Source organism: Anneissia japonica, unplaced genomic scaffold, assembly GCF_011630105.1.
Source record: "Anneissia japonica isolate Jap-2015-1 unplaced genomic scaffold, ASM1163010v1 scaffold288075_len254835_cov185, whole genome shotgun sequence".
In the NCBI taxonomy this organism is placed as follows: Eukaryota; Metazoa; Echinodermata; class Crinoidea; order Comatulida; family Comatulidae; genus Anneissia; species Anneissia japonica.
This window is the reverse complement of record NW_022711128.1, coordinates 64,073-132,555: the sequence shown is the minus strand read 5'-3', so window position 1 is coordinate 132,555 and position 68,483 is coordinate 64,073. Positions and strand designations below refer to the sequence as shown.

At 35.1% G+C, this 68,483-nt stretch overlaps 3 protein-coding genes across 4 annotated transcripts in view; 2 read left to right on the top strand and 1 right to left on the bottom strand.

The window, feature by feature from the left end:
- Positions 1-9,448: 9,448 nt before the first annotated feature.
- Positions 9,449-10,330, bottom strand: LOC117107323 (serine/threonine-protein kinase Nek6-like). The gene has a single exon (XM_033248967.1). It carries the CDS (start codon positions 10,328-10,330, stop codon positions 9,449-9,451), a length of 882 nt encoding a protein of 293 aa, XP_033104858.1.
- A 2,036-nt stretch (positions 10,331-12,366) lies between these two features.
- LOC117107333 (MAM and LDL-receptor class A domain-containing protein 2-like) lies at positions 12,367-47,039 on the top strand. Its single transcript, XM_033248982.1, has 54 exons — positions 12,367-12,485; positions 15,596-15,736; positions 16,303-16,559; positions 17,473-17,557; positions 17,842-17,970; positions 18,358-18,507; positions 19,129-19,232; positions 19,582-19,746; positions 20,326-20,416; positions 20,828-20,989; positions 21,302-21,430; positions 21,646-21,764; positions 21,891-22,040; positions 22,211-22,406; positions 22,757-22,906; positions 23,359-23,459; positions 23,979-24,143; positions 24,707-24,833; positions 25,387-25,503; positions 25,856-25,996; positions 26,362-26,624; positions 27,477-27,693; positions 28,147-28,293; positions 28,466-28,560; positions 29,786-29,953; positions 30,649-30,778; positions 31,306-31,434; positions 31,897-32,043; positions 32,359-32,624; positions 33,016-33,229; positions 33,321-33,476; positions 33,867-33,970; positions 34,614-34,784; positions 35,245-35,515; positions 36,122-36,283; positions 36,699-36,952; positions 37,420-37,504; positions 37,765-37,887; positions 38,332-38,481; positions 38,693-38,793; positions 38,931-39,104; positions 39,889-40,129; positions 40,665-40,805; positions 41,342-41,689; positions 42,046-42,168; positions 42,794-42,949; positions 43,135-43,277; positions 43,796-44,000; positions 44,324-44,479; positions 44,840-44,884; positions 45,196-45,292; positions 45,485-45,572; positions 46,189-46,266; positions 46,876-47,039. The coding sequence occupies exons 3-54, from the start codon at positions 16,416-16,418 to the stop codon at positions 46,951-46,953; spliced, it is 7,851 nt and encodes a 2,616-aa protein (XP_033104873.1). The 5' UTR covers positions 12,367-12,485; positions 15,596-15,736; positions 16,303-16,415; the 3' UTR covers positions 46,954-47,039.
- A 4,330-nt stretch (positions 47,040-51,369) lies between these two features.
- LOC117107327 (RUN domain-containing protein 1-like) overlaps positions 51,370-68,483 on the top strand; it is a 21,312-nt gene continuing 4,198 nt past the window's right edge. Inside the window, exons 1-11 of one of the 2 annotated variants that reach the window (XM_033248971.1) lie at positions 51,370-51,526; positions 58,186-58,330; positions 60,103-60,195; positions 60,373-60,480; positions 61,016-61,168; positions 61,467-61,625; positions 63,397-63,510; positions 63,927-64,063; positions 66,203-66,311; positions 66,525-66,740; positions 67,456-67,646. In XM_033248971.1, the coding sequence (XP_033104862.1) occupies positions 51,402-51,526; positions 58,186-58,330; positions 60,103-60,195; positions 60,373-60,480; positions 61,016-61,168; positions 61,467-61,625; positions 63,397-63,510; positions 63,927-64,063; positions 66,203-66,311; positions 66,525-66,740; positions 67,456-67,646 (1,550 nt within the window). In that variant the 5' untranslated portion in view covers positions 51,370-51,401. Of the gene's footprint in view, positions 51,527-54,441; positions 56,008-58,185; positions 58,331-60,102; positions 60,196-60,372; positions 60,481-61,015; positions 61,169-61,466; positions 61,626-63,396; positions 63,511-63,926; positions 64,064-66,202; positions 66,312-66,524; positions 66,741-67,455; positions 67,647-68,483 lie in introns of those variants that run through there. The other variant, XM_033248972.1, reaches the window with a different exon arrangement.

Below are 68,483 nucleotides of genomic sequence, written 5' to 3'. Positions count from 1 at the left end.
AATCTGCAAACAACGTTGTTTCGTACTTTAAGGACTCATCAGTGCAGCTCAGATAAGTTTGAGATTGAGCCTTAGCTATGAAACAAGCAAGCTTGTAACAAGGCAGTTTAAAAGCACTCGTATTTTTGACGATATATATATATATATATATATATATATATATCGTCAAAAATCCATGTGTGTTCTTGAAATTATATAAAAGGCGTTGAAACAAGGAATTGAAGCAACAAGTCACGTGGACTATAAAACACTGATTTATTTCAAAAGAAATTTTCGACCAGTCCTCTGAAGGCGTGGTATAAATCCCTATATTATTTATTATCATCATCATGAAACAGCTGGATCACCTGAATCTTAGTGCTCCATTAGGTAGACCTTTATCAGCTAGTAGGTCTGTCTATCGAGCTATACCTATGTAGTCTGTCTGCCATAAATAAACCAGAAATTGACTAAAATTGTAGTGTAAACGGAATAGACCTACCTGAAGCAAATACAGCACAATTTAAAAGCTTCTAACAATTTAGTGATAGTACACTTCGTCTATTTCGATACAAACAAATAATGTTGCTATGGAAATTGTGCAGTCATGTGCTAGGACAGTCAGATGGTTCTATTTTTTCATAAGGGTGTTCTTAAAAGAATAGTTGCAATTAGTCAGTTTATCCAGGTATCTCAATCACAGAATTACCACCATCATCACTACTGATTTCTGTAGTCTAAGCTGAATTTAGCAAGTAAGCGTAATGAAAATCATGCCAGCAATTTGTAAGTCGAAACTCTACAGGGTTCTACAGTATTGATTTATTTGTATACTAAGGTACTGTAGTACATTATATCCTGTGTATTCATAACAAATTGAATGTTGTTTTTCATGTTTTAGAATACCCTGCAACTCATGTAAATTCTATAGTCATTATTATTCATATCAGTGGTGGAGATTCCATATTTTTTGTAGGTGGGAAATAAATTTAAAAATTGACCCACAAAGACTGGGGGTGGCTGGGGCCCTCTGCTGAGGGCAAAACCCAGTTTATTAGATTTCTGAGGAAGACATCTGACAAAAATAATGCTGTAAAATTACGTTTCCAAAGGATTTCCAACTCAGGATAACTAAAATATAAATTGAAAAAAAATAAGACCAAACAATGTTTACTAATTATCTTTCTTTGAACAAATTCATTTAAAATGAAGATAAACTGTTAATGTTGTTAATATTGTTCAGTAACATTCTATATTAATATTTGGAATTTGAAAAAAATAAGTCAACATTAAAAGTTGTACAATAGTTATTTATGCCTAGATTGTTCATCTTTTTCATACAGGGGCGGATCTGGGTTCAATTTTGGGGGGAGGGGGGTTTCTCTGAATGTTTCCAAACCCACAAAATGAAAGGGGGTCCGGGAAAATTTTGATTCCTAGATGGCGGGAAATGAGTTTTCCTGACTTCTGCGGTGTCTTTCAATAACTTTTAAGTTCTTCAAAATTCAACGTTTTCCCCCTCTTGAAAACGGTCAGTAACATTTTCTCATTTTTATTACAGTAAATAGGCATAGAATGTCAAAAATTTCAAAACAAATCTGTATCTGGGCTATTGAAAACAATGCGACTGTTTGACTTTGCTGCACACACACTGTGCAGTATATCATCCTTGTGTCAGCTTCCTCATGATTGCAAAATAGATTTGGCACAGGCAGCAAGAGAAACATATACAGGTTTTACTGTCAGCTTTAATATTGCATTTTGTCTGAGACTTAGATTAGAAGTTACTATAGACTGGGTTCCAGTCCTTAAACTTTGTCTTAATCAGTGAAAATGTTTAAAAATAAATCGATTTTGGCACCAATGGCATTCCATATTGCTTATTTGCATGGTGTTTCATAGTATACTTTTTCTGGTATTCGCATCAAAAAGTTTCTCAACATAAATTGATCGCTGGTGGCATTCTCGGAAAAATTTGCTAATAATACAAAAAATCAATAAATTAGAGACTTGTGGCAAGTCTAAAGTTACTACTGAATGAATTATAGGAAAGTATTTTAAACACTGTAGGTACTATTTACATGACAATGACCAAATGCTGATCAAAGTTGGTCAACATTCCTCAGATATGGACATTAATTGTAGGTATCAGCAACATATGTCATATTGTGGTAAACAACACCATTGAAATACTGTATAAGCTTTAATGACAGATTTTGGTGCAATAATGGTAGTCATCTATAATCGTTGGATAACTGAACAATTTTAAGGCTACATTCACCCCTCTTTTGTCAGCCTTGACGTTCTGAGTAGATAACTAAAATATGGTTATTAAATAATATAATAATATAAAAGGGAAAAAAAGAATAATGAAAAAACAAAATAGAGTACATGCCTTAATCAAAGTATCAAAACAATAGTAAGAGAAATGAAACTAAACTAAAATTTCTAAAAGCAAATACTTATGTTAAAAGATAACTTATTAATTACAAGCTAAACTAACCACTTCTAAAACATGTGCTCAAACAAAACAATTGTGTTAATGCTCTATTACATTATACTCTGAGAGTGTCACATGGAACCAACTTTCAATTGGCCCAGAACCCAAGGGATTCAGTTATTTTTAAAAGGCTTTAAATCACAACTGTCAAAACTGACATTCACACTAAAAATGTTAAGGAATTTTGTAGTACTTAATGAGTGAGGAAATGTATGTTCAACAATATATAAGTTGAACAGTTTAAGAATTCAACAGGCATCATAGAGCAATGGTCAGGTTTTTTCACATGATACTGTACCTTGCTAATTAATGCCAAAATTAACCACTATTGTAACAAATCCTGAATCTCTATAATTATATATAATTATGTATAATTTGGTAATTTAAAAAAATATGAAGTTATGAATTATTAAATTTAAATGTTTCTAATTTTAATTATAAAATTAATTGTTACATTAGTAGTTAATTATTTAAATAATTGGTGATACTTCAACCACTAATGTAAAACTAAAACAAAATTCAACCATATTAACCACTAATGTAACAAAAATCAACCACTAATGTAATAAGGTGTTAAGTAGAATATTGTTATATCTTGTCAATTATTCTATTTTATATTTTTAATTATATTTTATAATTTTAAAACTAATTTCATATTAGTGGTGAATTATTTCTATAATGGATGATACTTCAACCATAAATGTAACAAAAAGCTACCACTAATGTAATAAGGTGTTAAGTAGAATATTTTTATATTTTATTAATTATCATATTTATAACTTTGATTAAAAAACTAATTTTTGCATTAATCAAAAACTACTGTAATAAGGTGTTAAGTAGAATATTGTTATATGTTATCAACTAATATATTTTATGTTTTTAATTGCAAAACTAATTATTATATTAGTGGTGAATTATTTCAATAATGGGTGATATAATTGTTCTTCAACCATTAATGTAATGATCAACCACTAATGTAATATTAAATGCTAATGTAACAACTTTCAACCACATTAACCACTAATGTAACAAAAATCAACCACTATGCAATTTCAATGTATTATTTCAATAATGGTGATATTTCAACCATTAATGTAATAATAAACTGCTAATGTAATATTTACCATTAATATAACTAATGATGTAATAAAGTTTTAAGTAAAATATTGTTATATTTTATCATTTAAAATGAATAATTTCATTCAAATTATATTTTAGAAGGAAAAGAAATAGCCAAAATTCTTAAATAACATGATCGGATGAAGGATAGAACTACATACATATTTTGTTTTGAGGCGATCAAGGCTTATTGATGATTTGGCCAGCCATCAGTTTTCCCTGGACTCTGTGCGTTAAACCAGATGAGCCCATACACTGTATGTGTCTTCTGTGCAAGATCCTATGGTTTAATTGTTGCAAACCCAAAGCCTCCCACATTGGGGAAGCAAACTCTTCCTGACATTGGAACATGCTACATTAACTTTTATTTAACTTTCGTTGCCGTTGGTCTTTTGTGGTAATCTTTCTCAAGCATTCTGGCGATAAGCTCTATTATGAACCTATCATAACCAATCGTTGACGGTAATTCAAACTTGTACTCTTTTTGTGTGTTCATCTTTTTTCCAATCATTTCTTTCTCGACCTGTCTTTTTAAGTTGTCATCTAAAATACTGCAAAATATCAGTCCCATACTGAAAATGTCTGCTTGGAAATTGTATTGGCCTTCAGACATGGGCTTAGCACCCTGAGTAAATAATATTATTACCTCTGGAGCCATGTAGGCAAATGTGCCAGCCAATGTACAATTTCAATGTACAATTTCTCCACAGTAGCCTTTTAATTAAAAACCTTAGCCAATCCAAAATCAGCAATCTTAGCAGCACATTGGCTGTCGATCAAAATGTTGGCTGGCATCAAATCTCGATGTATGATGTGAAGATCATGAAGATGTGCTACACCATTCGCTATGTCTTTGATGAATCCCATATGCTTATTTTTATCCGGGCAGTTTTTTTAAAAGAAATTGTCTATAGAGCCATATTCACAGTATTCCAAGACAATGTTATAAGCAATGTCATCATAGAAGTGACTGATGTACTTTACAACATTTCTATGCGCACTGATTGTGAGAGATTTGATTTCATTCAAAACAGAAGGAAGCCCTTGGGCTATTAGATAGGCCTGTCTTTATTACTGGTAGATTTGTCCATGGAGGTACATCTATACCTACATGTTCTGTCTGCCATTCTTAAGGCGAGACTTTTTTTATACCTTGTTTAGCGAACCCGCCGACTGCAAATATTGATAATTTCGAATAAAAATAAAATTTTATTTTTGGCCAATTAACACACCCGCTGCTACGTAAAAGTGGAAATTTCAGAAAAAAATTAAGGTTTTTCTTTATTTTTATTCCGCCATCCGCTGCCTTGAAATCGCCAAAGGTAAAATATGTATATTTCTTCCAAATTATATAAATTTGAAGCATTTAACCATCCTATTTTACATTTACCTATAAAATTTATTTTTATTTTGTCCTCCATCTGGATGATTTTAGCAAAACTATTTGATAAATAGAAAATAAAACTTTATTTTTATTTTTATTCCGCCCTCCTCCAATAATCTTTAAAAAAAATAAGTATGCAAAACAAGGAATAAAAAAGTGTCACCTAAACCAAAAATTGACTAAAATTGTAGTGTAATCGATATAAGACCTACCAGTTAAGCAAATACCGCACAAGTAAAAACCTTCTAATAATTCAAGTGATAGTACATCTGACCAAGGAATGAGTACATAGCTTGGGCATTGGCGCAGCCACTTGCTGGGACAATCCAACGATTCTATTTTTGACATAGGGGTGTTCTTAAAGTAACTTCTGATTTGTATGATCTAGAGCGGGATAAATGAATTAAGCTTCAGGCTAAATTAGCAAATATGTTTGCAGTATGTTAATCGAAACTCTGCAGTATTGAATTAATTGTATGCCAATTTCAAAAGATAATACATAGCACATTGTTTCCTGTGCCTTCATAGTAATGTTTGGTTGAATGGCATTTTTATGTTTCACAATTCATGTATATTTTATAGTCATTGTCATCTAGAAAATGAGCAAGTCTCAAATCATCCAACAGCAAAATAACCCCATTTATCCCTTACAATTTAGCATGTAAAATTCTAGAGTTACCACGACTGGAGGACAGGTTGCATTCAATTATGTTAATGATATTTCATTTCAGAAAAATATAAAAAACTTTACATAAACTCAATCATTTGCTCCCAAGAACTACAGCACATAATCACAACCTTAGTGTTAGGCGAGACTTTTTATACCTTGTTTAGCGAACCTGCTGCCCGCCAATAATGATGATTTCAAATAAAAATAAAATTTTATTTTTGGCCAATTAGCGCACATGCCACCACAAAACAATTGGAAATTTCTTAATTTTTGTTATGACTGTCACTGCCTTGAAATCTCCAAATATTCACATTTCATATTTTTGTGAGGGGGGAGGGGAGAAATATCTTGAATTGACCACTAAGGTGGGTGGAGGCTGTTTGCCCCCCCCCCACCCCCAGTGGGATCCAGTGGCAAAGCCCAATTTAATAGAATTCTAAGGAGGAAATCTGACAAACAAAATGCTGTAAAATTACATTTCAAGGATTTCCAACTCAGGATAACTATATAAATGGAAAAATAAGACCAACCAATTTGTACTATACCATTTGGAATGAAGATAAACTGTTAATGTTGTTAATTTTGCTTGTTGCTGAGTAATATTCTACTTTAATATTTGGAATTGGAAAAGATAATCAACATTTGCCTGAGTACGACAGGCGATCCATTATTTTCTTGAGGGCATGTTGCAGTTTCGCCCATCATACACAGCCTGCATACAGTGGCGTAACGCCTATGCGCTCTTGTGCCGTGATCTGCAGGACTTCCGAAAGCTAGGGGCCCCTACCGCGCACGCCCCTACCCATAGGGTCTCCGGTCGAGCACCCAGACCCAAAGAGCTTTACAGCATGTGTCTCTGAATTCAGCAGTAGAATATCATATTATATCCAGTGATGGAGGGGGAGGGGAATTAAACAAAAATTGGAGATAAAGAAGAAAATTATAAGCCTATGCAAATTTTTAATCTCTGTCATTTTCAGCCATCTAGAGGTGCCATAATCAAAAGGTTTCTGACCTTAGCCCACAACCATGGTGCTGCCGAGGCCAAGGTGGTATAGAGTAGACCCTGCATCTGTCCCTCACTGGGCACCCTCTCTTTTAAAGTCCGACACTGATGTCATATCATTTATTTCGTCGTTAAAAACATTTACAATACAATGACAAACTGACAAACTAGAAAATGAGCAAGTCTCAAATCCCACAAAGAAATTGGCAACCGGGAACCAAAAAGGGTCCCCAGTCTCAGAAAGGAACAGGGCCACCGGCCCCAGTGTTACGCCACTGCCTGCATATTGTTGGTACTGTCACAGGGTATGGTATTGAGGCCCAGGATGGAGGTCTGCACTCTATTATGGAGTGACTGCTCTAGTAATTATATGTACTGTATTCATGTTTGTTTCACTTTATTTATTCATGGAAGAATAGAGTACTACAGTGTTACGTCACAAGACCATGTGACACTACTCCATTGCTATCGGCGACACAAAATGTGTTCAACCGGACGCCATTTTCTCCACTGACAAACCATTCATCTCAATTTCTAACATAATTATTAAGATGTTGTATCTTAGTTTTCCTTAGTAAAATTTAATTGATGATTAAATGTGTGCTCAGTAACTAATATAATGCGAGCTTTTGTGTTTTTAGTACATTTTTATGGTAAATCATTAGGTTTTAAAATGCCTATTCCAGAAAGCCTATAAACCTTTAGATTATGAAGTCATTCATGCGTAATGAACGGTAACCAACGTCTGGTTGACAACAAATGGTGCTACCTGGTGTTGTGACGACATGACAGTTGTACTCTATAAGCAAGTCATTTACTTAGTTATGGCACTAGTAAGAAATTTGAATCTTAGTTTATGGTAACTTTTATTCACACTCGCAGATTCCTCTTGAACATTGATAGTTGTGAAGGCGATGACAATGATAAAATGTCAGGTTGACATATTTCTGGAACATAGTTTATTCACCTTGAGAAAGTCCTGAGGACAGGACGAAATATTTGTGCCAAATAAAATTATGTTCCTATAATATGTCAACTGTTTGTGACATTCACTTATATTTCGCTGGGAACATGCTGCTTACCATCTTATTGATTCACGTTGAGAAAATCCTGAGGACAGGACAAAATATTCTTGCCAAATAAAATTATGTTCCTATTGCACGTCAACTGTGTCAAAACTTGATTACTTCATATTATTTAATTCCACTACAACATTGTTTCGTATGGTTGGCAGGGCCAACCGCACTCTTCAGGCGGATGTGTACACAGTAAAATACAAGAGAAACAATACAGGTTTTACTATCAAGCTTTAATATTGCATGGTGTCTGTAACTAGATTATAAGTACTACTGAATGAATTATAGAAAAATTGTTTTAATAGGTACTATTTACACAACAATGAAATAATGGTGATCTAAGTACGTCAACATTCTTGAGACATGGACATTAATTGTAGGTATATCAGCGACAAATGTCATATTGTGTTAAACAACACCATAAGATAAGGTTTAATGACTGGGATTTTGGTGCAATAATGGTAGTTATCTGTGGGATTGAGTAATTATTGGATACTGTTTTAAGGCTACATTCAACCCTCTTTCGTCAACTAAAATATGATTAATTAATTAAACTAAAACGTATAATATAATAATAATATAAAAGCCAAAATAAGAGTGATGAAAAAACTAATAGAGTACATGCCTTAATCAAAAGTATCAAAACAATAGTAAGAGAAATGAAACTTATTAAAAATTCTTAAAAGCAAAATACTTATTATAAAAGATAACTTAATTTAAAAACAAGCTAAATTAACCACTTTTGAAACATGAGTTGAAACAAAAGTATTATTTTAATGCTCTATTACATTATAGTCTGAGAGTATCACACTGAACCAACTTTCAATTGACCCAGAACCCCAGGGATTCAATAAATTTAAAAGGCTTTAAATTACAACTTCAGCTGGCAACACTAATATTCACACTAACAATTTTAATTAATTTTGTAGTACTTTATAATAAGTGTATGTTCAACAAAATATAAATTTAACAGTTTAAGAATTCAATAGGCATCCTAGAGCAAAGGTCGGTTTTTTTTTAGATGGTACTGTACCTCGCTAATTAATGCCAAAATTAACCACTAATGTAACAAAACCTGAATCTGTATAATTATATTATAATTATATAATTTGTTAATTTAAAAAAATTATGAAGTTATGAATTATTAGATAAAAATTTATAATTTTAATTATAAAATTAATTGTTACATTTAGGTGGTTAATTATTTCAATAATGGGTGATACTTCAACCATTATGTATGTAATATTAACCACTAATGTAAGAACATTCAACCACTAATATAATAAGGTGTTAAGTAGAATATTGTTATATTTATCACTTATCATATTTAATAATTTTAATTTAAAAAGTAGTTGTTACATTAGTGGTTAATTATTTCAATAATGGGTGATACTTCAACCATTAATGTAATGTTTACCAATAATGTAACAAAGTTCAACCATATAAGCTAATGTAACAAAATTCAACCACTAATGTGACATAAACCAACCACTAATGTAATAAGGTTTTAAGAAGAATATTGTTAAATTTTATCATTAAAATTAATAATATTCAAATTACTAATAACCTGTCAGGATGAAGAATAGAACTACACACATAATTTTGCATTGAGGTAATACCTGGACTATACGGGTTAAACCAGATGAGCCCCATATGTGACTTTTGTGCAAAATCCTTGTCTCATTGTTATCGACTGCTGCAAAACCATAGCCTCTCACATTGGGGTAGCAAACTCTTCCTGATATTGGAACATGCTACTTAACTCTTCTTTGACCTCTCTTGCCGTTGGTCTTTTGTGGTAATCTTTCTCAAGCATTCTGTTGATAAGCTTTTTCATGGACTCTGGAATCTTGGATGGTAACTTGAACGTATACCCGTCTTCTGTGTTCGACTTTTCTCCAATCAAATTAGTCTCGATATGTATTTTTAAGTCGTCGTCTAAAATACTGCAAAATATCAGTCCTATACTGAAAATATCCGCTTGGAAATTGTAATGGTCTTTAGGCATAGGCTTAGCACCCTTACTAAATAATTTTAGTACCTCTGGAGCCATGTAGGCATACGTGCCAACCAGTGTATTCGTGTACAATTTCTCCACAGTAGCCTCTGAATTAAAAATCTTAGCCAATCCAAAATCAGCAATCTTAGCAACACATTGGCTGTTGATCAAAATGTTGGCTGGCTTCAGATCTCGATGCATGATCCCCAGATAATGAAGATGTGATATTCCATTCGCTTTGTCTTGAATGAATCCCATACGCTTCTCTTTACCCAGGCGCTTTTGTTTTTGTAAGTATTTGTCTAATGAACCATGGTCGCAGTATTCTAAGACAATGTAATAAGCAGAGCCATCAGCAAAGCTGTTGATGTACTCCACAACATTCGCATGTGCAGCATTTTGGAGAGAATGGATCTCATTCAAAACAGAAGGAAGTTCTTGGGCTCTCTTTTCAATTCTCTTTAAGGCAAATGTCTTTTCTTCTTTCACTACTTTATATACATTACCAAATGCACCTTCCCCCAGACTTGTTTGTATTTTGTAGCCATTCACAACCTCACCAGGTAGCTTGTTTTCAGTGTTTCCAAAAGCCTCCATATTTTATTGGGTATCTATTTCGGGAAGTAGAATATGAACAATGATCAGTAATAAATAAAAAGAACTACAATTGCAAAGAAATTAAACTCTGCTCACTTGTTTAGGCCTATAGCGCTGGAGGCCTACATAAGTATGCCCAAACCAAGTCTATCCCTTAGCTAGACAATTCAGTTGCATCCTGCAGGTTTGGATCCAATAAGGGGACACAGGGGCCATGATGTGCATCTCCCTGGTTTGCCATTACATGTTTTGAATTAAGAAAATAATATAATACAAATTCAAAATGTTTAAATATACTGTAGGGCCTCAGGCTCCAGTCCCTTTCTTATTACCACTGCTGCTATCCCTCCCCACATACCTATTCTGAAGTTGGTTCCCCCAGTTTGAAAATTCTGGATCTGCACCTGTCCTGCTCTAAAGACTTGCAACAAGACTCAACTTCGACAGGTTTTACAAAGCAGGTAGTAGCAGTCGATTGCAAATTAAATTTTTAAAAATAATTGGTCCGAGGTCACAAAAATGAGGATGGCGTTGACCACCTTACCTCACAATAACCTAATCCTATGAAATATAATTAAAAATACATTTAAAAAGTTTAAAATACATGTAGGCCTATCCATGTACGTTTTAATCACATTGTGCCAGATGTAGATTTTCATAGTTTTTTTACTTAAATAAAGTTTGCTGTGTAACACTGTATAGATCTGTCCATAGAGGTATACCTATGTGATCAGTCTGCCATAAATAAAGCAAAAATTGACTAAAATTGTAGTGTAAAAACTTATCAGAAGGAAACACTGCACAATTAAAAAGCTTCAGCAATTCAGAGTGTGAAAATAATGCTTCAGGATGAATTTATCAAGTAAGTGTAATGAAAATCGTGCCAGCAATATGTTAATCGATACTTTACAGTATTGATTAATTTGTATGCATTATTTCAAAAGATAATGCATTGCACATTGTATCATGTGCTATCATAACAATGTTTGGTTGAATGGCATTTTTATTTTTCACAACTCATGTAAATTTTACAGTCATTGTTATTAATATTATTTGTGGAGATTCCATTTTTTATTTTAGGGGGAAAATAACTTGAATTGACACACTAAAGCTAGGGTGAGGTGGAGATGGGGCAGGTTGGCTGGGTACCCTTGTAGGGTCAGGGGTCAAAGGCCAATTTAATACATTTCTGAGGAGGAAATCTAACAAATATAATGCTGTGAAATGAAATTACATTTTCAAGAGGATTGTAAACTCAGGATAACTAAAATATAATACATGAAATAAATAAGACCAACTAATTTGTACTATACCTTCCTTTGAACAAATTCATTTGGAATGAAGATAAACTGTTAATGTTGCTTATTGTTGAGTAACATTCTACTTTAATAGTCTATTTCGTGAATACTCAGATAAAGCAATAAATGCTGAAGTTTAATATCTAATATTTGGAATTCGAAAACAAGGGTCCACATTAACAGTTGTACTATACCTATTTATGCCTAAGTGTAGGTCTATCCATGTATGTTTTAACCGCATTGTGGCAGATTAAAATTATTATTTTTTTTGCTTAAATCAAATGAAGTGTGCTACAGTTTCAGTCAGCTGTATGAGAGAAAGTGCCTGGGGATTAGAACTCTGTGGTCTAATGGGTATGATACTCACCTTGACAGCGAGAGGTTGCAGGTTCGAATCCCGCCATCGACATTTTATTCATGCAATTGAAATAAAAGAACTTGTCATTGATGAGCTATGCTTGATATGATTTAAATACAGTGGCTTCGTGGTCAAGTGATTACTACCTTCGCCATGTACATGCAAAAGGTCCCAGGTTCAAGTCCCAGTGGATGATGTTGTCAGATTCCTCTTCTGTTACGTTTCAATTTATATTATTCATGGCATTATTCTTCAATGATTGTACACCGTTTTTTCATTGTTTTTTTTTTTTTTTTATATATGAGCTTCTTTTATTTGGAGCTAATTTTATTCTATGTTACCGGTAGTTGCATTAACGTTAGATGATACTTATTTTTTTCAGATCCGCCATCTGCTTGTGATTTTGTTTGCAATGATGGAACTGAGTTGTGTATCCCAAGCTACCAAGTGTGTGATTTTGTCAATGACTGCGGCAACAGTGCTGATGAAGTGGATTGTGGTAAGTTTAGGCAGACACATGATTGGTTAATTCAAATCGAAGATACTCACGTAAAGGTGGCCTGCAAGGCTGTCACTATATTAGATAATCAGTCTATGTGAAGCCCAGTAGGCTAAATTTGCAATGCCATTATAATATCATTATGTCTATTTCGTCAATACTTACCTGGATAAACCGACTAATTGCCATTGTTCCCAAATGGAACACCCCTTCGAAATAAATGGAACAGTCTGACCCAGGGCGCCATGTACGAACCGTCTCCCTAACAAACGTCCTCATTCCCTTTTTGACCTTCATTGGAAAGTGAACCTCCTTCAGAGTGCTCTATCATAGAGTTAGCGGTTCGTGTTCGCGATACTGCGATAAGAAGTTTTTCGATTCTGTGTTTTACTTTTCTGCCTTGGATTTTATTTTCAAGAAGTTGCTGGATTCTGGAATTTTATTTTTCTGCCTTGGATTTTGTTCAAGAAGTTGATTTATGACATATCCTTTTTTGTAGCTCTCGGTAGTCTCTTCCGCTATGTCTGCGCACAAGTCGTTGTGCTCGGCGTGTGAGGGCTCCAAACCGAGTGTCAAGCTCGATAGGCACTCAAGGTTTGCGCGCGCTGGCCCCCTACTAAGTTTGCGGCGGCTCTTGATTGGGCAGCTCAGGCTGCCCCTCATTCTCAGAGTTCGTTGCCAGCTGCATTGGGGGTTGTTGCAGCGTCGGACGCTTCTCCCACGCCGTTGGAGGGTCCGTCGGCCTCGTCAGATCCCTCGCCTTTTGCCCCACTGGACCCGACATTGGTTTCCTTGATTTCAGAGCAGGTGGGCCGTGTTGCTAGGGAGGTTTTTGCCGGGATGAAGGTCGTTTCGGCTTTGCCTGTCCTGTCCATTCCCCCAGTCTCCGACCCTCCTGTCCCTGGGGAAGGGGTCCGGGTGGGTGGCGAGTCGCCTATGGACGATTTGTCCGAGCCTGATTCAGAGGCTGAGGATGTTATTCTCGGCCCCGATCTTTCTCAGCTCGTGGCCCGGGCGATGCCACCCATTCTTGACCATTTAGGTGTCTGGTTTGAGACTCCTTACCGGGGTGGTTTGGGGGGCAGGCCTGTGGGGGCCGCCAGCTCCTGTGCGTCCCGCTCATCCTGTCCCGGTTGTGGGTCTCCACCCGGACCTTAATCTCCGCTTGAATTCGCAAGTGAAATCTAAGCCGGTTGCCGCGCAGCGGCGCCTTACAGCCGCTTTTCCGGTCCCCAAGGACCATTTTATGCTGTTCATTCAGGCACCACCCATTCTTCGCGCTGCCAAGGGCAGATTGCGAGAAGACCAGAAGCTCTCTTCAGCTTCTAAGACTTTGTTTTCGAACAAAGCACAGGGCACGGCCGAGGAGGCTTTGTCCTTTGTGGACCGCGCGGCACGGGAGGGCATTCGCGCCGTGAATGGGGCTGGCTTTGCTCTGTCCTTTTTGTCTGATGCCGACGCGAATCCAACTCTGGTCCCTGACGCCATTGCTCTCCTTCGGGAGGGTGTTGGCCTTATTTCTGACCAGTTCTGTGCCATTGCCCAGGCTGCCGGGGCCGCCTGGAGGGCTAATGTTCTCCGGGCTACCTCGGTCAGTCCCAGTCACTTTGACCGGTTTTTGAACTGCCCCTCTTTTGGGGCAGAGGACCCCTTCTTTGGCCAGTTTGCTGCCAAGGATGAGGCCTGGGCGAGAGAGTTAGAAGCGCGGCGTCAGACAAGGGCTAAGTTCCTGCGGCGTGATCGTCGGTCGGCTCGCTCCCAGTGCTAGGCGTACGCGAGACGCCAGCCTCAGCAGCAGCCTCAGTCGCATCCCCTCCCTTTGCCGCAGCCTGCAGCCGCTGTCTCCCCTGCTCCTGCTCCCGCCACCAACCCACAATTCGCCTGGACTGGCCCTCCAGCCGACAGGGCACGGCGGCGGGGGAGGGGTGGGCCCCGTTTCTGATATTCATGGTGGGTGACCGGTTCCTCAGTAGGAGCCGGTCCGGTAGGGGGGAGGCTGATGTTTTTCACCCACGAATGGGAACGGCTGGCTCCAAACAGCTGGACCCTGCAGACAATTTCCCGTGGATACCAGATAGAGTTTACTTCCCCTCCAGTTGCGTACGGAGGGATGAGCACGCCAATTCCAGCCTCCCCCGAGAAGAGGGAAGCCCTGTTTTCAGGGGTAAAAGACTTTATGAAGGGTGCCGTGGTCGAAGTTTTCCTGACTACCGAAGACAAGGGGTTCGTTTCCACACTCTTCCTGGCAGAAAAATCATCAGGCGGGTGGCGCCCTATTCTAAATCTGCGGCGGCTGAACCAATGGATCAGACCGCAAAAATTCCGCATGGACACTCTCGCACTTATCCTCCAAGGGCTCATGCCCGGGGTCTGGGGCGCTATTATAGACCTCAAGGTTGCTTACTTTCACGTGCCTATTTTCCCAACTCGACCCAGGCGTCTGTGGCGGCTGCTGTCCTGAAGCCGTCTCTGTAGGTAAGTTTTCTGGTTTCTGATCACGCCAGCCTCCTTTTTTACTCTGCTAATCTGGCAATTAGTCGGTTTATCCAGGTAAGTATTCACGAAATAGACTACACAAATCAATCGTGATGTTGGTAGTCTATGAGTGAGATACTTACCTGGATAACCTTCCCTCCCTTCCTACCCTCTCCGTGATCTTTTGGATCTTTAGTGAATGAGGACATTTGTTAGGGAGACATGGCGTACATGGGGCCCTGGGTCAGACTGTTCCATTTATTTCGAAGGGGTGTTTCGTTTGGGAACAATGGTGATTAGTCGGTTTATCCAGGTAAAGTATCTCACTCATAGACTACCAACATCACGATTGATTTATGTAATTTTATGAAGAATATACTTAATAAGTACATGCTGAACATTGATCATGTTTTGTAAAAAACTTAATTGACTTACATTTTGGTGGTTAACATAATATAATATAATATATATAATATAATATAATATATATTCTGTTATTTAGTGAACATACATCTTTGTATAGGTTATAAGAACTTTGTTATCATCCTCAATTTCTTTTCATGTAAGATCATATCAAAGTTGTGGCAGAAAGCTTACCACCTGTATTATCATATTTGTAACCTTTTAAATTCTAGGCCATATATGTACATTTGAAGTGGACCAGTGCAACTGGGGTCAGAGTAGTGACAGTGAATTCTACTGGCAGAGATACAGAGGTGCTACACCAACAGAGAACACAGGCCCAGCTTACGATCACACTTTGCTAACTGCTTCAGGTAATAAGCTATGGCTGGATTTGTTAAACTTGCTTCGGCAAAAAAAAAAAAAAAAAAAATCAGCTTAAATTTGTCTGAAATCCATGATTTATCAATAAATAATCGTTAAAAAATTTTCCTAAATTTGTTAAATGTTTGAAGGTGAATATATTTGTCTTATTGCTTAAACGGCAGGCATACAAGATAAAATTCACCAGAGCGATAAACCCAAAACATTAATTCATTCATTAATTCACCTGTGCATGATAAAAATCCTAAATGATGCATTCTCTAATACAACATACATTCTCGATGATATCCACTTATTGAATCATTGATCATACAAACACATGAGACTATTACTGCTATATGATTTTGGATATTTTTGCTTTAATATGTACCATATGTATTTAAAACAAAAAGACAGTAACTCTGAAAGGAAACAGAGACATTTTAAGATTCAAAGTTTCGATCTATTTGGTCATTATCAAGAAAAAAATGAATGTATGTACCATTTTACAAATTAATAAAGCAATATGATTATTCTTAATTTTGATGTTACTGATTCCAATAAATTCATTATTCAGGCTGGTACCTGTACGTAGCTGCTGGAAATGGTGCAAGCTCTGCCTACGCCTCCTTGTATGCCCCAGAATACCACAACTCAGCTGCCAGCTGTCAAGCCCAGTTCTGGTACCACATGAAAGGCGACCCCATCGGTACCCTACGCGTCTACTTGGATGAACAATACTATCTTCTAGTTCCGTGGCAGATTAGCGGTGATCAGGGTGATAGGTGGAACCTAGCCTCTGCCCCACTTGGAAGAATAACAGGAACATTCAGGGTAAAGTGTACAGACTTTGTTTACACATTTTTTAGTCTTTCACGTGTAAAATAATAAAGATAGTGATATTTTGTGCAATTATAACACAAACCAATTTTACGCCATATCATTAAGTTTCATACATTCAATATATCAGAAAATATGTGTATATTTGTTATAAAACTTTTATTTATTTTAATAACTCATAAATTATTTTAATGTTAGGTTTATGTTCCAAGGGGCTATACACATGTGGTTTTTATTATTGAAGTTATTAATAACAATGTTTTGTTCTTAACCCCTTTCCAGTCTACACCTCTACCATGGCATGAGGTTGCACTTTTATTAGGTGCAACCATTTTGTTCTATTTTGAACTTTTACTCAATACACCAGAATGCTACTTATGTTATTGTCCGTATTCGACAGGTCGTTCTTCGTTAAAACACGGCTGTCTGCACAGTGGTGATATCTTATTTAAAGACGGCTGAATGAAAAACTGGTAAATGCTACGCGATACGCGCTAGCATAATCAAGGTTGCTTTGGCTTGTGGCAGTATGGGTTTTTCGTAAAAAATGTTTTCATACAGTTTTTGTATTCTGTTAGCCTACAATTCTTTTTTAACTTTATGTTGGTAAATATTATATGATTAATTTTTTCCAAAATTTAATCTAGATTATAATTACACAAATGTTGTTGCTAAGCTGTACCAATCAGCCATATTTGGTCACATGGGTAACTTATTGCAAATTAACACACTCTGATTTACGTTAATTTCTGTTGTCAATTAAGCCTATTTTACGAACCAGCTGAATGAAAATAATAATGATTTAAAAAAATCGTCAACGAAACGAACCAGTCGAATACAGCCATAAAGTCACTAAAATTATGTAGCTCTTGTATGTGTTGACTTGAACTTATCCATTACCTTACAGGTTTGGATCCAAGCTGAGAGGAGCTTTGATACCTTAGGTGATATAGCCATTGATGATATATCATTTTCTAGATGTGCACTTCCAGGTGAGTTGGCAAAAGAAAATTATAAATATTTATCAAGGTGCACTTGAGTGTGTGTGTGCGTGGAGAGATCTGTGTCGCCTATGCCTGACTTACTATGGTTTTTATTCCACATAGTCTCACAAAATCATTTAATCATGTGACATCAAGCATCATTTTGCATAATTTTAATTCATTAATATTGAAACTTGAATTAAATTTTAACTAAACTAAAATTTTGATTTCAAAACATTGAATTCAATGAAAATAATAATAATTATTATTATTTAGTATGTGTTTTATTTCAGCCGTTGGTGATGGAACTTGTTCAAGCAATCAATTCCTGTGTACTAGGCAGGCTTGTATTGATGAGACTCATGTATGCGATTTCTCTGATGACTGCGGTGACTATTCTGATGAGGCTTCAAGTCTCTGTAGTACGTATTTGATAAATTATGCTAATGAATGATTGATTGACTCATACAGTACAATACAATACAACAACATGATAAAACAGAATTCCGAGGATAACACAAGAAAGTTAAAACTTATTTCCAGTGCCCTCAATATATACTCAGCAGGAATTTTAACTATGTGCACCTCATTTTGTATATTTGTCTTAAACATTGCATGTAGTAATAAGTATAAATGAGGACAGCCGCTGGAAGGATGCTGCAGTAGTAGCCAGGAAGGAGTGGAAGGAAGTGATTTATGAGGCCTTAATCTCCCGATGTGAAGCGAGTGATAAGAGGTAAGATAAGAATATGTATAACATTTTTAAAAATCTTTGACTATAATTATAGATGATTTTATTTCTTATTTAGCCAATTATGACAGATGTAACTTTGAGCGTGGTTTCTGTGATTGGACACAACTGAAAACCGATGAATTTGATTGGTCAAGAACTAGGGGTGTTTCAGATGATGGCCTTGCCACTGGACCACTCAGAGATCACACAGTTGGAACATCATCTGGTGAGTTCTCCTTCAAGACTTTTTAAAAGAGGGTTCAACTCAGCAAATATGGAATTTCAGACCTCTAGAGAAAAATGCAAAAATTTAATGTTATAATAATGACATTAAGTAGTTTATGAAACTTCCCCATTTATCAAATTTTCAATTTTTGAACCAGATTTTGCCGATCTCTTCTAATCTCTATTAATTACTGCTTCAGGGAATTTTGTAACAAGATTAACAGTGAAGCTAATTAGCTGTGAATAGTTTATAAAAATACAGCACAGTTAAATCAGAAACTATGTTGCAACTTCTAACACAAGTCATTAATTTTTGAAATTCAAAAACATATCTATTATGATTTTTATTTTAAATTACAACTAAGGTAATAAAAATGCCTAACTTTTATGAACAACAGGTTTTTAAAATTTACCAGCCTAGTTTTTAAATACTATACTGGTAATTTATTGACAAATAGCAATGCCTGTTGTGATAAAGACTCTTAAGTAGAGGTATTGAATTATTGAGATAAGAATCTGGCAATACGTGGTTCACCAACCTGTCAAAATGCACTTTTAAAGGGTTTGCTGGTAAATGGGATAGTAACAGCATGTGTAAAATGCTTTTTTCACTTTCCTGCAGGTTTTTACCTCTACACCGATGCCAGCTCTCCAAGGGTCAAAGGTGACAGAGCCAAACTTGCCAGTCCTATCTACAAGAGAGTACAAAATCCTGGAAATTGCCATGTGAGAATTTTGCATTATTATACATTCAATATTTTCCTTAAAATTTCTGCTAATGTAAAACCTCAAGTTGCTCATAATCGAAATGATAATAAATGAACTGTGTTGGGAAGCTTTCAACAGCATTAAGGCACACAGCCTGAAAATTCAAAATATGATGCACCATAATTGATCAAAATGTTGCAATTCCTGGTCAATTAACTCGCATCACAAAATTTTAGTTTGGGAACAGCGCCAGCCAGTTTCCATTCTTGGTAGTGGTTTGGGTAATCTTGTCTGCTCTTTTTTATGAAGAATTATGTTTAAAGACTTATTAAGGTATGATGAAAATTATAAATGTTTTCTTCTTCAGTTCCGTTTCTGGTTCCATATGTACGGTGAGAACATTGATACCTTGAATGTGTATAGCCGAAACGCCGTCAACGGACCAGTGACCCTACTGTGGTCACGGTCTGGACATGTTGGAGACTACTGGGAAAGAGTTGACCTTGACCTAAGGAGTAACAATGACTTCCAGGTAATGCCAGGTCATCAAAGTGACTTATTAACTATGTTTCACTGTCCGAGCTTCATTCAGCTGCACTTGAATTATGAAAAAAAATGACAGTGTCTTCTAAAATTGTGTTAAATTGATATAATTATAAAATTTATTGGTTTGATTGTTCCAATATTCTATTGCCTTTGATATGAAAAAAAAATGTAAGAGACAATGGTCTCTGAAACGTTTACTGCATGTCTAATGCTGCAGGAAAAATAATCTAATTTGTAAATATTACAAATCTATTTTGTGATATCTGGATAAACTAACTATTGGCATTTTTTAATAAACTCCCCCAATGGCAAAAAAAGCCCTTGAGGTTTACCAGGTAAGTATTTTAACCAATATCTCTGCAGATTTGCCCAATATATAGTTAATGTAGAGCATCTTATGTCTATGTTTGCCTTGTAAAGGGATATGTCACATAGAAACGCGATCTAGTCCGCTGTTTAGCATATCCTTGGGCTTCGGCTTAAACTAATTTATTGTATATTACAAAATTTGTTTTTAAGCTTTGTAGCATTAAAGCCTTGAACAATTTTGGCCTGTTCTTTGCAGATTGTATTTGAAGGTATCCGAGGTAATGGACCCAATGGGGACATAGCCATTGATGATACTTCATTTACTCCTGGTTGTCAGAGAGCGTCCGGTAGGTTTTATTTGGGATGTATGTATATCTTCCTCCTTTATACTATCAACTGCAGCTCTGTTGCTATACTGCAGGAGGAAAGCTACTTGTTTGCTTGATTTTTATGTCATGTATATCTATTGTAATTAATTTTATATACAAGCAGTCAGTTTATAACAACCAAGTGGTCTATTTACTATATTATTTATGTAATGCAGCATGCACTCCAAAAACTCTAATAAGAGATTTCAAATTTATGTAATATTTTGTTCTTAATTAGAATATCATCCAGAATGATTCCTGATACTCTTCTTGATAAAAATTGAAATAATGAATAATTAAATACTCAATCATTATCATAATATACTCAAAAACCAATACCAAATTTCATTTTATATTTTATAATAAATTTTCACTTATTCAACTTTGAAGGGTCTTTACCAATCATGACAACGCTGGCAGTTCCTACGGGACCAACGATAGGACCTTGTGGCTCCGGACGATGGCAGTGCGGAAGTGGAGAATGTATCTTTACTGGTCAAATCTGTGATTGGAATGTTGATTGTTCAGACAAATCTGATGAGGCCGTGTGTGGTTAGTGTTCTTCTGAAGTCGTCTCCTAATTGTTACTAATACTTTAGTTAACATATATTGTCTATTTGATGAATACATATACCTGTAAGCAGTCAATTGAGGAGCGTATATCAGTTTATCCAGGTTTCTTTCTACTAACTTCACCATTGATTTGTGTTCGACTGGTAAACATAGTATATAATTTAAAAGTGCTTAAGTAGCCACAATGCACTTAGTTCCCATTCTGTCTAGCAAGTTACATCTAGGAACATCACTTCTGTATGTGTGATCTTTATTCAGACTACTCAATAAAATTGCCTTTGTAATTTTCAGGTCCATGTGATTTTGAGAGTGGAATGTGTGGTTACGCTGATGTCAGCACTGGATATTACGAATGGCAGTTTCAACTAGGTGGAGACACTGAAGCACCCTCTACAGACCATACCACCGGTAGTTTTAGTGGTAGGTGAAACATTAGTAACTTGTAGTGTTAAAAAAAACTTGTCTATTTTGTGATTAGATTAAAATCAACATATAATCCAAGTGTGATTTTGCATCTTCATTTGTTCACTGCTGTGCATAAAATTATTTCATTTTTAAATTTAATATTAACATGACATAAAGACTTTGTTTTGCACTAAACTTTATATTCATTGGTTGACAATCTTGTTCCACAGGGCACTATATGAAGGTCGCTCCCGGCAATGGTATATTTATGGCGTCAGCTTACCTGCGCTCACCTGTCCTACCTGGCAGTAGTGAAGATTGTATGCTGACCTTCTGGTATATCTACTCGGTAAGAACCACATATTAGCATCTATATTCAATGTTGGGTTATTACATGATCTCATCTTTAGTTTTGAGTTTTGAGCCCTGTGTAGTAGTTTTGAATTTGTTTTCCTTCTTTTTTTTTTTATTGCAGGTGACTACGGATGACTTTGAATTCAATATTCAGGTATTGGATGCCAGTGATGTTAGCAACTCTTACTATGTGTGGTACCCAGTTGGTAAAACAGGCACCGTGTGGCAGAAGGCTTCAGTAGGCCTAGGAAGAATCAATATGAATTTCATGGTAAGTTTCAATCTCCAGGAAAAGTGTCTCACTACCATCATCACTATTGATTTGTGTTTATTTGCTACAACTTATACATATACAATCTGAAAGTGTTTAAATAGCCACAATAGTTCCCAAACCTATTTAATCAGATACTTGTAAATGAACATTTCCATCTTTTTTCTTAGACTTCTTTTGAAGGTTACTTAGGAGATGTAATTGACATCATTGCTGTTGATGACATCACATATGAAGGTTGCTCATTGGGTGATTTTGTTGGTCCATGTGAATTCCAGTGCAGCAATGGACTCTACTGTCTGCCTAACAGTTTTCTGTGTGACTATAGTGATGATTGTGGTGACAAATCAGATGAACAGAGTTGTGGTATGTATATCACCCATCCTCTTATTGACAATGATGCATTAAGGCCCACAAAAGTTTTTAAATTTTCTGATGTTTTTAATAATGTATTGTAAACTGGTAAACTAATTCAGCTGTTCGGGTTGATATTTTACGAATTATTTTGAATTAAAAAGAAATGACAATTGTTACACCTTAGCTTGGGTTTTTCTTTCGTGTTAAACTAGCTGTGTACCTGGTCAGGTTGACCAATAAAAATCCATTGTGAAATGTGTACGTAATATTTTTTTTTCAAACACTGCATGCTGTGGTAAGATTAACTTACCAAAACTCAGAAAGAATAAATCATTAGCTCATTTCAATCCATTTTCCAGCGGCATACATAGAAAGATGTGACTTTGAAACAGAATTGTGTAATTGGAGCCAAGATTCAGATGATGACTTTGATTGGACTTGGATATCTGGTGAAGTGGGCGGTCAAGGAGAGGCACCTGATGTTGACCATACAACCAATACACCATATGGTCAGTACAAATATTTCCAAAAGTGCATTAATGTTATTGGAGTGGCATAGTAGATTGGTGGTTAAGATGCAGAGTTTTTAATCTCAGGGACTCGGGTTCAAATCCAGTGAAACTCCATTTCTGAAACCGAAAGATGTAACATAGGCACGGACCAACAAAAGAAGAAACTCAGTAAAGATTTCAGATCAAAAATTATGTTTGATATTTAAATTTTTATTTTAGTTACAATTTGTTTTGCTAAGCACATTCCTTGATCTTTATTTATAAATATTTATTTCCTATTTGATATTTATATTGTTTATAGTGTTAATAACTGTATAGTTTACCAAGTGCTGAGAATCCTTATTGAACTTTATTATCAGTTGAACCTAATAGCAAGGATAATAAAGCTTAAATTTTATTTACTTATGATAGTTATAATAATGTAAAGAATGATGATATTGTTTTTGTAGGTAAATATTTGTACCTTGAAACTGAGTTTTCAAACACAGATGAGAAAGCTAGGCTGAGTAGTAAGGTGTTTGATCCAGTACCATCAGAGAAGTCATGTCTGGTGAGTAACAATCATTTTGAATCCGCCACTATTTTTATCGAGCCCTTTTTCTCTCTTTTTCAGCAATAGAGTCGTTATCATTATCATATTTTCACCATTGACTAAATGTGCTTCTAAAATAATAATCCTCGTAGGCATATAGATTTTAATGTTTCAGGTGTGGGAGGGGGTGTGAGGATGAATATATATAGATGATTTCATCTGTCTTTATTGTGAATAGTTACCTGCATAAACCAATCGTCATTGCTGATTTGTGTAATTTATTTACTTTAAAATGTAATGCTCTCAGTCAGTGCCCTGAGACGGTTGCACAAAAAGGCAACAGTTACAAAGGTGAGAGAATATGGATTGCAAGTTACTAGAGGCAAAATATAGATGCACAAACAAATAAAATCAACATAAGTTCTCAGCATGGTGCTAGCTTATAAAAACTACATGATCTCAGCATGTCAAAAAGTCAATAGCATAATTATATATTTTTGATGAGAATACATAATGTATTTTTTTTTATACTTTCAGATGCGTTTCTACTATCATATGTACGGATCAAACGTCAACCGACTGACAGTGTACAAGCGAACGTCACAAACAGACTTCCCAACCAGTATGTGGAGCATGACAGGATCGCAGGGAGATGCATGGCTGAGGGCAGAAGTTGATTTCACAATGGGTACAAAATTCCAGGTATAATTGCAAAGAATACTATACTATAATAAAAACGTTTTATCAAACTTTATTATGATTGAATAGATTTGTTTAATAGCTCCAACATGATTTGTTAGATTATACACAAGTATGATCAAACATTTCAGCGGCATTTAAGCAGTTAAGATGCTTTCCTGCCAATTCCATGGTTTTTTTTAAAATTTAATTCCTGTCAATTTTTTCAGGATTTTTTTCCCTTTATTCGTCTCAAAACATTAAAATTGACAATAAAAGAAACAGTAAAGAACAAGCACAGACAATATGAGACAAGACAACCCAAAAGTGAACTTAATCACTGTCGAGTTTCTTACAACCAACAACAACTACACTCTCTAGGCCTCTAATGAGACTTACTGTCTGTAGGTTTGTCTCATGAAAAGAATTGTCACCATGAGTATAACATTGATTAAGTTTGTTATTGCCATTTCTTGACCTGTTTGCTCAAAAATCAATACAAAAGTATAAAAATAATATAAAATCTAATACTATATTCTTTAGAGAGTGTAACTGATGGTTAAGTATTTTTTTTTAAAATTCACTAGGTTGTGATTGAAGGTGTTGGTGGTCCTGGCCGATTTGAAGATGATATCGCTATCGACGACATATCATTCACACCCGACTGCAGCTTGGATCCAACAAACACGCTTCCAATAACCATTACTCCAACAAGTGAGAAATAATGTTTTGATTTCTTTTAGAGCTTTTTAATAATGATTCAATGGTAAAATGAATATCTACCCAATGAGGTTCAACCCCAAGACATATTTTCGTAATTATTCTGATAAACTGGCTAATGCATGCTATTTATATTTCACTTTGAATTTTTTTTTTTTTTTTTTTTTTTTTTTTTTTTTTGTGGTCCTTTAACAGTTAAGAATGCCTTTATGTCACAGAACTAAATAAAGATATAATGATGAGATGTTGCGAAAACAAGTAGAGAAAACTATTAGCCCATCATTGTAGAAACGGTTTGGCGCAGCGGGAACGGTTTGGTTTCCCAACCTCGAGGTCGGGGTTTTAATCCCTCGCTGTGCATTTCGCTTGTGTTCTTGAGCAACACTTTATCTGCATTGCTTCTCTCCACCCAGGAATATAAATGGGTACCTGGTGGGGTTGCTTGCTCCTGCGCTGATTACCAGCAGCAACACTTAGCATGATTTCCACTTAAGTAGCTGGAAAAAATGCAGAGAGTCATCTTATAAATATGCATATTTACCTTCAGGTGGTCCTAACTGTACCGCTGGATACCAACCATGTAAGAATGGCACATGTCTACCATACACAGACTTCTGTGATTTCAAACATGATTGTTATGATGGATCAGATGAAGAAGAGTGTCGTAAGTTTATACTGTACTATTTTTCTCAATATTAACTATTTGGCAAATCCTTTTTTTCACAGTACAGAAAGCCCTGCTGCAGGATGTTGATAATTTTAACAGACATAGAAAATGATGATTATGCAGTTTATATATCATTTATCATAATAATTTATAATTATGCATTATTTTTATTTGTGCTATTGATGATTTTTTACTACATTATAAGAAAATGTTAGCCATGCAATTTAACAACCTTTAGAAATAAAAATTAACTCAACCTATGATTATCAGTATTGTTTATTTGATAGAAAAATATCTCATTCAAATCTTACAAATGTGTTTTAACATTTCATCCTCCTTGTTTCGGCAGCCTCTACTTGTAGTTTTGAATCTGGGCTCTGTGGCTGGTCCCAGGTAGATAGTGACGATTTCGATTGGTCAATTAAAGATGGTACACCTCCTAAAGATTTCAACGGTCCAGTCAATGACCATACATACAACAGTCCTAAAGGTACAATACATTTTAACTAAATGTTAATTAGTAACAAATAATAGACAGACTGGTACTTGAAGCAAAGTTAGAGGAAACAGGCAATAGCCTTCAATTTTTAGGTTGGCCTAAACAAGTAACAGGCAATGTAGTAATTATATTGGAAGGTAAATTGGACAAATTAGCAGCAATGTTGGTAGTATATGAGCAAGGTACCTGTTTAACAAATGAGGAATGGAGATAAAAGAATGATGAGGGTGTATATGTGTTTGTTGTCATGGACATACCATTCCCTGGGATGGACAATGTATGTATTTACAAAAAGACAATATTAATTGAATAAGTTCCTCATTAAACATTTTATACATTTATTTTTTTATAATAAGGGGTGTACTTGTATGTCGATGGAACTACCACAAGACCAGATCAGCGTGCCAAACTTATCAGTCCTCTCTACCGATTGGCTGGCCTAGAGTGTGAGTTCAGCTTCTGGTACTACATGTTCGGTGTTGAGTACGGCGACCTTGAGACCTATATAAAAACCACTGACAAGGATAGGCAACTGGCAAAGGTTTCTGATGGCCTACCAGACTACAATGTATGGCAGAAAGAAGTGGTGAAGATCGATCAATGTACAAGAGATTTCCAAGTATGCCATTGAAGTATCTTTAGTTTGTTATGCCAGAGGATCAAAATTGATTGCAAAACAATGTTTGGAAATGGATGAATAGATGAATGAGGATGGAGGATATGAAGATGAATGATTATGAATTAGTGGATGATAGATAGATGGATTGATGGATGATGTATACATGGATAGGTGTGTGGATAGATGATGTACAGTTGGGTCATATGGATTATATGAGTTCTTGTGAGTTCTATTCCAGCGAGCTTTCAATTATGGGAGCTTCAAAGTTAGGATGTTTGTTGGCGTCATTCCATTTTTCAAGTTCTTTTATGTGTAAAGCGCTTAGAAGCAGTTGGCGCATCGGTTGTGGCTGGGACTCCCAACCTTGAGGTCAGGGGTTCGAAACTCTCGCTGTGCAAGTTGCTTTTGTCCTTGGGCAATGCACTTTATCTACGTTTGTCTCTCTCTACCCAGGAGTATGGGTACCTAGTAGGATGTTGTGGCATTGAATGTTCTAGTTTCGTGCGCTAAAGAAGTAGGGAACGACTAGGGATACTCCCCAGGAAGCAGAGAAAGTTGCACTTTGTGCTGGTTTGCCATTGTACGTTATCCAGTGACCAGGGGTAATAACGTTCGCGCCTTTGATCATTCAATTTGGAATTGGCACCTTATAAATGTTTGAGTATTATTGTTTCAGTATTAGATAGATGAATACTGCAGATGAAAGATTATTTAGAGGGATCAACATGATGTGGAAGGATATATAGTGGAGTGATTGAATATATTTATTTTCTTTCCAATTCATATCTATAGATTATTTTTCTGATTATTATTATTTGTAAATTATTATAATTATTATTTAATCTTTCTTAGATTTACATTGATGCAGAAGATCGACTTGTAGCTTCAATATCAAATGGTTTCGCAATTGATGATATAAGATTTGATAACTGTGCATACAAGCTTCCACCAGAGATTGGTCAGTGCTTGACCGATGAACGTCAGTGCAGCAGTGGACATTGTTATCCCCTCTCGGCAAAATGCGACTTCAAACCGGACTGTTGTGATGAAACTGATGAACAAAACTGTCGTGAGTAAAATCGTTAAAGTATTTTTCTCCATGAATAAGAATTTCCATTAGTTCATGTCATAGGTTCTAAAGTGGCTAGTATATTTTATTAGTAAAATTAACTACTGTAGTATTAACAAAGCTGGCTCATTTTATAGTTATGAACAGTTTGTTGAATACTTGAATTAACAAAATATGTCAAGTTTTACCCCACTCCCTCCCCTTCAACAAAACTTAAATTGAAATTGAAGAATTGGCCGTTCTGCTACACAATGTGACATTGACAATGCTCAATATCAAGCCAGCTCCTTGTTCCAATTCCGCTTGCAGAATTATAATCTTCTTGGTGTCTAAGCTGGTGAAATATGGAATTCCACCATTATTTATTATGTTCACAAGAAAACATATAGGTTTACCCTAGTAAGTATTTAATACTTACAGAAATGCTAATAAAATATTTTTCTTTAATTTCAGAGGATTATCATCAATGCAATTTTGAGTCTAACATGTGTGATTGGGAACAGCTTACCAGTGATGAATTTGATTGGACAAGACACCAAGGCTCCACGGGTTCAAGTTCTACTGGGCCTGATAGAGATCATACGTTGGATTCATCATCAGGTACTTCAAGTGCATTCTACGTAAAATTGCAGCTGTAGCTTCATGTTTTATATTTATTTCAATTATGCATAGAAAAAAGTCAAAGGCAAAAGGCACAGTATATAAACTCATCTATTATTATAACTTTTATTAACAGTATACTGTAATTAAATGAGCTTTTTTTTCTTTCAAGGCTGGTACCTTTATATTGAAACATCTAGTCCAAGATTGAATGGAGACAGAGCAAAGATAGCTAGCTATGTCATTGACAAAATAGTACACTGTTCTGTAAGTACTTAATATTTAATACTAAGCAATTAGTAGAGCTCCGCATAGGCTATATGCTACGCTATAGGAAAATTATTATACGAAGGTTAGATTTAATGCTTGAAAAAATTTCTGAATGCATTAAATCTAACCTAAGTATAATTTTCCGCTAGTGTACGATGCATGCTCTACTAATTGCTTTATAAGTCAATCACCGTCTTTTAATGTTAGTTTTGTGATAACCAACTGTTGTAGCAGTAATCGGTTGCTATAGTGATATGATAAGTATATTGTGTGCGTATTTACACTTAGCTGTGCGTATGCTGATTTGTACCCCTACAGTACGCGTTATCTACACATCAGCAGTACAGTATGGATACGATGAATAACTAGGCAAGCCTAGTCTATTTTGTAATTTGTATTGTGTTAGAAGAACTTTCTTGTAATGTTTCACGTTCGTAAAAGAAATATACATTTTTTTAAGCATTCGAGAGAGAATACAGTCACTGCCATTAACTTTTTGGTCGGTTAAGACAGGTAAAAATTGTGGGATGATTTCATAACTACGCTAGGCCACGGCCTGGGGCTAGTACTACTAAGAGGAGCCTCGGCGGCCTCCTGCCTGGCCGTAGGCCTCAGTACTTCGTTCATTCCTAATAAATGTTCAGTTTGTTTAGTTTATTAGGGTTCATTGATTCAAGGAATTGCTTAATTGTTCATACTTAATATTGAATTTGAAGTAACTTTCTTCGTGTTCTAATTAAACTTATTTTAAGAAAGTAATTTTCAATTACAATTCTATTTTCATCATGGTGTGCGGTATATTTGCAGTGATAAAAAATAAGGAATTTTTTTTTGCACACGAACCTAAAAAAAATCAAGCCAAGCATGGAAAAATTAGTGGACTGTGGGGGATAGGCAAATAACATTGGGAGTTACAATGATGACATCACGATTGACTTATAATAATTATTATGTCTATTTCGTGAATACTTACCTGGATAAACCAATAAATGCCTAAATTTTCTTTGCTACGTACCTCTCAAGCATAAAAGAAAATTGAATACCCTAGCGCACCTATCCCTGCATTATGAATATTATGTTATGAATAACTTTGTCGCTTCTGAGAAGACAGAGTGAACGTTGGAAAGATATGGAAGTGGGGAGCATATTGAGAGAAAGTCTGTAACTCTGTTTTCTGTAATTACATATTATGATAGTGGATAAAATTTTAAATTTTAAACAGCTGCGCTTCTGGTATCACATGCGAGGAGACCATATCGGCACCTTGAATGTCTACACCCGTACGATGGTTAATGGTCCAATGAATTTGGAATGGAGTATGGGAGAAGATAAAGGCAATTCTTGGCACTTTGCATCTATTGTTGTCAATAGCAGAACTGAAGACTTTCAGGTAAGATTACCATAACTTGTTGTGTTCATTAACATTTTAAAATTATTAATGCAAAAAAATTGTTCAGTCCATTTTGTGAATCCTTACCTCAATAAATTTTTAAGTTTTTTGTGAAGAAACCCTTTGAGTATGAGAAAGAAATGGAAATGCTTGTCTCGTATATAAATGCCCTGGGGATTACCAACTTTTTCCTTTCCTTACCTTATTAAAAACAGTTATATGAAATAGAATACTGTATTCACTGTATGGTAACCTTGATCCTTTATTTGGTTTTTCCCTTCATTAAAAAAACTGTCTTGTGTGTGTGTGGAGAGGGGGTGGGAAGCAGGGCTGAGACCTAGGCCTGATAAGGACAAGCAGGTGGCTTGTCCAGGCTGATAGTTATTCCTGCAGGGATTGCCATTTCATTAATGGGAATGCTGGCTTGCTGCTAATTTTCAGTCAATGGCATTCTTTGCCTGGTCAAATTGTACTCTAATTTGTGAATACAATACTTCTGAAATAACTGACAGTAATTGCAAGTGTCTCCCAACAAAACACAAACCCTCAAAGATAATAGACTATTCCATTGTTTAACATCTGTAATGGACCTTACAGCAGAAAAACTCTGAAAAAAGCTGCAATTTTTAACACATATTTTTTTTTTTTGCTATAAAAAAAAATTGTAAATCCAATGCCTCATTTTTTTCGTTTAGTTTGTAATTGAAGGCGTCAGAGGTTCGGAATACCAAGGGGATATTTCATTGGATGATATATCTTTCACTCCTGACTGTGAACCTGCGGCAGAAGATTTGCCTGTTATGACAACACCTGTACCTACCAAAAGTGAGTTGTACACCAAGATCAATAATGTACTCCATCAAAGTGTCATTAAGTCCATAGCAATATATGATTGTCTTATATAAACAATTCACAGATACCACAATTATCCAATTGCCTTCAAACAATTTGTAAAATCAGTGAGTTAGCTTCTATCATTTTGTATTTGTATACATAATAAATACATTATTTTTAGTTTATTTGTGAATATACTTGCCTGGATTAACTTAGGCGTTTATTGGCTTATCCAGATAAGTACCTCACTCGTAGACTAACAACATCACTACTGACTTGCTTAGTCTATTCTGGATGGAATGTCATCTTGTTTGTCTAGTTTTTATTTGTTCCAAAAAAATATGACAAATACAATACAACATTATATGTACATAAGAATTGAAAACCAGATGTAAAACTTTGAAAGAGCAAAAAGTAATAATTAATGTTCATTTCTATTAGTTTCTGATTTTATGTAACACTTATATTATTTAAATGTTTTTGATAAATATTCCTAATTAATATATTTCTTATTTAAGTCACTACAATGCCAGATGTGTGCCGGAATCCGTTGAAGTTCCAGTGCCGTGACTATACATGTATTGACAAAGAACAGCGATGTGATTTCAAGACACAGTGCCCAGACAGATCAGATGAACTTGGGTGTCGTAAGTTCACATTATAGTTTTGTTATGTATTACCAAAAAATTAATCAAAATTATATGGCATTGGAAAGTATTTTTTAGTGTGTTTCTTGAGTACAGTGAAGGCGGTTCAGTACAGCGGTTTCCATTCTAGTTATTGAACCACACTCTGACCGTTCTCTGCCGGCCATGCTTACAGTAGATACCCTAGCTTGCATTGTTGAAGGGCCATGAAGTGGTTCATTCTATATTTCAGCCCTAGTCTAGTGTGTTACTACAGAGGTGCAGAAAAGACCATAGAACCTCCAAGCTTGTGGGTGGGGGGGCACAATCGTACAACATTTAAGACAACTGCTTTGTGTAATTCTCCTAATATTTTGAGCATATCAAAGACCACCGCCTAATTAAAAGGCATAATAATTGGCCACTCTGAAGCAATTAGACCACATTGAACAAGGCTTTAAATCAAATAATTTTTACCTTTAGCAACGTCTTGTACTTTTGAGGATGATATGTGTGGCTATGTTGAGCAGACTGATGATAAATTTGATTGGCACCGAGCCAACGGATTGGATACAGTGTCCACGCCAGGTGTTGCCCCCAGAAATGATCACACAACAAGTGGAAATAGAGGTAAAGTCAATTATAACTAATTTAAATAAGAGTTGATTAACGGTCCTAATCCTGTATTATTATATATTACTTAATTTCTTAAATTTTTGTTATCAATTTAATTATTTTTTTAAACAATTTGCCACTTATTTGAAGAATATAGAAATGATACAAGATATAAACTTGTAATACAAAGCTTAAAAATGACAATTAATACCACAGAAATGGTAATACATACCACAGAAATGTTAATAAATACCACAGAAATGGTAATACATACCACAGAAATGGTAATACATATTTTAAAATTTGATTTGGTTTCATTTTATCTCCTAGGCTACTATTTATACGTGGCACCTTACGGGCAAACATCACTTGACCAAGTTGCTGATATCGTCGGACCACAATACACGTCCGCTTCAGACGACTGCCGAATCAGTTTCTGGTACATAATCACAGGAACCAATACTGGGAGTTTGAAGCTCTCGATACTTGACCCGGAATCTTTTGACGAGACTCTTCTGTTTTATGAACGAACTGGCCGCGGTAGTGAATGGGTACAGATGACAGTAGGTTTAGGCAGACGAAAGGATCCATACAGAGTGAGTTTTAATAACAATTATTATGATTAAAAAAAATTAATTTTCATGGTTTCAACCTTCAAAACGAAGTGAAATATGAGCAATATCGTGTTTATATCCATCATTTCCAAACAACATAAAATCAATATTAATTATAAGTAATATGGAAACCACTATAGTCTGATGGAAAACCACTATAGTCTGATGACCAAAAGAATTTGACCTTTAAACCCGGTCAAAACTAGATTGTGCCCTCAAATTTCTATTGAGTTTTATTGCTTTTCCCTTCTGTGTTGAGGGCCCTCAGGATCTCAGTAGAGATCAGTAGTCACCTTCAATAATGAGGTTTATAAGTAAGTAAATTATATAAACATTTAGAAATACACAACAAAATTAACTTTTTTTTCATCAGCTACGCTTTTCAAAGGAACGTAACATCAACTACCAGGGAATAATAGCATTGGATGATGTTGAGTTCTTCAACTGTCACCTACCAGACCCTGTGCCATCCTGTGATACCACCAAGTACTTCTGGTGCGACAACAAAGCTTGTATTGACAAGAACAAAGTGTGCGATCTTGCTGACAACTGTGGCGATGGTTCGGATGAGAAGCTGCAAATGTGCAGTAAGTTTTTGTAATATTATTCAAATTACTTTACAGATAAGTTTTAACAATTTAGAATGTCATATAATTCATTTTGCATCCTTTATTACAGCAACTTCTTTATACAAACGTTGTGACTTTGACAAAGACTTTTGTGACTGGACACAAGCAGAAGAAACTGACGAATTTGATTGGCTGAGAAACAACGGTCCGACGAACTCTATTGACAGTGGGCCTTCACGCGATCACACCACAGGAACCAGTAAAGGTAAGTAAATTTTTTTCATTATAATGTAGTTGAGTGCCTAAAATCCATCATTTTATTGATTGATCTGATTGTGATAATTAAAATCAAATCAGATTGTTAAAATGACACCAAATAATACTTAATGTAATAAATTAATAAAAATTATATTAAAAATATTACTTATTTATCAGCCTTTTTAAATGATAATATACTGCGGAGTAACTTAAGTTACAATATTTAGAAAATAGTGACACATGTTGCCATTTTCAAAAAGAACTAAAATCATACATTTCTGTAAAACTTTTCCATCACAGTAACATCAGTTGACAATGCTGATACTACAATTATTACTAGTATTGAAGAAAAATCCATTTTATTTTAATAATGAGGTCTATTATTTGTTTTCTATAGGCTTTTATGTGTACATTGATCCTGCTATCAACCAAAACTATTTGGAAGCTGCAGAACTTCTAAGTAGGAAGTTCCAAGGAGTGGTACTAAGCGGAGACTGCAAGGTAGGCAAGATATTTATCTCATGCGCCTCTCATTCCCAATTAAAACTGCCAAATTTACATTTCAAAACTCTGGCTACAGTTTTATTACTGCTTGTGGAAATCCATAATGTGGTATACAAAATAAGACATTCTGTTACGTTAGTCAGAAAGAGAGACATTGTTTGACCTTGATATACACATCTAGATGTGTATAAGAGACAGTATATATATAGGAGCTTAGAAGAATCCATGGGGGAAACTAAAACAATGAAGAGGGTTAAAAACAGTACCTTAAGGCGAAAGTAGTGTCGCTAAGGGGAAACTAAAGCGACGTTAAGGCGAAATCATAGACAAAAGAGTTTCCCCCTAAGAGCCGAATAACGGTGTGTGTGTATATATATATATATATATATATATATATATATATGAAAGATAAATAAACTAAAATACACTGAATCATATGGATGGACATAAAATGTAAATAATGGAAATGAAAGAATGAACAAAGAATTATGAATGAATATGGAGTTGTAAATGCGGTTCATTGAAGAAATTAATCTAGTTCCTATAATGTAAGTTCATCTGTAGTTGTTAATAAAATCAATTATTAATGCGACATTTTTATTTTTATTCTAAACAAAGTGTAAACTTATTTGCTTTTCAGATGCGGTTCTTCTACCACATGTTTGGTGACCACATTAGCACCCTGTCTGTGTCCACTCGTATCTATAAAGACAGTAACAGAAATGAACAACTTGAGTGGTCACTGTCTGGCAGTCAAGGAGACTTCTGGGAAAGAGCCGAAGTGACACTATCAAGGACTATAGATTTTAAGGTATAATTTGTTAATTCTCAGTCTTTTTTATTTATGTGTTTTTGTTTTTTGTTTTTTTTAATCTGCCAACAATTACTAAATGTAAAGTTAGAGGAACAACCTATATCTAGCAGATTGTGTTTTCAGGATTTTAAATTCAGGACCTGTGGATTGGAAGACTACATGTGAAGTATATAAACACCACAAAACAAAATACAGAAGAATGCATTCATATCTTTTTATTTGTCTGTTTTGGATCTAGATAAACAGATAAATTAGATGTTTCCTTATTGATATCAATAGAATTTTCCATAAAAATTCACCTGGAATTTGTTCATATCCACAAAAAACATGGCATTTATTGTTTTTCCAATTGGTATCTCACTCGTAGCACAGCAACGCTGCTGATTTGTTAAATTTGTGGGAATTACCTGAATGGTATATTAATTAATATTGGTTTTCTTTATGTGTTTTCTGATAGGTTGTGATCAGGGCCGATGTAGGTGATCAAGTACAAGGCGACATTGCAATTGATGATGTGACATTCACGCCAGGCTGTGTACCATCAACAGGTGACTTGCCTAACACTCCACCCACTGTGCCATCATTAAGGACCACACCTACACCAACGCAACATCCATCCTGTACTCCATCTGAAACGTTCTGCACACCAGATAACAAATGCATCCCACCGACATTGCAGTGTGACTTTAAGAACGACTGCTCAGACGGGTCAGATGAATTAATGTGTGGTATGATGGACAACTTTTTTTATTTAATTAAAATTTTGAACTCTATTGAAATTAAGAATCAGTGTGAAAAGCAAGTAGAAATTCTTGCTCCCATTTTATAATCCCTGTTCACACTATCAAATTTATGTGACAAAAAAATATGTATTTGGGTGAAGTATGACATCATCATGCCTGTATATGGGCACATCGCACAAATTTGTCACTTAGTAATTAGAGTGAGGGGGTGCAGTATACTCCTTTCTGTGATGCCACCACCATTTAGATTGGACAGATTTTTATATACCACTGTTATAGTGGAACTTATAATATAGTTTCTTGCAACTGGGCATGTTATAAATAAATAGGTTTATTATATATGTAAATTAAAAATTTTATGATGAATAAGAGATGTAGCTGTGCTCGAATTTCATTATAAATGATGAGAGAGGTCAGCACTTTAAAGACTTAAGGAACTCTGCACAAAACTAACTTTAAATTTTATTTCCTGAGGAAATGAATTTAGGTTTAGTCATTTCTCTGATCATTTTTATTGTAATTTTTTTTATAACCTAACTGATATGTAAGCATAGTTCTATTTTTTTTTTAAATTCATGTTTTCTTCCGTAGTATCAACATTTTGTGATTTTGAAACCGACTTCTGTGGCTGGGAGGTAAGCAACAGTATGAAGCGGGACACTGTTTCATTTGTGTTTGTTCGTGGCCAAGGAGCTAGTGCAACCGATGATGATTACAGACCTGGAACAGATCACACACTTGGCACTCCTTTAGGTATTTTGAAAGCTAATCTTATCACTCATTCAAAACAACATTCAAAGGGTGGATGAGATCCACATCAGCCTGCAAGGCTGTGCCCATGCCCATATGCAATTCATCACAATAATGCTGCAAGTTATGGGTTATTCTCCTACTTTAAGGTTACCTCTAAACTGTCCAATAATAAGATCCTGTGTGTCCTTTCTTGTTGCTTGTGTGGTCAGGCAGCACCTTGTGATATGTGTTTATGCTGGCCAGCAACTGAATCTGCAGTGGCCTAAGACTGAGTTGAGCAATCGGTCCCTCCTTTGGGAATTATGGGAACAAAGCATTTAGTCAGTTTATCCAGGTAAGTGTCTCACTCTTACAATAACAACATGACGATAGCTTTGTGTGATATTAATCCAGATGTTTGTCCTTGCTCCTATAGGCTATTACCTGTATGCTGATGGTTCCCCAGGGGACAGGGGAGACACTGCTTATATTGGATCACCAATCATACAGCGTACTGGCACAGAATGTATACTGGAGTTCTATTACGTCGTCAGTGGAGCAAATGTTGGTTCGCTGCGAGTGTACACTGTATTCGATCTTGACTTTAAGGAGAGATGGTTCATTGGTGGATCACAAGGCTCCGATTGGCAGAAGGCTGAAGTTTTTATTGGTGCTGAAATTGAAATTAGAGTAAGCAAACAAGTTTAAATTTGAATGAGGGAAAAGTAATACAACATCTCATATACATGCAACTTATGAACCGTTTATAAAGTGAAAAATACAATTTGTTTGTATTCAAATATGACAGTGCCTTCAAACAAACTGGAAAGTTAAGCATGATGCTCTATATACACATAATTTTTATTATCATTAATATTATTAATTTTCAAAGAATTTCATCTGGCTTCAACAAAATTATTAATGTTATTGTCTATTTTGTGAATACTTTCCTGAATAAACTGACGACGCTTGGGCGTGGGCACATGCAGTCACACCCACATCCAATTGGTCGTTTCTATTTTTATCATGGTGTTTTTAAGAAATGATGGCAGTTAGTCAGTTCATCTAGGTATCTCACTCATAGACTACCAACATCCCTTCTAATTTGTGTGATTATTATTATTATTGTTATTATTAATGCTTTATTTTCTCTGTAGGTTGTGATTGGAGCAACAAGAGGAGCAACATTCCGTGGAGATTACACTGTTGATGATATTAAATTTATCAACTGTGCTCCACCAGGTATGCTGTAGCTGAATAAATTCTATAGAGTAATTACTTTGTAAACTAACAATTGCCAAGGAACCGAAAATTATTGATATACTATTACTCTACTTATTACTCTCAATAACAGGAAGTAATAATAATGCAAAAAAATATTGTTCCAGTATTAATTATTGGTTATTCTCTCATAAAGGAAGATTAACCTTTGAAAAATGAGAGAAAGTTTGCCCACTATGTACACAATCACATTCATCTGTGTAATTTATTTGAATCTACAGAAATTACTGGTGATGCCTGCAAATCAACTGAATTCCATTGTAGCAATGACTATTGTGTTGATTACAACAAGGTCTGTGATTACAACAACGACTGTGGCGACAACTCTGATGAAAGCCATTGCAGTAAGTTACATTATTATAATCAATAATTGGAAAGTGAAAATATAATCATATAAACATTATCTTAAAGCATAGCTTTATTACATGAATACTTGAGTTGAGTGGCCACCAGTAACTCAGGAAGCACTGTTGTTTACAGACCACCAGCACCTGTTCAAGACCTTTCTCACTCAGGGTTCATCTGGTAGAGCTAAGTCTTCACGGATAAGGACCGGAGGCCCAGTGTGCACATCTGGAATGTGTGCGACTTAAAGAAACCTTCGCAGCTTTCATAAGAGTAGGGATTACTCCATTGGCCTTATTTCAGCCTCTGGGTTGTGGAATGATGTAACATGAAGTGCCTTGGGTTATTCTCCTACTTTACCTCTGTTTTTGTCCAATTCATTGATTAATGATTTTATATTTTTATCCCATTTTACCTTTTGTATAATATTTTTTTCTCCTAAGCTGCTTACCCAGGCCGATGTGATTTTGAGTTGAATTTGTGTTCTTGGCATCAGGAACTAGATGACCAGTTTGACTGGACTCTTAGGACGGGCAGTACAGGAACCATTGGTACAGGACCAACTAATGATCACACGCTTAAGTCAAATAATGGTAAGTTTTAAAATAATTAAATGACAATATGTTTCATTATAAAGGAAAAATAGTGTGACATGAAATGGGTCAGGGTGCTATGACAGTACATAATATGCTGCCATTTTTTATGATTTAACTCAAGGTCTTTTGCATTCAAAGATGAGGATCATCTTCACTGGTCCACAATTGCATCTGTTGTAATATTTTGGTTGGTTATTTCCCCCTCCAGGTCATTACATCTATATTGACACTTCATGGCCTCGTCAAGAGAACGATGTTGCCCGCCTTGGTAGCCCCACATTCTCTGCGCTAACTGGATCCAAATGTAGGGTAAGTGCTTGTTTAATTCTATTCAATTTTTTTGTTTAAGTGGGGATTTATTTGCAACAAAACAAGATAACTTGAACTCACCATGAATATGTATTTGAATAATCTAATAGTATTTTATATTAAATATCGTATTCCAGGTTCGTTTATGGTACCACATGAATGGACCAGAAGTTGGTATGCTTTCTGTATACCGAAGGACGTCATACACCAGTTCCAACGGACTGGTACAGATCTACCATCTAATTGGAGCACAAGGAGATTACTGGAAGCTATTAGATGTAGCAGTAGGTGAAGTTGGAGTGGCTTTTGAGGTATGCGAAGCCAATGTTGTTTTAAAATCAGTAAAATTAATGAATGATTGTGAAGTGAAGTTCAATCAGTGCTTGAGCACATGAGCCGCCACAAGGATTAATATTTTAATCACAATTGAACATTAAGTAATAATTATTGGATCAATCTAACTAGGTGCAATAACAACCAACCAATCCCAATATTTCTTTTTTATTTATGTGGATTATATGCAACATGTCATACCTCTGATTTAATCTAAAGGGGGAAATTTTACCAGGTGGCAATGTGTCTAGCATTGGAGGTGGTGTAGCTAGAAAGAAGGGATATGTGGCTATGATCATGAACTACATAGTAGTGACTTATCATTGTGTCTATTTTGTGAATAATTCACCTGAATGAACTGGTAAATGCCAGTTTCTTTTTTGGAACTTACCTTGAAAATAGTGGAATCATCCAACCCAGGCGTATAAATATAATGCAACAATGTTGCAGGCTTCAATTTTCCGTTCGCTCTTAGCGAGTACAATATACACTTACCATTGAGAATTTCATTTGAAGCCTTGTGTTTAGCTACCAATGCATGCTAGCAAAACATATCTTGCTTTCTTCATGCCAAGCACTATAGCCAGGACAGATCCTAGGGCTCATGTGACACATTTGTGTGTATGTGTGGGGGGTGTGTGTGTGTTGTTTGACTGGCATATATTGGTTCATCCAGGTAAGTACTCACTCATTCACCAACAACATCACTTCTGATTTGTGTGAATTGGTCTTCATAAATACATTATGTTGTTGTATTCACAGATTGTCCTTGAAGGAGTGAAGGGTTCTGGAAACCAAGGTGATATCGCTATTGACGATGTATCATTTACAACAGATTGTATAACAGGGGGTGAAGTTCCAGGATCTCCGCATTACAATGACACAAACCTCTACTGTAGCGACGGTCGATTTGCTTGCGCCACCGGAAATCAATGCTACGAAACTTCTCGTCGCTGTGATTTCATCTATGATTGTTCTGATGGATCAGATGAAAAATCTTGTGGTAAATACAGTAATTCAGTCATCTTTACTGATATTTAAGAAAATCATTATTTTTAAACTGTAATTTAATAAACCATTAAGCCCTATCCAGACTATATAATAATATAAAAACTTGTGACATTCCTAAATATGGTCATGATGACATCATCTGACCATATATATGTGCATATAATAATAATAATGGTATACTTATATAGCACATATTGTTAAGCCCTCTATGCGCTTCAAAATATCATTACCATCATTGGATTAAATGCCTAAGGAAGACAAACTCAAGCTCCCTGGGGAAGTATTCCATAACGGTGCTGCAGCTACATCAGTGCATTTTGGCATTTAACCCCACCAGGTACCCACTTATACTCCTGGGTTGAGAAAAGCAATGCAGATAAAGTGCCTTGCCTAAGGACACAAGTGAAATACACAGCGAGGGATTGAAACCCTAACCTTGAGGTTGGGAAACCAAACCGTTTTTTTTTTCGAAGAAAATGTGATAATCTGGACACAGCTTTAAACCGTTATTGCTTTTGATGTAACAGGAACGACATGTGATTTTGAGTATGGCATGTGTGGTTGGCAGAATTCAAAGTCTGATAATGGTGACTGGACGATGGGTCAAGGTAGTTCCAGCCGTCTCAACACTGGTCCAGAAGAAGATCACAACCCTGGAACTAAGCTAGGTAACATCTAAGTTTTTTTTTGGTTTTTTTATTTTTCGAATTGTCTGATATTGAAAATATTATATAGAGAAATAACAAGGTAAGAATCAAGATTGAGTTTTTTCTTTTTGTTTTTTTTTTTTTTACATTTCTTCATATATCTCTCTTTAAAAATGCATTGTCATAATACATTTCCTGTACATGTATTCAAGCCAATGTCCAGTAGTGTTCATAATAGAATTGGCAGTCTATTTCGCGAATACTTATCTGGATAAACCGACTAATTGCCATTGTTCCTTAAAGAACACCCCACGACAAAAATGGAACAAACAAAAAGAAAGAAATACTCGTTGACCGCTGAAAAAGGAATAAGGACGATGTTTGAGCGTGGGCGCAGGCACGTGCTGGGTCAATCGGTCAGTTCCGTTTTTGTTGTAGGGGTGTTTTTTAAGGACAATGGCAATTAGTCGGGTTTTCCAGGTAAATATCTCACTCATAGACTCTTAAACATCACTTTGATTCGTGTAATTTATGCATCTTCATCTGCTTTTGAACAGGACACTATTTGTATATTGATACCAGTACACTGATTGACAATGCTAACAATGAGAAAGCTCAACTCCAGACACTTCCCTACCATCACTCAAGCTCTAAGTGCAGTCTCTCTTTGTGGTATCACATGCTTGGAAGCAGTATCGGAACACTCAATGTGTACCTTAAAACCGACAGCAGCTCCAGTAAGCTTTTCTCTGTCTCTGGAGACCAGGGTGAAGATTGGAAGACAACTGGGAACATTGAGATTGGCCATCAGGAAGACTTTGTGGTCATTATTGAAGCTATTCGCGGTGTCACTATCACTGGAGATATTGCCATTGATGATATTCTTTTCGCAAGTTGTCCAGTTGGTAAGATTTCTTTATATTTATATATTTTAACCATCAGGGATAGATGATGCATCTCTCTCCATTGCTGAAGAAAACAATATGTAAAAAGATTATTTAATATTCAAATAAATATATCATGATATTTAACAGCAAGCTAAAGAAGCAGATAATGATTATAATACATTTAGAAATTTAATTGCCAAAATATAAATAAATTTGTAATTTACAAGTCAGCATTAAATCAGTTTTCATTAAAAAAAAACATTTTAGACATCAGGAAGTGCTGTGATATTTTTTAAATGATTTTAATTAAACTTTCATTAACCTTCATTTTGTTAGTCTAAACAAGAATTTAATTGTTATATTTATTTACATAGCTAACTATATTGGAGACTGCCGCAGTGATGAGTTTACATGTAAAGATGGAACCTGCGTTGACCTTGATCATGTATGTGACCTCGGAAATGACTGCGCTGGTGGAGAAGATGAAGATGACTGTCGTAAGTGAATTGAATGTTCATGGTCTTTATAAAAAAAATTAAGAGAGATTGCAGTTGTATAAAGTGGATCTGCCTTCTCAGCAGCTACCTACAGTATATATAAGAAAAGATAAAATTATTATTGTTATTATTATTTTTATTATTATTATTATTAATGTTATTATTATTGTTATTATTATTATTATTATTGCCCTTGTAGTGTTGTAAATTTTAAATTTTTTTTAAATCAGAGAATAATTGAAAAAACGACGTTTAGTGAAAAATGACATGGTGTTAAGTGGGAAATAACACAAATGATATTTCCCTTAAGTCCGATTTGTTTTTATTATTATTATTTTTATTATTATTATTATTGTTATTATTATTATTATTGTTGTTATTATTATTATTATTATCGTTGTTGTTATTGACCTTGCAGTGTTGTAAAATATATCCAAGTTTGATTTTTAAGCATTATTATTGTATATGAACTTTGAACCTAATTCTTCCTTTTTAAAAATCATGATTTTTCCAGTGGCCATTGCTCTCAGTTTTGCCGTAGTATAATTAACTATTACTCTTGTAAATTGTATCCAAGTTTGATATTGTACATAGCTATCTATCCATGTAATTTTTATCTATTCAGCACTTCATGAAGGAGATTGCACATTTGAGTCACCGTTTGAGCAGAGTTGTAGTTGGATACAGCTGGAAGGAGACCAATCTGATTGGTCACAAGGAAAAACAACCCCAACTCAAGGCACAGGTCCAGACTCCGACCACACACCAAGTTCCAATGGTGGTAAGTCAAGATATTATATACTTTCATTTTTTTTAATATAAATAAATTGCCAGCTTAGTATTAGTTAATCCATATATGCAAAGGAGACAGTGTTATATTAAATGCATACTAGGAAGCCTTAACCAGCAAACTAACAGCCTTCTAGATATGAACCTTGACCTTAACTTGTACATATTTTTCTGCAGGCTCTTTTCTATATGCTAGCTCAGTTGATCTACAGAAAGGTGACCTTACATGGGTTGCAACACCATCTTTCCCAGCTAGTAAGAACAGTTGCATAATGCGATTCTGGTACAGCATGAATGGCCCCGACATGGGAGGACTACGGGTAAGCAGCATTTCTATTTCTATGTATATAACTGGGCACACCCTGCACCGACAGTTGTTGACCGATGCGATTCCATGATTGTTTTTAATGTCAATCCACAAAAAAATCAGCAGACTGTGGCTTTCAGTTGGCAGAAATACATTTGTTGGCCACGACTGCAGTGGTGTGTTTGTGCCTAGCTCAAGTAAAAAGACAGATAATAATTTTTGTTTAATGTATATATTATACACGCAACTGTAATTATCTGGGAATTTTGGAGTCTGTTTTATGAATAATTACCTGGATAAACTGAGTAATTGCCACTAATTTTTGGTTTATCCAGGTAGCCTATGTATCTCACTCATAGACTATCAACATCACTTCTGATTAGCATACTTCCAAAGCTGTGAGTATTATTGTTGTTTCTTCAGCTGAGATGAAGTGGAATCCAAAAAGAAGTGTATAAACAACAATTATAATATAAAGATATATAAAGCACCTCAAATACCTTCTCTAATAATAAATATTATTTTATACAGTTGTATACCATGGCAGTTGATAATGGCTTCAAACTGCTACAATGGGAGTTGGTAGGTAACCAAGGAGATGGTTGGAAGTATGGAAAGATCAACATTGACAACAACCAGGAATATCGGGTGGTCTTTGAAGCCATCACTGGTTATGGAGAACTCTCTGACATAGCTATTGATGATGTCACCTTTACAGCAGGCTGTAGAGACCCAGGTAATTCTAATATTTGCTACAGAGCATGGTCAGTTCAGATAGTATATGGTGCATGTCCATTAAGCTAGGGAGCATAATCAGTTCCAATAAGCAAATTTGTAGTTAGAACTGCGTAAGCTCGTATCAAGTTCAGCCAACATAAACACCATACACACAACATAGGTTTAGATTGATTGACCTCGAATAACCTTTGATACAAGCATGCACAGTTCTAACTATGAATTGGCTTATATGCTAGGGAGCATGTTTCATTTCTAATACTGTTCTCTGTTGCATGATATATTTTGAGAAAAGCAGTTATGTTTAAACTTTTCCCTCCCTAGATGCACTTTTACCAACACATTACCCCGGACCCTGTGATTGGAATCACTTTTTCTGTCCCCGCGACCAAGTTTGCATTCCGTTGGATTGGGTGTGTGATGGAAAGGTTGACTGCCCAGGAGATCTGGCTGACGAACCAGCGGATATCAGTAACTGCCGTAAGTATAACACACTACCACATAAGTATCTATGGTCTATTTTTTGAATACTTACCTGGATAAACGGACTAATTTCCACTCCTACGAAAAAAAATAGAACCATCTATGTTAGGGGGCACATACAATGACATCATTGGTTTGGATTTGAAAGTTCAGTAATGGCATTGTGAAATTTTGTGGAGCTGTACTGGGTGCTTGCTTCCCAATCCCATGGTTGTGGGTTCAATTCCTGTCAAAGTTACATGATTGTATATTAAACCAACAGTCTGTTGCTCATGTATACTGTATTGTTCATGAGTTAAGTTATTCACTTTTTATAATTTCCATTGAGAATAATTAAATATGTCTTGTTAATTTCAGCAAACAATACCAGATCAACAGAGGAACCATTCAATGGAAATAATGGTGAGTGAAGATTAGATTTTAACTTTATTTTATCTTGAGAATCTGTATTTTATAAATTTATTAATTCAATTGATTTCAAAATGCAATTTTATAATATCTTTACAAATAAGTAACAAAAAATAGATAGTGATGGAAGGGAACTATAAAATTACAAGCACCAATTAGTAGTCATAGTAATGATAATCATGTTGATGATGATGATGGTGTTCATATTACAATCTGTACAAGATGTTTTGCTGTAGTAATTTTATGACAATATGTCAATATCATATTATGTAATTTTTTGAACTCTTTTTATCTCCTTTCTTTAGAAGCTGTATTTATTGCTATTGGAGTTGTGGCAGCCATTTTGCTGGTTATCATATTGATTTTAGTTGCTTATATGATTCTGAAGAGAAAACAACAGAAGTAAGTTACTCCATCATCAACAACAGTTATATATGGATATATTTATCAAAGTGTTCACCATCATTATCTTTGAATTATGTTCAACCTACTGCAGTTATACATTTTATCATTGTTTTTCCAGTACTGTGTCAATGTATTAATAGTGAATAGGGAATAGCTGTGTATAACATATGTAATTCTTGTTCCTTGCAGACGTTTTGGTGACATTACAAAAATAGGTAAACCTGGCCTAGACAATCCCGTGTATGGAACAGAGTCATTTGGAGAACCACTTACTGATGTAAGAAATACATTTAATGTTCTTGTTCGTAGACACTCTACTGGTGTATAGGCACCTACGTATTTGTTGTATGGCCAACCTATCATGAATTGTGCATGGTTTAATCGTTTTAGAATAATTGCCTTAATAAATTGACTACTACCAGCTGTAGTAAGTCCTCTTAACGTTTGTCATTTATAAATGAAAGGTCCCAAATGTTCCATTAATTTTGAGGGGTGTTTATACTTATGAAAGAATTGGCATTATAGCTTTATATCTACCTCACTGGGTTATTAACAACACCACTAATAATCTGCATAAATTAGGGCTTTCAACAAAAAATACAGCATCTGCTCTTGCTTCATTTATTGCCTCCCTAGCATTTCGTTTACTGCTATGAAATTTGGGGACCTTAATAACCAATATGTTCTTCCTTGAACTGACCCACTCCTGTGTATTTATTTTGTGTTTTTGAATTGTAAAGGAGAACACATCAATAATTCAAATCCAATTTGGTCACCATCTTCGATACCAACTAATTTCTTACCAATTTAGATGATGATGGTATAAGTGAATATTGATGTTGTTTCTGTCATACTTAGATACCTAATTTGTATATTCTGTATTTGATTGACAGTTTGCCATGAGTGATGTTGACACGTCCATGTTTGTAGGAGAACCATACACACCAGCTGCATCATCATCTTCATCATCGGTAGGAATACCAGACTACACATGTCTGTTTTGAATAACAGTATAAACCGATTATAAAGTTCTATTTATCTCTCAAGGAAAATGAATCCCTCAACCCATTTCACAAGTGGTTCGAAGGATTTGTATAGACTACCACAGTCATGTCGTCACAACGCCAGGTGGTGCTCTCTGTTGCCAACCATATGTTGGTTACTATTACGCCTGAATGACTTCACAGGCTTTCTGGAATAGGCATTTTAAAATCTAATATTTTACCATCAAAATGTACTAACAACACAAATGCTTGCATTATGTTTGTTATCGAACACACATATAATCATCAATTAGAATTTACAAAGAAAAACTAAGATACAACATCTTAATAATTACGTTAGAAATTAGGATCAGTGGTTTGTCAGTGGAGAAAATTACGTCACATTTTGCAAGATAGCAACAGAGTAGTATCACATGGTTTTGTGACGTAACACTGTAGTACTCTATAAACAAATTATTCTTGCTTTATCAATTTGTTACAAATGAGAAACTAGAATTTCATTTATATTAAGAAATATTTCATATTTATTCGTATAAAACATTTAACTTTTTAACTGATCTGGTTTTTTTCTTTCAGAAAACTGGTTTTGACAATGTACTTTATGGAGAAGCTGGAAATGTCAAAAAAATGAATGATGATGAAACATTAGCATAATAATAATCAGATCAATTAAAATGTCTTATTAATAAATTAAAAACCTTATGAAAATAATATATTATTATAAAATGTCTTTTATCTTATAAATACCATGTGAATAAATTTAAAATAGTGAATATATTATATCTGAATTAGGGCCTATTTTTGCAATTTTCTTTTTCGTTATTTGCAATTTTAATGGAATAGTTGGACGATTTAAAATGTTTCTTTGAAAAAAGTTATTAAAAATTTAGTAGATAAGTATATTACATCAGGTTGTGCTGTACATACATGTGATGGGATTTCAACATTGCAAAATTTAGGGTGTTTTATTGTTATTAGGGAAATTTACGAAAACGATAACGAATACGTCATTATCATCATTTGTGCCTAAAATATTCTTGACAATATACTGTACAAGGTAAATATGATGCTTGATTCATGCAAAAAGCATAAATGGCCTACATGGTGGCAGATATGCTACTTTAGGGAAAGGGTTGTCTAAAAATTTGATGGCGTATTCGTGATCGTTTGCATAAGCTTGTGAAAACTCCCTTTTATGTACTCAAGAAACAATGCTAAGATGTGTATAGCACATTGTAGCAAGCACATATTTTATTATTATTTTTGAAATATCGGTGGATTAACTTTTTCTAAAACATATTAAATATATAGGTATACAGTATGTTTTAATGTCTGTCTGAACAGCGTTGCATCACTTATATTATACAAACAATTAACAATGTAAATAAATATAAACTCTCCAACAATGCATATATATCTGCCTTCCTGTTTCTTTTGTAAAGCAAGTATTAAAGAACTATTGTAGAATGTATTTTGAATGTGAAACTGGAAATAAAAGTGTATTAAAAATGATTTCTTGGGTTTCACTTTACTTTCTTTTCCGCTATACTTCACATTATTATTAACATTATATTAAATAGATAAACAATAGGAGCTTTCGAATTGTGCGGCGACGCTAGAGCGGAATCACTCATGCGTGACCGTCCTAACTGGCGTCACACTTTTCTCTGCATACGTCGATTTGGCCAAATTGCGTTCCAGAATCTGCTCGATGAGGTGACCTTAACGCAGCGCAGATGACTTTTAGTGACGCCATTACATTCTACGTCCTACCGTGGTCGTGCAATCGAAAGCCCCCTAATATAAGATACTCTTAGATATCATATACTGTAGATATATTGATGACAACACAACTATATTTCCCTCTAGTCATGGTTTGTGTTTTATAAACCATGGTTGTCTTTTACAAATTGTGGTTAGGGTTTGGTTTGGTTTCCTTCAATGATTTAAAACATGGTTTGTCTTTTACAAACCATGATTGGCAAGACAGAATGGTTAGTGTGCCGGACAGTGCCCCGTAAAATACAAACCATTGTTTGTCTTTCTTTGCAACAAACCATAGTTTGTGAAAGAAAAACCATGTTTTTTGCATATTCACTTCAAAATATACTACAAACAAAACTGAATCAGCTTTATTTAATTTTAAAAGAAAAAAAAAAGAAAGGAAAAACAGTGAAATTTTGGTTTCAATTCAAAGTTGCAGTTTAATATTGTAACGTGTCTGTAAATATTATCGAAGTGTATTTTAATATTTTAGGTAAATGTAGTTCGCTCCAGGGAGGGTGTTTGAGACTCAGTTCTATAGAACATGAAAAGAAGATCTTGTTTGTGTTCTGTGGCATCTATAGCCTCTATGGACGAAAGAATCACCAACAAACGACTAGATGAAAAATCCAAATTTTGGTAAAAATGCTCCCAGTTTTTGTCATAATTTAGGCGATTTTTTTTCGACCCTGCAATTTTCCGGTTGTTTTGTGTTTTGTGGAAACTACGAATCACCAAAAATAATATGTATGTTTCCAAATGCCACTTTAAACCTAGACAAAGTATGTATGAGTGTATATATACAGCATACAGTATATATACATATATATATATATATACATATATATATATATATGTACATATATACACACATATATACATACATACATACACACATATATAATATAAATATATATACATATACATATATACACATACATATATATATATATATATATAGAGAGAGAGAGAGAGAGAGAGAGAGTTCCACGGAAGAATAGTAAGCTGGTTTTAATGATCATAATAAAATAATAATTGATATCCATGACATTGAGTACTATGGAATTGTCAGTTGCCAAAATTTGAACTGCCATTCATAATGTTCACTTTACTTGCTTCTTGTTGATTTTCCAACTTAAACTGGATATTGGATCTAATCTGTAAAACTCTGAGAGTATCAAGATGCAATTTAATACTGTAAAAAGTCTGTCTCTTATACACATCTAGATGTGTATAAGAGACAGACTATACACAGTCACCCCTAACAAACTTTCCCCTTAACAATTAAACTCGCCCCCTAACAAACTTGCCCATAAACCTTCTGTTGGGTTGGTACCGTCAGTGGTGGCGCCAGGAGGGGAAGGGGAATTTTCTCCTGTCGGACAGGCCTGGAATCCCTGTCTCACGACTACCGGTAGGTCGACTATCGGTAGGTCGTCAGAACAAGAATTAAAAATATTATAATTTTGATATCCAACGTTAATTTGGACTGCCAATCCTGTAATGTTGTGGTCTGAAAGCACATTTTAGCGCAACCATAAAAAACACTCCCTGTGAATTCTACAAGGTAGTTTTTATCGTTTGTTGCTATATATTTTGATTACATGTTTAATAATGCTTAATTAAATTGAGGTTTGTCTGTTAATTTCATTTACCATATTGTCGTGATCATTTTTATAATAATACATAATGCCTAATCTGAAAATCAGAAAGAAACTCGGACAACCAAACAGGTTCCCACGGTACTCTTGAGGGTAAGCGGCCATTCTTTGTACGCCGCCTTCAGGAATGTTAGCACATTACCTGTCAGATGCTAAAAAATGCCCTAGCTACTGTATTTTTAGGTGCAAACGTGCGATGGCAATGAATGTGTGTCACGTGTGTTCACCTACTTCATACATGTCACCAACTTCGATTTGTCTGCTATCTGCTGGCCATCGTACTTGCTGTATATTTGTGTATTGTAATGATTTGTATTATGCAATGCAAAATACATCAAGGGGGACCTTTACCAGGGGGGACGAGATTTCAAGGGGCAAGTTTGCTTGGGGGCGTGGCGGTTATTGTAAGGATGTCACATCCTACAGCCATGGTACTGGTTCAAGCGACACATTGATCGTCTATATTTCTAGTGTTGGAACAAGTCTTCTCAGAATGGACTAGGCCTAGTATAAACTGTAGTAGGCCCAGTGTGCACAATAGACCGAATCGGCGGCTCAGGTCACGTGACTTATAGTGGGTATTAGGGTTTGTTTACATCTTTCGGGATCGCGAGACAACAGTGCTATCGCAGTATAAAAAAAAAAAAACGAATCTCCCCATTTGTTGCAAGAGTATATATTATTTTACAGTTATTTTAAATCCAAAATTAAATCATAGGATGTTTGTAGTTACTGCCGAGGATAATAAATATTATTACGTTCTGGCATCAAAATGTACCATACCAAGTAGGCCTATTATCACCAGCCTGTTTCCTAGACCAAGATTGGTTTCGCAATCAGTACCGTTAGGGTTATTTTCTACCATAGAGATATAACAAGAATACTAGAGCGCTAACTGCAATGTATTCGATGTTCGAAATACACAGAGTTGTGTGTGTGTACCATCCAAGATGGCTGCCATAGATTCAGCCAATCAAATTTTGCCTAAGCGCTATCATTTTCAATGGCGCCCTCAATTTACACAGGAAGTTCAGTACACCTAGTTACCCTTATGTTTGAAACTCGAGCGTTGCGGTGTATATGTGTAATGTACACGATTTTATTTTTTATATTTTTGAATAAGATGCTCTACTTGGCCTCTTTTTGGCTACGATAGTTTCATAATTTGTTATTATCAATACTAATTATCATTAATGAAATAATAGTCAGTCAGAGGGCTAATTTATGGTAATAATGTGTATACTAAGCCTGAAGGTGGCGCTTTCCTTCGGCGGCCATATTGGATGGTACACATACATAACTCTGCATTGCTTCGCCATCTTGTCAGTACTCTAGTTGTTTAATAGCTCTATGTTTTCTACATTATTACCTACTCGACTACAGAGATATATAGTCAAGGCATAACAACTCCTTCCCTGCTCCGGGCCCTGGTCAAGGTACAGTACCTTCACGACGTGCATATTGCTCCGGTGGAGTCGTCGCCTCCGATGGGGAGGGGTGCTTAATTCCCCTGCCTTCCCGCTGGCGCTGACCCTGGTTGGCCCCATGTTGTTTATTGAACAATAACATTTGTACAAAACTGATTTTAAACAAATTGTAAAAAATTGTAATTTTAATATTGTGATATTTCATTTTTTTAGCATTTGCAATAAACCTAAAATTGGATCAAGCGGTAGAATGATCGATGAGACAACCATGACGGACGATTCGATGGATGAGCAACTGAGTGATAATCCCCCTCAAGAACGTTGGGCACCACTTGGTGCAGTCGCTAGCCCAGCTGTATCTACCACGGAAGAATAGTAAGCTGGTTTTAATGATCATAATAAAATAATAATTGATATCCATGACATTGAGTACTATGGAATTGTCAGTTGCCAAAATTTGAACTGCCATTCATAATGTTCACTTTACTTGCTTTTTGTTGATTTTCCAACTTAAATTGAATATTGGATCTAATCTGTAAAACTCTGAGAGTATCAAGATGCAATTTAATACTATAAAAAGTTAAACAGTCAGGTGTGGCACCAGGGTTGATTAAATGGAGCCAGGGGAGGGGTGGACCAAGGCAAGATGAAGAAATGATTTGATTTAAAACATCATTAAAGGACCATACAGTAACCCAATAGAGGAAGGCTTGGGGTTTAGGCTTCCAAGTCCCCAAAAGCTCAGACTGTGATAGTTTAGCGACAAAAATGTAAAAATATTAAATGTTTATTTTGCATTCAAATGCTAAAAACTAAACACCAACTTTGAATGTTTAAAGAAAAATAGACTGAATAGGAGAATATTTGTCAAATTTTACTTGCATCATTCATCAAACATTTTATACCTTATGGTACATGAAAATGCAGAGGTCGTGAAGTGGATTGATCCTATCAAATTTTTTTAGACACGGTGAATACAAAAAATATGTTTATAATCAATAGAGATCTTTTCTGCACACTTTGCACCATTCTTCAGCCTGAATAATTATGATCTTGTTACATGCCCGTAGGAAGCAATTTGGAAGTGGGGCGGGGGGTGGCCAAATAAGCAGTCGGTAGCCACAGATATTTGACGAATTTCAGTGATTTTTTTTATGAAGTTATTTGATAGCCTGCATCATCCTCCTGCAAAATGACTTTATATATGTTTTGTAATGTTGTAATAAAAAAAATGAATTAAACAACGAGAAACAAAGAGTATGCAAGAGTACCTATTTTTTCAAAAAACTGCCTACTACTAAGACTCATTCATAATTATCTTGGCAATGGAAAATCGTTAATATTGTAGGCCTAATGTTTTCTCTAGTGATTAAATAGGATCTAGGCTAGCTGCCTACATTTTTTCCTGTGCGGTAGACTAGGCCGAAGCTATTTAATAAGACTGCCACCCAGCCATACATAGGGCCTATGTCTAATGTAGTTTAAAATCAGTTTTAATCCTTATAACATGGAATGACCAGGGCCAAATTGAAAACTATTTGTAGAATTTAAACTCTTTAATTGGAGTATAACATATTTATAAGTTTTATACAGAGATTACAAATTTAAATCACCATAAGTTATGATCCACTTCTCACTGGATGACCAACTACTATTCGAACTCGACCACGTAATCAACCCTACTTCAAGCCAATCAGAGTGTACGTAAGACAAAATATAATCCATAGAAAATCATGGACGCTAGGTGGCGCTATATTCAGCCACTCTCATTCATTGTGAGACGGAAGTTTTTGTCGCAATGTTTTTCGTAATATTTCTCAATCAGAAGATATTTTATTAAATACGATACGATACGACACATTTTCTTGGGAAAAAGTGGGGATGTTTTTCAGTAATATATTTCTCACTCAGAAGATATTTTATTAAATAGGCCCCTAGGACACATTTTCTTGGGAAAAAGTGGGGGGGGGGGCAAATGCCCTCCCGGCCCCCCCGCCGTTGGTTTTGTGTGCAAAATGTCCCATGTGAACGTTAAAGAATGCAGGACACTCTTCGGAAAAGTGTTGGGGATTGCCTCACTGTGTACTACAAAATTACCACCAGAAGGACCCCACTGGAAATAAGTCTTCTTAGACTTCGTGGGCTATTCTTGGTATTCACACCAAATAAATCCATCCATCCATCCATCAATCCTTGTGATGGACTTGGTCTTATCCTGGTGTTGATTTTGATTTACGCCCTTTATCATCTGATGTTTATTGGTAAAACATCTAATGCAATATGTCCGGTCTGTCCTGTATGGATCAGAATTATATTGTATATGTGTGATCGCTAGTACCCCACTCTATCTCAGTTCATGTTATTTGGTTTTTCAGATGGCTTCCTTTATTAAAGTGTGTCTTTTTTATTACTTCATTGTATGGAAATAAATTTGATATTTGGTTTCCTTTTCTACTATTTTGGCATTTCAGGTGGGGGCATGACTGAGCTACTGTTAAAATCATGTGTCCTGTTTTTACAGACATGTGTCCCGTTTTTACAGACGTGTTGTATTTTTGGGGACGATAACCTTGATGTTCTGGTTTTTGATGATAGTGTTGTGTGATGTGACATGTATTTTTGTGTTCACCAAAGCACATATTGTATAGTTTATTGGTTTCCCTGATGACTGGGAAAATGTGACATATTCTATATTGTTTTTGATATGCAAATCCTACTAATACTATTTATAGTTTTAAGAATCTGGAATCAATCAGATGCCCTGCTCATTAACCAGAGAATCTGATCCAGTGGAGCTTTCTAATTTGTCATAATAATTATTATTCACTCATGCGTTAATTACTACATTCTCACAATCAATCAATAATAATCATATCGCTTTCCACAATATTAATTATTGCAGTAAACTATTCTGTAGCTAACAAGTTGCAGTAAATAAGTTAATATTTATAGTGTAGAATTCAATAAATTGTGGTGATGAAAATGTGTTGATATACCTGTGAAAATATGTCATTCTGATCCTCAGCATCTTGTCTAAGTTTTATGCAAATGTGGTTAAGCACCTGCATTGCAGACAGTCATGTGATAGATAGATCGATCGTGATGTTCACATTTTTAATATACACTGCAAATGGATGATTCAGGGCGCACATACCTATGGCTTGCATGTTATCTGTATGAGAAATTGCTATCATGCAACATATGGTATCCAGGCTGATAGACAGTTAATCCTATAAAACAAGGGGTCTATAAAATTGCATTATAATTTTAGAATTGCACAAAAGGCTTATGACAAGTTTACTGAGAGCAGCTCCAGCTTGGGTGGTGTAGTAGGTAGATGTTTAGTGCACAACAGCCTTTAGACTGGGAAGCAGGACCTAAAACCTATGGGATAAAATATAGAACAATTAAGAACTTTGATTCAAGGATATCATAAAGAAGCTGGCATCAAGAATGAAATATAGTATCTGGAATCTAAGGTAACCAGGATGCAACTATAGTACTAAGAAGTAAGCATTATAATATAAAAACATGGAATCCAAGATATATTATCAGAGACTCAGAGAAGAGAACCATGGATATACAGTGGAGAATCTAGACTAAAATGGTTTGTGGAGTCAGTGTATGCAATATATGACAACCTAGAAGAAGCAAGGATAATTATACAGTTTAACATTAAAGCAAAGAAAAAAATATTTCAGGAGCAGGTTAGAGCCTGGAAGTTAAGACATCGTAAAGAGCAATTAGGAATTACGGGGAAAGATAATGGAAGGATTGCTGATTTTGATTTTGATTTTGATGGAAGGATTGCTGATTTTGTAGATGAATGTTTATTGTGGTAATTATCCAGGAAGAGGTGAGGCCAACTTGGCAGTTACCTAGAGTAGGACACTTAATACCGTAATAGGCTTACCTGTATGAAATACCAGTAGTCCTTCAGAGTTCAAGCAGCAAAACAAGAAGAAATGTTGACTTATAATGCCACACACTCGGCAGAGATGCTGTATTAAGGATCTTTTCATCTGAAACAATGGAACTTTATGTTAGAGTAAATATTGTGCATCATGTTTGTTATCTTACATTATTTTATCCAGGATGGAATTATACTGTAGTAAATCACCGAATGTGAGCATATGGTAGAAGAACACACCCTTTCTTTCATGGACATCATGAGTCACATTAGTACAAGACTTATCAGAGAAAAGTACTGATTATTTATGTGGATTGCAATGAACAACGGAAGAATTTTTCTTGATAAAAACTTGACTTGATTTGGAACGGTTTGCTTTCGAATTTACAACCTGGTGGATGGAAATGATATAATTTGTTTAGATTAGAATGTGGATTTAAAAAGAAAAAGTCAAAAAAAAAAAATGCTTAAAATTATATTGTCATTGTGCTCCAGTTAATATAATTTGTTTGAAAAATACTGAACAGATATATTCAATCTAGCATTATTGCAAAACAGTTCAGTGGTTTCATTGAACAGTGTTTCAATTCATACTATATTTATGACTACAGTAACATTTTTACGAATAATAAAGAATAGTACAGAATATCTGTCGCATCAGATAGGGATGCATTATTTTCAAGTAACTGTTACCCAAGTCCATGGAGTGTCTTGTTAAATCTGTTTTTTATACTACCGTATATTAATGTGAAATCAATTAATTCTCAGCTAGAATTATCATTGTGTATAACTTCACGGTTGACCTTTACAACAAACAAGGGTCTTTCGCGGTACTTTTTGCAAGTTATTGAAACTGTTATTTATCAAAGAAAATTACCATGTCTTGTATGCTATGCCATAGCCGAAAAAGTCGGCCAGACACTCCTCCGAATGGATTAGTTCTAAGGTGAGGTGGTAAAATGTGTTGTGATAAAAGCTTTTTTTTTTTTTTTTTGTTTCTTCATTAGCTGTGCATTCATAATTCAAATATTGAATTTAAGGGAAACGAAAAACAAAAAAGAAACAATATTTCAGTCCATTTTATTAATTATATTAATAGTTCAGATAATATAAGCAGTAGGCCTAGCATTCAAATTCAATACTATTTTTTTCCTGAACTTACTGTATACCTGTTATTTCACAGGTTTTTAATGTTTAAACTGGAGATTTCAAATCCATTTGAATGCATTCTTTGCAACCAAAACAATTACATTGTATATAAACAACATAAGCGTACTGTAGGCCAATGGCGTAGCAGGGCCAATGCTGTGTATATTGTTACTGAATTATATTTCCGTAGGTGGATGATATAGTTTCAGTAAGTTCTTACAAAATTTATTTTTATTAACCTAGAATATTGTAACCATTCTATGGACAAAAATAATAGATTAGCTGTAGATTTTGTTTGTATGTGGCAAAGTAGTATAATTTTGTTTATCTCCACCCAGGAGTTTCATCAGGATAGGACGCTGTTAGTGTTACGTTATCAGTTTGGCAATAATATGAATGCATACATAGAGGTTAATGCCTCAATGGTTTTGAAGCTTCCTTTGATAGTCATAGGTGCCTTATAATATTAATAGTACTTTGAAATAATAAAATATAATAATTAACATTTCATTACAAAGCGGCATGGTAATTTGGGAATGGGAAGAGAAATAGGCATGGACCCAACCACTATTTACAAGCCGGCACTTGCTGCCAATATAAGTAACCCGTTTTCCCTTGGTCACAACAAAAGTGTAGCCAACAGTACTATGAATTATCCTTGCCTACATATTAAGTCTGCTGATTTCTTTGCTTATTGTTCAATTTAAATTCACTCTCCTATTGTCCAAGCTCCTCCATTCACACTGACCTGTCAGTCGTGACTCACATTCTTACCTTTTGAACAGGTATTCCCTTTCAACATGTCTGTCTAACGTGTGGCTTGGCCTACCTATATTTTAAAAAAATAGATTTTTTTAAAATAGATTTAATGGGAGACTGTAGACCCTCTACTGTAGCTGATTGAAACTGATTACTAATTGATTAAACCGTAATTTAAATTGAATAGGATTGTGGGACCAGACCAGTAGAAAACCATAACACTAGCACACATGTAAACATTAATAAAAAGGCCTAAGTCGAGTTTGCCTAACTCAAATAATTTCTAAGTCGATCTTATTTAACATCTCAAATTGTTGTTTTCATTCCATTTATAAATGATCTGTAAGTCAAATCTGGAAGTTTAAACAATTTTTCAATGTTATTTTAGATTTAACTTTAATAGGCAAGTTCAACTGTATACATTTACTGTATATTTGGCCTTTTACATTAGCATTTTTCTTTTAATTGGCCAAATGAATACAGTCCTGGTTACTCCAGCAGCTCGAACTGACAAATTTTGTTAATTTTCCCTCTAGTTTACTTTAGTAGGACTTAGTGATCTAAAGTTAAGTGGACAAAAGTTTCCTAAATTTTCAAAGACTAAATATGTGGCAAAGACAAGCCAAACAAGCCAAACCAGTAACTCGTCGCAAATCCTGTTTTGGAGATAATGGCCAAAACATACTGACATGTCAACATTTTTGAAATCTATTTTATTGTACTAAACTAACCCTTGATGGAGATGATAATAATAATAATAGTGATAATAATAATAATAATAATAATAATAATAATCAATTTTATTTTATTTTATTCGTTTGGCATGACGTCTCAGGAGTCACAAAAGCGGAAAGTCCACTGTCGCCTGAAGGACGTGCGGCTCCTAATAATAATAATAATAATAATGATAAAAATAATAATAACAGGCTCCTTATAGCCTGTCTCTTATACACATCTAGATGTGTATAAGTTGATGGTTTCTGCCTGAGAAAGGCCTGAAATCATAAATTTTGAAGGCTGATTTCTCAGATATTGTTTTTTAAACAGCTGTATGTTTAAACTCCTGTAACTTTATAACGAAATGTCCGATTAAAGGATTCTTTTACCATTTTATTCTCATTGTACTGTTTACCCTTTGTATTATTTTTAAAAAAAAATTTTTGCCACATATTATGAATGTAGATTTAAATTTAGGAATGTCTTTTGTCTTTGACAGCCCAGTAGCGATGCAGGACCAATTGGAACATCTTGAGCAGGAACAGGAGCAACTAAACTCATCTCTACTGGCACTCACAACTCATTTTGCACAAGTCCAGTTCAGACTCAAACAAATTGTTCATGCTCCTATAGAAGAAAAAGAGGTATTTAAAAAAAAAATATGCATGTTATGTTTCCTTTCATTTTTTTGATTAAAAAATAATTATAATTGGCAATGGTTATTGTTTTGTTTTATCTCTCTGCTCCAGAACAAAATCTGAGTCTTTATGTTAGTGGCGATGCCACTGATGGAGGTCAGACGGCCCTCTGTCCCCATTGAACCCAAACATGTACCCTTCTGTCATCATACTAAAGATATTATTTTGCAAATTGCTGTTCCTAATATTGTTGATGTAAAAGCATAATTTTTATCATCCTAAAACTTAAAATCTTTTTACTCTAAGACCCTTTCAGACCTATTTGACCCCTTTCTGCAAATTTCTGGAACCAGAACAAAAATAAATCCTTACAGTATGTATTTTTAATAACCATGGAAACCTAGTGAAACAGGTGCACATGATTCACTTGAGTTAATCAGTACCAGCATCATTATCAAGCACAAGATTTCTTCTGTTTTAAACATATCGTAGACTTACAGTACTTAAACCTAGTACAGTGTCGGTAAAAGTTAGAGATATTAATTTTATGATTAGTAAGTGTCTAAAATTTCTAAAAAAACGAACTTAATATATTACAGTATTCTTAATTTCACTCTAAATAGTTCAATATCAAAAGTTTAGTGTTGATCTTGAATAACAAGAATCTGACTTATCCAATGCTGCTAAAGACCACTAAAACACTGGTCCTAAAAGTATTTATAAAATAGAGGGAGACTAAAAAATATGTATAATTTTAATGACAATTATAACTACAATAATAGTACAATGAGTTATAATTATCAATATAACCACAACTCAATATTGAATAATACTTTAGTTATCATATTATTCTTCATATATTTTAGAGTATACTATATACAGTAGTAATACTGTGTATTTTAAATAAACATGTTTTTAGGAGAATTTACTATAAAAATCTTTTATATTGCATTTCACCATAATGTGCAATAATTACTCTAGTGTGCTTTTGATAAAACTGTGTTTGTTCTGCCTCAACATTCCACTACTGTACACTTGTAGTGCTGGCGGATATAATAAATCCATATAACAGACACCCACACACAATATGATGGTGGTTATAAGCTTTTCAAATAGCATTTGTACTGTGTCGTTATCTGTAGGAAAATTGTAATGTGTTTAGTCAAGCGTGCACTGTGTAAATAAATACTGTATGTACCATTTAATGCCATTTACAAGCAGTTTGCATATGTTCTGGAATGGATAATTAGTTACTAAGATTATACTAATATACTGTAATGTAATTTAAATACCAGTTTTTTATCAAAACATGTAAATGTGTGTACCTACACATGTGACAAAGTCCAACATAATGATCAAACATCTGCATTGAAACTTCAATTTAATGAGCCTATCAGCTAGTTAACAGCTGCTCAGAGAAAGAACAAATAGCAACCAATATTGTATTGTTCAATCTCCATCTTTTCCTTAAGTTGGTTTGAGCACAATTGATTCTGATGACATCACAACAGATTCTGATGACATCACAACAGATTATCTTACCATTGTCTTCGTATTTCTGGCTGTCTTATATTAACCTCAAAATCATCAATAATAATGGAAAACATGGAAATCTTTCGACATCATACCAATTTATTTAACGAGGTTTTAAATTACACTACAGTACTTCAAATGACTGAAAAATCTGAAAACAAAATTCTATTTTCTAATTGCCATTTATTATTTAGAAAAATCAATGTATGAAATGTGTATTTATTGTTTAAATATTTTTCTTCTAGTTGCTTCTTAAAGATTTGGAGCAGTTTGCATTTGAAGGTTGTCCAGATGTCCGAGGATCTACATCGCAAGATGCCCAAATGTTGGAGAATATGGTAAATGTCTTTAATACCTCATGTAGTCTTAAATGTGTATTTCTCGACATCATTCTAGGCAACCAAATACTGATGGACATTCAGAGACACCAATAGGAAATTCCATCTACACTACAATTTGATGTGAAATAACAATCATTATTTTAATTTATTTGTTTTTAATCTGTTTCTCATCAGAGTGAAAAAGAGCATGAACAAAAGATGATGCAGCAACGAGAAAAGCAGATGGAATTAATTAAACAGTTAAAAAAACAGCTTGACGACCTGGAAGAATTTGCATATGAGGTCAGTAGCAGTTTTATGCACTTCATGAATATTCATAACAATTTTAGCGGTATCCGGATACGCTAACGGTTAGCAAGCGCGTTTCTATCGTTTCTATCATCAACCAATCACACGTACGCGTTTTACAATTTCCAGTTTCTTATTGGCCAGTGATTCGATCATCATATTGTTGGTATCCGGATCGGGATTTTCTCTCATGGATGCACAGCAGCTAATGGTTAGCAGGATCCAGATCCTGCTAACCGTTAGCTGCCGTGTGAGAACATAGCCTTAAACTATTATTTCTCATTATTAAACCTGTATATGTTATATGCAACTGTTGTTTATGATTATTCATATTCCTATAATAATAATCTCAATAATATTATAATAAAAGCTCATTATATTAATCTTGTGAATATTTATATCAATGCCTTTAATCTTAATATTTCATAAAGACATTCTACAGTATTTATGGTAAATTTGACACATCTACAGCATCACAATAACAGGCTCCTTATAGCAGAGCATTGATGATGAATAATTTATTTTGCAGGAGGGTTCAGGTGAAATTCCCCAGCGAAAATTAATGGACAAACAAGGTGTCATCATCGACCAGCTGCGTGACAAACTGGAACTGCCCATTGAAGATCTGGATTCTCTCAGTGTCGATGATCTTCGTAGAATGGTTGACCAGGCTGTGGGTCGGGTAGGTCCTACACTTTACTACCATACAAAATCTTAAGTATAAGATAAAAAACTGCTTAAATAAAAATGAAAACGCATTTTAATTCCTCTCCACACTATTAAATGTTATTTGACAAAAAAAACCTTGTATGTCCATATATAGTTGTGATGTGCCTATATATGGTCATGATGTGCCTATATATGGTGATGATGTGATGTCATCATGACCAAATTTAGGCATGTCAATGTCAAATACAATTTGATGGTGTGGGCAGGGCTGAGAGTGTTTATGGTGTCTGTTGATTGTTTTTGTTTATTAGATTGTGAACCCTGCCAAAGTGAAGGAGCAAGTGATTGGCCAATTGAAACAACAGATCGGTGACCTGGAGAGGTTCATATCATTCTTACAAGGGGAGGTGACAACACCTGGACCAATGGGAGACCAGGCATGCTCCTGCAAACTTCAACAGAAAGGAAATGTAAGCTAATATGAAAAATATAAAATTATCACCTGTTTAAGTTTCATAAACCACTATCTACTGTTCCACTAAATTTTATGATGATTTATGTATTAGTTATTGCATAATCTTTATTAATGTGATTTTTAAAGTTTCTTTGACCTTTGACTTCACCTCAAAATGCAATAACCTCTTCCATAGACCCATATGTACCATTCCTCTAAATTTGATGATTATCCATTCAAATTGGTTTCCCTGCTAACAAACATGCATACAAACAGACAAATAGCTGGGAACACATAACCTCTTTGATAATCAGAATGAAATAGTTTTTTAGAATTTAGCATTTTTCATTCTATAGTAACTGTACCAGCATAATGCAGAGTCTGGGATGAGCTCTTTTTATGTGGTGTTGAACAAGTCATACCAGCAATGCTGCAAGTGGTTACCCTCAGGAAATATGGTTGAATAATTAATAATTATTAATTTATTGCTGAATTATATTATTATGTTTTGCATCACACCAGCTGTACTAATGCAACAAAGAAGGTGTGATAAAGATTTATACAATAGATACTTATATTGAAATATAGTACTCATTGAATAAACAATGCTTCAAGCATGACTTAATAGAAGAAAATGGTATTTGCCTGTATTGCAAAATGATAATTATAGTAGTAAACAAGATACTCAAGGCATTTGATGTGGGGACTAGTAGCTTTTTCAGTGACTTCCATCACCCGTCATGTCCTTTATGGCCAACTCAGACAGCGTCGGTCGACTCAGCTCGACGCGATTTGTTGTCGCGTCGGGTCTGTGTGAGTTGAACGCAGGCGCGATTGTGTGCGTCGGGGGCAGTCGCGTAGTAGAATATTAAACGTGTTTTATATTTCTCACGACGGCTTAAGACTGTCCCCGACGATTAATCGGGTCGGGCTGCGTCGGCCGACGCTGTCTGAGTTGGCCTTTAGTGTCTGTGCCACCCAGTAAACCAGTACCGGCAACTCTTGCTGTCCATCACTGGGGCTGTATATACCAGTAAACTGGGGTATCCCCTACTCGTCTTGAATGATGTACTTGGTTCTTTATAGGATACACGATCCATTGTGTACACTGGGCCTACGGTTTGTCCTTATCTGAGAAGACTTGTTCTACCACCAGAACCATAAAGGAGCCTCCCACTCAAATTTGCGCCGATATTATGGCTGTTTGTGGCCCCCCCTGCCTTAACCGCTTGGCCAATCAACTTGTGAGATCAGAATAACATGAAATCATGTAATATTACTAACAACAAATAAATCAATACATGCAAAAAAAAAATAAAGATCAATCGGAAACACGTAACATAAGATAAGTCAATGGAAAATAAAGTACAAACAAGAATTTACTGTACAAGCAGTGATATAGAGAATTATCTATATAGGTAAAGGTAGGAGAATAACCCATATCTTGCAGCGTCATTGTGCTGAATTGCATATGGGCGTGGTCTGTGACTACCTAACAGCCGTAAAGAGGCGCTTCATGGTAGATACATGTTCACATCATTCCACAACGACAGGAGCTGAAATGAACCATAACGTCGGGGTAAACGCCTACTCTTCCGAAAGATGCAATGGGTTCTTTAAAGTGCACACGAGTCAGATGTGGAACCAGCGCCGATGTTAAGACTGCTGGCACAGCGCCCCTGTCTTACCACTCGGCCACTCGATTCATCATGAGAAAGTCATGCTCATGAAATAACCCTAGCTTTAAGAAAATTCAATGCTCAATCCTACTTGTATTAATTTTTTAGCATTTGCTGCCACTTGATGAACAAAGCACATCAGAAACCAACTCTGAAACACCTTGTTGTACTCATCCACCATCACCTGAAAAGTCTACTCCAATGACAGAGAAAGAGCATCAGGTGGGAACATATTTAACATTTATCTATTTTTATGTACTATTTAAATCTTTTATCTAAAACAAGTAACAGGTTTTGACTAACATGAGATTTCAAAAACTAACTATAATGTACTACTTTATGCTGTGCTTTTTGTCAAGGGATAAAATGTACTGTTGATAATATTACTCCTGATCATTGGGTCTGTATTTTATTTTACATTTTCTGGAGAGTATTCCAGTTGTGTTGCAATATCTCTTTGCACAATACATTGACAGAGCACACTAAGTCATGTTTCTCTATAGATCGCTGTCCCTTTTAGTGGGCCCATGGCAACAATATCATAAGCGCGGTGCTTAGCACGAGGCATACTTCTCATTTTTGCTGCTATTAATGTTGTATAACTGTTTATTCTTCATTATAATGTTGATCATTTTCAGAGGGTAACCGATTCCAATTTATCAGCTGCCAAGAAGATGTTACGTGTTTTGCAATACCTTGCAATCCATCAGCTTGGCTGTGGCACCTCAAAAATGAAAGAGAGACTTCCAAAGAAAGAAAGAAATATTGATTATTAGTAAGTTATTATATTGATGTGTAGGAATAGGAAAACAAAAATGAACTTTTAAAATTATAAATGAATGAATTATATATATGATTAGTTGCAGTGGCATATCTGGAAGTCTTGTAAATGGTGGGGCGGATTGGGTGGCGGAGGAAGAATGTAAATTGGGGGCTCTATGATTAAGTGGGGGAGAGCTATCTCACAACATTGTTGATCCCTATAATGTTGGCCATTCATGCCAAATCTTTAAAAAAAAAAAGGGGGGGGGGAAACAGTTTAATTAAAGTAAGAATAAATTTATTTTCTTTCAATTATTAATAATAGCAGGAAAAGAACTAGTTGTATAAAAATATTAGTGATAATAAGAAATAATAATTGTAATTTCTGTAGTTCATCCTCTCATAAATTAAAAGTTGGAAGTCACCCATAAATTGTTAATTTTTATATCTATGTTGGGATGTTGATTTTACATGGTAATGAGTCATTGTTATTCTAATGGATAATGAGAGGTTGCATATGACATCCATCCTTCAATCCATCTGGCAGCATTATGCTAATTAGTATGTAACAGCTGGAGAATCTATTGGAAAAGGTCATGGGATATCTATCCAACCTTAAATTGCATTATGTATTTTTGGAAAGATAAACCATATTGTTCGATTACATCGCAAAAGCTTGTAAATTGATCAGATACGCTTGTGAGTTTACCGCGATGAAGGACATTCTAAGAGTTGTGACTTTCTTGTTAATGATACAACAATAGTAACACAGTAGTTAGCGTACAGCAAGCAATAACACAAGATTTGTTGATGATATTCAAGCAAAACAAACAGTGATATTGAGTCGTGTTCATTTGTTGCTCTTACACCTGGTCGTCGTTGGAATTAATCAAAGCAAGTTCAAAGTAAACATGGATTTAGCTTTCACATTAAAATTTACTATGGCATGGAATATTCTCTGACATAAGTATTACAATGAAACCTGTGTGCAGGTAAATAGTTTTTGAATAATAGTGTAATTTTTTGTTAATTATCCATATTGTTTGTTAAATTATTTTTATTTGTGTTATCTGTTTTTCAAAGAAAGTACTGTATCTAGAAATTGGTGTTGAATAGCTTGGTGGTTAAGATGCTTGCCTTCCAATCCTAGGGTCCTGGGTTCAATTCTTGTCAATGTTGCAGGATTTTTTCTCACGGCCAAAACAACTCCACTCCCTAAATCTCATATTGAGATTTAGTTTGTGTAAAGCATTTTGCATGTATGTTTGTCTTGTGTAAGGGATTGCCACCTACAAGTAGGACAGTGATATATTCGCTATTGACAATCCTTTGCACATGTATTGTGTGCCTAAATAAATAATTAAAAAAAAAAAAAAGAAAAAAGATATTTATCTAAAACTGAAGAAGATTTTGATGATTGTCATAATATGTATGACACAAGATTGTATGCCTTTGATTGTAATATGTATGACACAAGATTGTATGCCTTTGATTGTATGCCTTGGTTTACAGTAATATTTTTTATTATTGTGTTAAGTTCTGTCCAGACTATCAAATTTTATTTGATAAAAACATGTGACATGCCTAAATATGGTCATGATGACATCACATTCTGACCATATATAGGCACATCATGACTATATATGGGCATATAACAATTTTTTGTCAAAGAAAATTTGATAGTGTGGACAGAGATTTATAATAATACATCTGCCATCTTTTGAGTTTATTTTATTAGCGCATGCGATAGTGATTTGCTCTCTCAACATTGAGTTTAAACGCTACGCTGTCCATTGGCTTGTGTCCTATAGGCAAGACACTTTATCCACATTGTCTCTCTCCACCCGGGTGCGTACTTGGTTCGGCATTTTGTCAGTTATGCGCTGGCTCAGCAGCGGCAGTTGTGGAGTATGTTCTACAGGCATTAATTCCGATGACCAGGGTTAATAATGTGGAGTGCATAGATAGTGATATGCGCTATATAAGAATGCATTTATTATTTATTATTATTATTAATACTTCCAGTAAAGAAAACTTTATACTGAACATAATTTGTTATTTTTTTTCTATTGATAAAGGGGATCCATTTTTTTTTTGACATCTTGAGAATCTCTTGATTTTAAAATGTATTTTTTTACATTCTTATTTTTAGTGATATGTTGAAGAAGTTGGACAGAGCTGTGAATCATGTGATAGAGCTGGTAGAAAGACATAAAGAAGAACCACTAGAACACATAGATTACAGTAGTGATGCATCAGATGTAAGTATTCAAAATATACAGCAACATTAAAGTTAGAATGCTGTATAAATGATAATAAATATAATAATAATAATAGTGTAAATTTGTATAGCGCCGGTATCCATCAAACAAGATGCTCACGGCTCTTGATGTGTGGACTAGTACTCGAAAGTTATATACTGTATAATGGTACATAGGTAGGAGCTGACATGAAAGCTCTTGTGTCTGTTTCAGAGTCCAATTACAAGCAGGAGTCTGGATGAGATCACGATTGCAGTGCGTAAAGAGCTAGCCCCTGTGCTGCGGGATCTTTTTGAGCATGGCCTGATGAAGCACACCACAAGTCAAGCCCTTATGACCCCTCTCACAACCTGCCTGATGCCCAGGACAACACCAACTCCTAAAAGGATACACATATGGGATGTCTTCTTGAAGTATTATGATATTAAAGTAAGTAATACAAGGATCTGATTATTGGTGAATATTCTTATAATAATCAGTTTATATAAGAGGCTTGGCATCCCAAATCTAGCATACTGTCACTAATTGTTAAACAGAGAGAGCAGCTTAGCTCAGTCGGCTAAAATGGTGGGAGCCACTGTGTGTGCGCTGAACCGTGGAGATCTCTCGGTTCCCGGTTCTATTCCGGAGGGCTGGAGGGCTAAAATGCAAGTTACGATAGTGCACCATCTTTCGGATGGGACGTTTAAGCCGTTGGTCCTGTGTGCATTATGGTCGTGTGCACATTAAAGAACGCTACACTATTCGGAAAAGAGTAGGGGATTGTCTCCCGGTTTACTGCTCAATCACCACCAGAAGAACCCCACTGGAAATAAGTCTTCTTCAGACTTTCGTGGGTTGTCATTGATGTTTACACCAAATAAATCCAATCCAATCCAAAATAATTAGCTCAAGAATGTGGCAGTAATTTAAACTTTGATACAGAGAAGCCGTAATAATTTTACTCCTATCTTTAAGTCGATTCCAGTAAATGACCCATCATTAACTTATAATGTGGAGAATAAGAATATATTTTTCTTTTTTGGTCACTAATCCTGATTTTGAAATGGCAAGCTTCATATGTACACATACTGATATACATAAAACTGTTCTTTACATTATGTACAGCAAAATTAAACAGTACTAATATGCCATTGTTTCCTAGAATGGAAAACTGTACACAAGTTCTCCAGCCAGGAAGCTGTCACAAGCGTTTGATCTGGACATTGTCGGCGGCACAGCCATAACGTCAAAGCAAACCCTCTTAGCTGCCATCGACTTGATCCATACCACCCACGACCCTCTGAAAAGGAGTGTCGACTCGCAGTTCAAGGCCTTTGTCTGCAAAGCACTGAAGTAAGTTCTTGTGTGAATTTTCTAATTATGATTGATAATTATTATTTGTACATGTCTTGTTATATTCATTATCTTTTGATGAATATCTATACACCTTATTAAGTATTCCATAAAGATCCTTACTATGAAATATTGATTATAGCCAGTGGTGGTATAAGGGTTTGTCCAATGAGGGAAGGGGATAAACTATCAGGGTGGTTTGACAGTTTCTGACAGAAACTTGCAAGGTATTTATGCATGAGAGCCTTGAAGGAGGCTCAGGTACAATTTTAATTTGTTCTAGGTCTTTTTAGCCAATTGGTTTGAAAGAAATTGGCATGTCACACATGATCTGTTCTTTATTTGAAGATGCAATTTGTTGATTGCCATCATCTTCATTCATCATCATCAGGTCACCTCAAATGGTGTGGTTGTTTTTCATCCTATAAAGTGAAGTAAAAAGAATTATTTCAAATATGAAAAATGATAGCAAAATCAGTAAATAAATAAATAAATGTTTGCCTGACTCTGTCGGCAAAACTAGGCTGGGGCTGGGGTATCTTGAGCGGACATGATCGGACACAGTTAACTCGTGTACCAAATGAAAGATGCAGCTTTCTACTTTCCATAAAACTAAATTTCATTAACTGGTGACAACCGGGACTCTTTACAAACTTAATTTATTTACATCACTTTCCTTCTTACAATGAAAATAAGCCAAAACTTACAATTGATAAAAGAAACGGTTATTTTAAACTGATTTTTACGTTCAAAGTGTGGATTTTCTTCCCGAAAAAAGCTCTATCCAAATACACCAAACACGCATACAACGAACCATGGAAAATGAGCTGCGCATGA

Coding starts and splice junctions, on each gene's coding strand:
- LOC117107323 (XM_033248967.1), bottom strand. CDS start 10,330: ATGGAGGCTTTTGGAAACACTGAAAACAAGCTACCTGGTGAGGTTGTG.
- LOC117107333 (XM_033248982.1), top strand. CDS start 16,416: ATGAAAGGCGACCCCATCGGTACCCTACGCGTCTACTTGGATGAACAA. Junction 19,747..20,325: donor GGAGTAACAATGACTTCCAG/GTAATGCCAGGT, acceptor TGTTCTTTGCAG/ATTGTATTTGAAGGTATCCG. Junction 45,573..46,188: donor TTGGAGAACCACTTACTGAT/GTAAGAAATACA, acceptor TTTGATTGACAG/TTTGCCATGAGTGATGTTGA.